This window comes from Lepisma saccharinum, chromosome 18 (genome assembly GCF_977018435.1).
Source record: "Lepisma saccharinum chromosome 18, izLepSacc3.1, whole genome shotgun sequence".
In the NCBI taxonomy this organism is placed as follows: Eukaryota; Metazoa; Arthropoda; class Insecta; order Zygentoma; family Lepismatidae; genus Lepisma; species Lepisma saccharinum.
The window spans coordinates 52983483-53055571 of record NC_139246.1 but is presented as its reverse complement, the minus strand read 5'-3'; the positions used below and the strand labels follow the sequence as shown (position 1 = coordinate 53055571).

Below are 72089 nucleotides of genomic sequence, written 5' to 3'. Positions count from 1 at the left end.
TGAGTGTGCTACTGATAAGAAGTGTGCCAATATAGGGATATAATGGGTGCAGCAATGAAGCGAGGTATTTCAAATATTCCATATTAAGACAAAATAATACATAACAAACGTACATAATTAAGACAAAATAAGCTACATTATGTGAATATTGAGGCCCATAAGCATTGAGTTTGCATTTCTTTCTAATTAGCCATTTTTTCCTTACTGAAGCATTTCGATTTTCGTAACAGATGAAATTATTGTTGCACTTCCCATGATTAAAATCATGAAATGCATCTCTGATGTTAAAATATCTATAAAATTTAGATAAACTCTTGTATGAGTGACATACAATGACATCCAATCCCCTTTAATAATCTTTAATTACTTACGGTACAGATGTTAGCATTACTTTGATAACAATTTAACACACACACACACACATCTCCTACCGCATACATAGCCTACACACACACATTCGGTCTCACCGAAAATAAAAAGAGTTGTTTCCATCATACAGTAATAATAATCTATACCGATATCGAAGTACTATTATTATTTGGAGGTAATGTTTAATTTGCGAAAGTATATGAATCATGGGTGATAAATAATTATGGAAAGGAAGCAAGGAGAATCCAGTTTCTATTTAAAATGTGGACGACTCAAGTAAGAATTTGTCACCAGGGCTAAGGTATTTTCACTAAATTTTAATTTTTGTATTTGCATAATAATAATAATAATAATAGGTAAAATATAAGTTCTATGACTGTGGGACAATACATGAATCTTACTCAGCCCTCTTTGAGAAAAAATCCTTCTGGCTCCTTGATATGAATTATACACACTGAGAACCTTCTAAAAAAAAAAGTTTTTTGAAACCGAAGCAGCTTGTTGCATGTTTGTGCAGTACTTGTTAAACGACACCACCACCATGAATAAGTTAATTTTGCATTGTCTTGAAACCAGAGAAAAACTACAGGCGGCATACTTTGGGATACATTACAATCATTGTCTCTACAGGCCATAACTTAATTCTCTCCCATTGCATTTATCTTGGCCTCAGGGAGGAGGCTGGGAGAACAGATGACAAGCGTCAGCCGCAATCAGAACCGTGATGAACAAAGTACCGTTCGTTCTCTTTAGGAGTTGGGGAGAGACTTTCATTTGCGAAATTTCTACGCCTTTCATTTTATTTTCTGTTACTTTCACTTGAGTAAGCATTCCTCGTGAATTCACCCAAAGGTTCATTGAGGCAAAAGACCTCCGTCCTTCTTTCGGGTGGGTGCAAATGCGCTCACAAAAGCAAGGGTAGGGTGATTGCACGGGACTTTCGGGAAAGCCATCTCGGTCATGTCGTTAGCCGGCAGAATCAATGTTGCCAGGTGCGTATCAGTGAAATCACAAACATCCTTTTCCCATTTCAATGACTATTACTTTTGTTAATGGTGTTGTGGCTTGGAAAAGTAAACAACTTCAAAACAAACACACAATTCAATTCAAATTAAATTTTGGACAAAGAAAGTATGTTTCCTGCTTATGTCAATCTTTCAGAATATACGGATAATAAATAACAATAAATATGTTTCTAAAGTACGTGATGCAACAGCCCTACAAAGTTCACTTTTAATTGGCTCAGCGGGTTCCGTCACCGCTGTTTTCAATTGCTTTCAACAGACCTCATGATACTGGAGCTCCCTTCGCTCACGGCACATACTGAAAGCGAAAGATCTAGTCATTCTGTCTAGGAACTCTGTAAATCAGTATCAGTGGAAATAAAATAGGGGAAGTAAGGATTTTTTAATTTTTTTAAAAAATTTTGTGATACTGGCCAGTTCCGTAACATTCAATTGTTCCACAACTCTACCGCTAGGCTTTCACTTATACAGCGCTCCCTTTTCCACAGGCTGCCCCCAGTTCTACAATAAACTACCCACAAACATGGGCGTCCGGAAGGGGGGGCAAGGGGGGCCGTGCACCCCCCCTGGAAAACGAAAGTCAACCAAAAATTACATATTTCACACATATAATTTAATTTCAGCCACAATAATGTGGGTTAATTATTGCATGAACATGATAAATTCAAATTTAAGCAATGTTTTTTGAGGGATGAACACTATTATTGGGGAACATATGCCATGTTGCCCCCCCCCCTGGAAAAAAATACCTTCCTTGTCCCTCCCTGGAAAAAATCCTGCGGACGTCCATGCCCACAAACATAGACATTTTTGCCCTGAAAGTATTTTCCGATCTTCTTAAGAATGAATATGTAAATCTTTGTTTGTTTCCTCGTTTATGTCTTATCATCTTTATATTTAACCTTTTTTGTTTTTACCTAAAACCATCTTTGACTTGTTCTTGTTGATTTATTATAGTTTCTAGTGTAAAATGGCCTTACGAGTGCTGTATCTGAAACTTGGAATAAATAAATAAATAAATCATTTAATTTATAAATATATTTTATTTTAATCATGTCTTTTCAATGGTCCTTGTACGTACTACCATAGCATTGGTGGTCACATCTAATACTCCAACATAATTTCGCCGACCATTGTGGCGGAGTGGTTATCACAGTATGACTCACGAGGTCGCGGGTTCGAATCCCGGCCGGCCTGGGCATGGGTGTTCTTTGTGAGTGACCTTTTATGAATTTCATCACATCATCACTAATTCCCATCGTCGCGATTAGCCAAAAGTGGCATAAAGTGACGTAAAATAATCTATTTCAATAAACTCAATAGTCTTTAGTATCTTCTCTTGGTTCCACATTTTCAGGTCATGCTCCCCCTCAATACATTCTGGGTACGCGCCCGATACATGCAACCGAGAAGTGGTGCTGATCACATCACTTCCGAGTTCGAAAATATTTGGGATCCTGCCTCCACACATAGCCCGGTGCAATGCAATGCAATGCAATCTGAATGAGGTTTGCAAGCACATTTCTGAATACGTTTAACCTTTTCGATAATTATGTTCATTATTTCATTTACATCAATGTAGATGTATAGTATTACGATTTGAATCTGTTTTAAGCTTTTCAAAGTAAAGCTTATTACTATTAGAATCTCGACAACCTAGTTTTTGACTATGTTCTCTATTTCTCTTCTAGGATGTTTTAGACCAACGTGCAATTTGCTCAGTGTACGTTCCACGAATCTAATTCACTATAATCTCCACACATGACAGAAGGATAAACGGGCCCCCTGATCGCGTAGTGATAACGTCGTCGTCTTGTAATCAAGGGGTCCCGGTTTCGATACCGGGTGACAGCACATAGTGGTTCGGATTCCACTTTAAACTGTAGGTCCAGTCCCGATTAGCCTTACTGTGCATAAAGTGTACTCAAAACACCAAATAAACTAAAGAAACCTTTGAACTATAGGTTTTGTCCCGATTAGCCTTTCTGTTCATAAAGTAGACTTAAAAACAAAAACTCAAACTCAAAGACAGAAGGATAAGTGTCTCAAAAGGTATCACTCCAACTGATATGCATCTATTAATTCTATTCACTTGACTAGATTCTTACTTCTAGATAGTTACCATCAAAATCTGTAAAAAAAAATTCCCCGATGAGACTTCCGTTTAGGTCTGTCTGTCTGCCCGACCATGTGTGTTAAGTATTGCAATCTCAGAAATTACCAGAGCTATAAAGAGAAATTTGGTTGACAACGCAAATTAAATTAAATACATCGACCCATCTGTCTGACTCGACTCCGAGGAATGACAATAAATCTAAAGTAACCAGGTGATATTTTGGAAACAAAGAATATGAAGATCAAGGTGGATAAAAATAATGATTTTTATTTTAAAAAATCATTTTTATTGATTTTTTTAAATCGATTTTTTATATATATATTTAAAAAAAAACACGCTTAAAATTGCTGGTGTGTTTTTGGTACCATACATATAGGTATGTTTTTTTTATAGAAAGGCTTTTTTTCTAGTAAAACTAAAATATTTGAACAGTTTGATTAAATGATGGAAATATACATTTTTCTGTTTCTGATTCTACATATGAACCTACTATCGAAATGTTTGTTGATTGTGTTAATGAAACAATAATGCATTTTTTCAGTAATTTTTCTTCCAGTAAAAACAAAACATTCTGCACGTATCCTATAATTGTAACTTTAAATATTTCTTAAAATATTTGTAGCTGAATTTTGGCAATTTTTAATGATAATTTGCAAAATATCAGCCGCCATGTTTTTTTTGCAGTTTAATACTAATGTCACTATTTACAGTTAAAAATTAATAGTATTTTGCATATTTTACTACACAAAATGTTTACTACTCTAGCATATAAAAATTATTTAATTTTAATTCAGGAGAATTTAAATATTTGGCGCATCCTGAAAGTAAGTTTCCATGGGGTCGTGCACAAAAAGGAAACATTATTTCATTCAATGATTTATTGCCACAGATACAGCACTTGTCCAGTTACTTGTCAACATAATTCCCGCCGGAATTCAGGCACTTGTCATAGCGTGGGACCAACTTCTGTATACCTGCGTCGTAGAAGTCCGCCGCCTGGGGGCCGAACCACTTTGTGACAGCCGTCTGAACCTCTTCGTCGCTGTGAAAATGTTGACCGGATAGGAACTTCTTCAGGTGCAAGAACATGTGGTAATCACTGGGAGCGAGATCCGGGCTCTACGATGGATGATCGAACACCTCCAAACCGAACCTGTCCAGAAGGGCTGCAGTGCGCCTAGCTATATGCGGCTTCGCATTGTCGTGCAGCAAGATCATCCCGGCACTGAGCTTAATGCATCGCTTATTCTGAAAGGCTCGTCGCAATGTCGCCAGTGTTTCACAGTAATGGTTAGCGTTCACAGTCTCACCTCTGGGCAGAAACTCGATGAGCACAATGCGTTCTCTGTCCCAGAACACGGTGCACATCACTTTTCGCGCCGACACAGTCTGTTTGAACTTCGTCCTGCATGGAGATCCACTGTGACGCCAATGCATGGACTGCTGCTTGCTTTCTGGGGTGATATCTACAAAATCCTTATGTACATTATTCTAGCTAGGTATAAATTATTTATTTAAGGTGATTTATATAAGTTATTTTACTTTTTAAAAAAAATCATCTGATTAAAATCTTGATTTAAATTTTGATTTAAATCAACCTGATCGATCCACCTTGATGAAGATATAAAAAATTCAATTGCTGAAGACTTACCAAATTATAGTTTAACGCATTATCTCGATTTGTAGTTATATCTTCGAAAATAGAAATACGAAGAAGGAAGAATGGTGAATTATGAAGATTATTCTGTATCCATTTTGTCGATTACTCTCAATGCAGACTAATACATTGATCTGTTCTAGAAAACAATCGAACTATTCGATATATATCGATTACAACAGATACAAAGATAAGGAAGTTTCGTGAAATGGAAGTACCAAATTTATGAAATATTCAATAACTGCATCGATTTGTCAGGTTAACCATGGGAATCAAATAATCGATACTTACACTCGACGTGACACATCGATTATAAATAAATACAGAAATGTTGTCTTTTGTTGAAATTTGTATATACTGCTAATTTCATAAAAATTTACATACGGATATTTAGATTTTCCTACTTAGATAAATACGAAGAATATTAGTAAAAAATCATGTGGTATGAAATCGGATTTATGTTCTAGTTTAGTAGAATTAAATATGGTTTAGAAATAATTAAAATAGATCTTATCAAAACAACACATCTTAAAAGATCTCTGCATCATTTTTTACAACAGATTATTTTGAACTCGTTCGAACTTTTATGGAAATTTCTTTACAAATATAGTTTAATCAATCGTTTCGAAAATTACATTTGTAAATTGTTGTAATAAAAGTGCCAATTTCTATGTCATACGTGCTGCTATATTCCTGCTCATCCAAGTCTTCTTACTTTAGCTATTTCAATAACATAAAGAGATATGCCAAAATATTTCTTTCTTAAGATATTATTTATAAATCTCATAAATTGTGTTTCTCTTTTAGTATGGTGGAGTATGTACCACATTAATGCAGAACTAGCAGAAAAATTGTCTTTTTTTATTTTAATATTTAGATTCTGTGTTATTAAATGAGAGGATAAAAGTAGGCACAGGAAAGTAAATTGTAAGGTATTATCATTATATTACGACCACTGGCGCACGTAGGATTTTTTTCGGGGGTGCAGGAATTGTAAAGGTGAATAGTACATACCTGCTTTCTAGGGGAAATAATAATAAATACATACATACACAATACGATATTTCGTATTTTTAGAACTTTCCACTCCCAAAAATGGCAATGAGATGTCATTTTAAGGGGAGTTTGAATTTACCATTCTGGGTTTTCTCGAGTTCTTCACTGCTTTTACTTGAAAATTTTGATTATCTGAAGGGGGCTATAACCCCATCAGGCCCCATCTTCGTACGCCAGTGATTACGATTATGGTCTACGTACAAGAAATTGTGAAGTATGTGCGGTACGGATACAAAAAAAATCCTTAAATATACAGGTGGTAGTCCTACATGTCTTTCAGAAATGAAAGAGAAAAAATTAGTACTCCCTCCCATAAGTCAATAGATCTGGCAACACTGACGGAACATCTCCAACATCCTTTTCCAGATTGAGAAGGCCGACGCCGTGTGCCCTTGACAGAAAGAGTGTTTATTTTCTCCTCCGCCTTCTCCTCTTGTTCTTCCGAGGCAGCTTGTTTTTGTCAATAGCAGGTGTTAACTTCCATTGTGTGAGCCGTTTCTGGGTTACCTGTAGGAGGGGGAAATAAGCAAGACGGCGAAAAAGGTCGTGCCAGTCTTCGCAGAAGACCGTGACTGTAGATTTTTTTACTATGACTAACAAACGAAAAGGCAGGCGGGAAATGCAGTGAAACTATTCCTCGTGCGAAGTGGAATTGTAGAAAGGGAACGTGTTGTACAATCTTGCCTGGGTCCAGGCGACCAGACGGGAATTTTGTTTTTCCTTGCATTATGAACAGAGGCGCAACCACGAATTTTTGTCTGGGGGGCAAGTACCAGGATAAACATACCAATAATAATAATAATAATAATAACGTTGTTATTAGCAGTAGTAGTAGTATAAAATACGTTATTATCTTCGTAAATTACGCAAAAAGGGGGTAGAAGTCGGTGCTATAGCATTTGTGTTGGTTGGAATAAACGATTTGAAATATATTTTTCAAAACGTTGAATTGAAAAACAAACTGTATTTTTGAAAGACAGAATATCCTTGAAAAATACAACATGCTAACACCTAACACTAAATTGTGTACGCATTCAAAGTTTCTTTAATACATAGATGTAATTTCTTATTCCTGTGTTTTATAATTAATATAGTTAGTACTTAATTATTGACACATTTTGTCAAGGTTGAAGAGAATGACGCAGCTAGTTCTTGAGATATACTCATTTCTATATGTGCATGTTTTTCCTGCAGTGAATATAGGGGATAGCGGGCGAATTGGACGCACATAGTTTTGAACGGTTAGAGTGACTTTATTTATTAACTTACAAAGCTCTTTTTCTTAGAGAAAATACTACATAGATTCAGGATTACATTCTTGGTCACCGATTTTCGAAGTAAGTAAAAGTTACAGAGTTATAAATGGAAAATGAAATTGATGCAAAGCATACTATTGCCCACCCATGCGGTCACATATGTTGACAATGGTGTATACAATACCATGTCTATTTTTCTGAACAAAAAAACATTTATAATTGGCTGCACTGTCTGCATCACTGCAATCTGCATGTACAGTGTCTCTCAAAAGTTTTAGGACAACAACATTTTAAACTAGGCAACCCAAATTACATAAGACGCTGATGGGTTGCATGTAGAGTTAGGCTCAATTTCAGGGTTGCCATATGCACAATATATATTTATGAAATACGCAAAAGGAATAAAAGCAAGTATTATTGTATAAAATTCTAAAAAAAATATCAGTATTACATTTGCGGCAAATGAGAAATACTTTCTGAAAGAAAGAAAATCGATTTTCTAGTATTTCATCGCTGATGAGTCTACACAAAGGAAAGAGAGGAGAGAGGAAACGAAAGGGGACAACAAATGAGATGAGAAAAGAGAGAACGAAAGGGGAAAAGGAAAAGTAAAGGAGGGAAGAAAAGATAGGACAGATGTGGATAGGAGAAGTATTGAGGAGATAGGGAAAAGATGCGAGGAGAGATGAGGAAAATGGAGCAAAGAGGGGAGGAGAGGAGAAGAGGATTTTTGAGAGCAGAGGAGGAGACGAGAAGAGGGGAGTTGAGAGTAGAGTAGAAGAGAGAACATGAGAAGAACGAAAAAGAAGAGGAGAAGAGTGCAGTGGAGTCGGAAATCTAAGACAGGAGAGGAGATAAGAGGAGTGGAGAATAATGGGATGGAAACAAGAGGCGAGAACAGGAGGGAAGGCGATATGGCATAGCAGAGGAGAAGAAGGGGAGAGAAGAATGAGAAGGAGAGGGTAAGGAGAGAAGAGAAAGGAGACGAGAGGAGAGATGAGGTATATATGGAAAATATTGTCTCAGCGTCAACAGTTGATGCATTGATCAAAATATCGACATGTAACATTCAATAATATTTTAAAATGAATTGGAGAATGTATATTAGATCGGTCGGAAATGCCTATTGGCCGAGTTCAGAGCGAGATAAAATCTGCCACGTAAGATCTTTGATTTTACATGCGATTATACCACCAAAAACATGAATGTAATTTTCATATTTATAAGAATTTTCCTCCACTTCTCAGTTCGTTGAAATGGAGGTTTTGTTATTTAACATTTATCCTCCCCCATCGTTAATTCCAAAGAGAATCATTCCATTTCACACTGCGTAGACAATGATCACAATGGGATATGTCTAAAACTTACGAAAATTTTCTGCCACCGGAGGGATTTGAACCTACAACCATCGGGTTTACAATCTAGAACGGTAACCACTACCCTACAAACTTTCGTTCTTTAGAATAGCTAGGAGGAGCTGACCGGTGTGAATTGTAGATGCAACTTTCCTCCTACATGTAATGTGCAAAGAATACTTGTTTGTAACAAAGAAAACGAAGGTAGTACGAATCGGCGCAAACATTTAATGCAGAATTGCACATGATGAAAACTTTTCATTCGAAATTTGCGGAGGTATCCTTGCATTGAACTGGAGTGGGTAAAGGGGTAAAATTAGTATACTAATGTCCTGAATTACCACAAATATAAATAGTTATTTCATTAATATTTGTCAACGTCTTTGAAAGTACGCAATTATCGTTAGAGATCACAATTCACGATCTTATACGTAAAAATATCCCTTTCAAAGTGTGTCAATTCATTTATTTGTTTAATTTTTTTCAGTAAATTCCAGATACAGAATAATGTAGCCACTTTACACTGCTATTACATATGATGTCACAATGCTCTTGTTTAATAAAAGGAGAATTTAAAAAAAATAACACTTCGTAATGAGACTCGAACGTGGGACCGCTAGATGGACAGTCCAGAACTCTAATCACTACACCACGCTTAGTTTGAGGATTCGCATGTTGAAATAAAGCTTACATTATTTATAAACATTCACATAATTCGAAGCCTCCTCGATGGCATAGTTGTAATATCGCCGCCTTGTGATCAAGGAGTCCCAGATTCGATACCTGGTGGATACACAATGTGGCCACTTTAAACTGTAGGTCGAGAGCCGATTAGCCTTAATGTGCATAAATCGTACTTAATGCGTCCTGCAATGTAGAAGCCTCTAGATATTTTCCATTAATAATGTCTAATCACAATAATAAGTTAGAAGAAATAACTCGATTTTCACAACAGCTACCAATATTTTTCTTCATCACTTCGAAATTTCTTTCTCGAAGATAGCTGCTAATACAAGAAAAGCAATTCAAAATTAAAGTAAAAGTTCACTACATTAATATCCAACGACATTTACAATATTGGACCGACTGAATACATAAAAAGTGTTGTTTCAAGTAAAGGTTAAAGCGTGGTGTAATGCTTAGAGTTCTAAACTGCACATCTAGCGGTCCCACGTTCGAGTCTCATTACGAAGTGTTATTTTTTTTTAAATTCTCCTTTTATTAAACAAGAGCATTGTGACATCATATGTAATAGCAGTGTAAAGTGGCTACATTGTTCTGTATCTGGAATTTACTGAAAAAAATTAAACAAATAAATGAATTGACACACTTTGAAAGGGATATTTTTACGTATAAGATCGTGAATTGTGATACTCTAACGATAATTGCGTACTTTCAAAGACGTTGACAAATATTAATGAAATAACTATTTATATTTGTGGTAATTCAGGACATTAGTATACTAATTTTACCCCTTTACCCACTCCAGTTCAATGCAAGGATACCTCCGCAAATTTCGAATGAAAAGTTTTCATCATGTGCAATTCTGCATTAAATGTTTGCGCCGATTCGTACTACCTTCGTTTTCTTTGTTACAAACAAGTATTCTTTGCACATTACATGTAGGAGGAAAGTTGCATCTACAATTCACACCGGTCAGCTCCTCCTAGCTATTCTAAAGAACGAAAGTTTGTAGGGTAGTGGTTACCGTTCTAGATTGTAAACCCGATGGTTGTAGGTTCAAATCCCTCCGGTGGCAGAAAATTTTCGTAAGTTTTAGACATATCCCATTGTGATCATTGTCTACGCAGTGTGAAATGGAATGATTCTCTTTGGAATTAACGATGGGGGAGGATAAATGTTAAATAACAAAACCTCCATTTCAACGAACTGAGAAGTGGAGGAAAATTCTTATAAATATGAAAATTACATTCATGTTTTTGGTGGTATAATCGCATGTAAAATCAAAGATCTTACGTGGCAGATTTTATCTCGCTCTGAACTCGGCCAATAGGCATTTCCGACCGATCTAATATACATTCTCCAATTCATTTTAAAATATTATTGAATGTTACATGTCGATATTTTGATCAATGCATCAACTGTTGACGCTGAGACAATATTTTCCATATATACCTCATCTCTCCTCTCGTCTCCTTTCTCTTCTCTCCTTACCCTCTCCTTCTCATTCTTCTCTCCCCTTCTTCTCCTCTGCTATGCCATATCGCCTTCCCTCCTGTTCTCGCCTCTTGTTTCCATCCCATTATTCTCCACTCCTCTTATCTCCTCTCCTGTCTTAGATTTCCGACTCCACTGCACTCTTCTCCTCTTCTTTTTCGTTCTTCTCATGTTCTCTCTTCTACTCTACTCTCAACTCCCCTCTTCTCGTCTCCTCCTCTGCTCTCAAAAATCCTCTTCTCCTCTCCTCCCCTCTTTGCTCCATTTTCCTCATCTCTCCTCGCATCTTTTCCCTATCTCCTCAATACTTCTCCTATCCACGTCTGTCCTATCTTTTCTTCCCTCCTTTACTTTTCCTTTTCCCCTTTCGTTCTCTCTTTTCTCATCTCATTTGTTGTCCCCTTTCGTTTCCTCTCTCCTCTCTTTCCTTTGTGTAGACTCATCAGCGATGAAATACTAGAAAATCGATTTTCTTTCTTTCAGAAAGTATTTCTCATTTGCCGCAAATGTAATACTGATATTTTTTTAGAATTTTATACAATAATACTTGCTTTTATTCCTTTTGCGTATTTCATAAATATCTATTGTGCATATGGCAACCCTGAAATTGAGCCTAACTCTACATGCAACCCATCAGCGTCTTATGTAATTTGGGTTGCCTAGTTTAAAATGTCGTTGTCCTAAAACTTTTGAGAGACACTTTCCAAATCCCAAGTGATATGTTGCTGCTGTGATTGTCCAAGATGAGGGGTTCTCCGGAGATATTGGAAACGACGTGACGAAACCACATCAAAAATAGATCTTCGTTCATCCAATCTGATATAGAACACGCATAAACACTTCCTAGTGGCTGCAGTTATTCGCAGACGACTAAAAATGAACATGGGCCTCAAAAACATTATCAAAAGGTGACTATTGAAAAAAAAAATTGGGTGGAAAGGGCTAAATATTGTGGGCGATAAAATTACAATATTATGTTCTTAACCGGTTATAAATTCTAGTGAAACATTAGAATTTGAATGAATACGTCAAATATTTAGCATTTTAAATAAACCGGGTGGTAGTCGTTTGATTTTAGAATATTCAGGAAACGTTCTCTTTGAAAGGTTGATAGGCGTAACACAATTGTTGGTTTCTCATAACTTAGCGGTTCGAGAACATAGAGAATTGTTAGACACAGGAGAAACGAGAGAAAATTTAGGAAACTTCACACATCTGGTGAAATTTTTTTCGAAATATCAATTTCTACAAGAACATTTTATACGTATGCAATCAAATGAGATTCGCAATTATTATCCGTGTTCTGAAACTCAAAATGAACAGATAAAGTCTATGGGTCAGCCAGGAATTCGGTATAATTTAGGGGTACTAATTTTCCTTGATGTTACAGTTATGTTTGTGTAAGGATACCAAAAAAACATGATTGCCATCTCAAAGTGGTACCTAATAGAAATGGCGGCCAATCTAAAATGGCGGATGTTGACATTTGAAAAAACTAAATATAGTCCAATGGTCCAATTACAACTATTTTCTTTCAAATGAAAGCTGAATATATGTTCTTATATTTAATGTTATCTAATGTTACCCTTAGATTTTTTTCAATAGAAGCAACCGTTAAGTAGTTAATCGCGGATTAGTAGAAAGAGATTGTACGTTTACTATTAATTTTATGTTTATCATTAATTTATTAATAATCTAGACGTCTGAGAACAAAATGTTCCAAACAAACATTGTAGCATAAACGCTTACCTTTAATCTGACATAATACACTTCTTGCTTTTGAGCTCAGAATTCATATAAAACGAATGAATTATGTAGAGTGTGCAGCGAGTGCGATTATCAAGAATTTTTCAGCACGCTTTGATGAGCAAGGACTTTAAGAAAACATGTGGTAGTCTTCTTAAGGACTTGATATTAGTAAAATTGCTTCAACATACACCATGAAATTTTTCATCCGATAAATCATACATCTTTTTTCTCAATCAAAATTTCTGCTCACGGCAGCATTGTACAAAACTGTCTGTCTCTTGGTGGATACACTTTCCCCACCGTACTTCTCTCGTCCTTCTTTTGTATTTACACATTTTTACATTCTTGAAAGCACACATTTCGACTGTATTAACTAGGGCTAGGATTTTTATGACCTAAAAATCACCAAAATATGCAAAATAAAATATGCTCTTATGACCTAAAATTTTACAAAGTGTGCACTATAATTTGAAAAATATGCCCTTATAACTAGACTGTTTCAAACTTCAATATTTAACTTATGCTGAAATATTTTCATATACTATTTTTAGTTCACTTTATGGGCCCTGATGAGTTGAAATGCACAATGAATACTTTCTATAAATTTTCAATTAAAAATGAAAAATATTTTGCTGCAGTCCCAAAAAAAAAAAGAAGGAAAAACGAGTGAACATGGAAGCAAGAACGAATCCACTTGGAAAATTACTGTACATTTCTTGAAAAACCGAAAATATGCTGAATATGACTGACAATCCATCAAAATATGCTTTATCACGTAGAAAGGGCCAAATATGCCAAAATATGCCCTTAAAAAGCACCTTCATTCAATTAGTTTCTTCACAATATGAATATCTATATATTTAGGGAACACATCACCTTTACCAAAAAAAAATATGCTAAGTCATAAAATTCCTAGCCCTAGTAATAACTAATAAAGAATACGCACGTATGTTATGATGTTCTTCTGAACACACCCACATGTTAAAGTCATTTCCAAGTACTACACCTCGGCAACTGCAATCGTGCAGGCCAAAAAGGCCCTGAACGACTGAACATACAGCAAGCATAATCCTGTGTACGGTTGTTTGATTTGAGATTTTCTTTAAGTCCACTTTATGCACAGATAGCACCTCCAAGCAATTCCGTTCCCTCTCACGTGTTCATTGGTTGAGCCGTCTCGCGTCACTGCTTGCGCAGATACTTGTTATCGTTCGTTTGCTCCAGAGATAACCACGACAAATATAGATCACAAATTTCTAATTACAACTTAACTGGTGATCTGTGGAAATGACAAAAACCATGTAGCGAGTGTGGGTTGGAATCAGTTAAGATTACGGCTATGATTTTCATGACTTAGCATATTTTTTTTTTGGTAAGGGTGACGTGTTCCTTAAACTTACAGGGTGTCGGGAATGAGACTGACAGTTTTTAAAAGTTTCTTGTTTTAATATGAATAGAAGTAGATAAAAAGAAAGCAAGCATTTTTAAGATAAACTCATCAAGTTTTATTGGTAGCAGTTACAACTCAGTACAGCTCAGTATAGCTCCACATGAGCTCCTTTTGTGATACGGAGGATGTCCAACCTGAATTCGATTTCTCTCCACGTATTTTGGTTTGATTTGGTGTTTTAAGTCCACTTTATGCACAGTAAGGCTAATCGGGACTGGACCTAAAGTTGAAAGTGGAATCCGAACCACTATGTGGCTGCACCGGCTATCGAACCAGGGACTTCTTGATTCCAAGGCAATGACGCTACCACTGCTCCATCGGGGAGGCCCTTTCTACACGTATTCTGTAGCATCAGAGGGGTTACAGAAGCAATCGCATTCCTAATAATAGAAATTCATATTATGAAGAAACTAATTAAGTTAAGGTGCTTTTTAAGGGCATATTTTCGCATATTTGGCCCTTTCTACGTGATAAGGCATATTTTGATGGATATTTGGTCATATTCAGCATATTTTCGCTTCTTCAAGAAATATAAAGTCATTTTCGAAGTGGGTTTGTTTTTGCTCCCATGTTTACTCGAGAGTTTCTTTTTATTTTGTAGAGCAGCAAATTCTATTTAATTTTTACTTGAAAATTTACAGAAAGTATTCAATGTGCATTGCAACTCAGGGTCCATAAAGTGAACTAAAAATAGTGAAAATATCTCAGCATTTAGATATTGATGTTTGAAACAGTCCAGTTACAAGAGCATATTTTTCAAATTATAGTGCATATTTTGTACAATTTTAGGTCCTAAGACATATTTTGGTGATTTTCAGGTCATAAAAATCCTAGCCCTCGTTATGATGAAAGAGTCTTCTGTCATTTAACCTGATCTGCACCACAAAACGCATTAATTGTGATGCACATAACGCTCTACCAAGATAAGAAACCTTTCTGGCGCTGCCGTCGGATTTTCAACCCAAAATGAGGGTGGGTGACGTAATCAGAGATTTGGAATATAATTCTGCCCCTGCGTTGCCAAAATGTGTGGCATTCCCCACAGGTATTCAGTGCCAAGTGTTTGCATCATCACGTGGTACTTTACGTTGTTGAATTATTAGGCGTATCCAGAAAGTAAGTTTCCCTGGGATCGTGCACACAAAGGAAACATCCATTTAAATATGCCCTATCACGTAGAAGGGGCCGTCGGATGGGCGCCGAACCCGTTTGAACGGGTGGAAAAATCTCGGTTCTGCCCCGCGTAGTAACTAATTTTATACAATTACTAAAATTGTACTTTGATCACTCTCTTTTATTCACAATGAATAAGAAATAACTGTAATTATGTACTAATAATAGATACAGGAGATTTTACAGTAATTTTCTGCCCACTCCTGTACCAGTATTCGAAGGTACAGTGGGATCCATGAGTATTACCGTGCAAATTGTCCATGACTATGTTCATTAATTTTTATCTTACATCCTACGTGTTTTTAAGCTATGGATTGTTATGTATGCTGGTGCAGAAGTTGTCAAAAGCTTGTTTTGAGTTTTCTTTTAATTCTTGAAGCTCTTATTGGGTAAAATAAAATGCATGAGCATGGTGATGGACAATTTGCACGGTAATACTCATGGATCCCACTGTACGTGTACTATTGCTGGTACGCGCATCATAGTTTCAGAAACCCTTATGTATGAGGTTGAAAATGTGTAAATAGAGTATGTTATCATACGTCTTAAACTCACTCCAGTCCAAACACACATACGCACACACATATCTATGCAGAGAGAAACAATATGAATGTAGTATAAACGCTACCTTGTAATCAGTTTGCGTAATTTGCGAGAATTGGGGAGGGGGCAATTGCCTCCCACGCCCCCCTAATCGCCGTCATTGTTGGAAATCAATAAATTATGTGTAGTTGTTTTGAGTCTGATGTACGTAACCATGTTTACATGTAAAATAGACTGTGAACCCCAGAGAGAGGAAATAAAGAAGTGGGTCAAAGAACAATAGTGCCACGGAAGTTTGAATTCGTATCGTACTCAAGGTATTGGACAAAAATGACAAGTCTTATGTCATTCTTAGCATAGTAGGGAACAGAGATAGGAATGCGGAATAAGCAATGAGGAAACATGAGGTTATTGACTTGGGAGACGAGGAGGCTTGGAGTGTTGGAATTGACAGGGAGTGAGATCAGTTGACGAGAATACGAGAGAGAGTAAGGACTGCGGATTGAAAAAGAGAAGCGAAGGGGAGAACGATTATTGGACAGTGGTGTGTAAGGTGATTGATGTCTGACAGGGATGTCCTAATGCAGTGATTTTCGGTGGAACACTGTATATACGCCGCTGTTTCGGTGTCGTGGGAGAAGCGCACGTGGGAGCAGCGCACGGTGTGATCTGCGCACAGAGAGAAAAAGATCGTGGGTGAAGCGCACATTCAAATGTTCTTCTTTTTTCCTTGCAGGTGAATGCGCAATGGAAGTTGTTACCAGTGCCAAGGGTAAACCTTGTATCATACTGGACGGACATCAGTATCGTGTTGCCCGTAAGACTGAAAATGTTATCTACTGGAGATGTGTAAAGGAACGCCGGCTGAAGTGCAAGGGATCACTAAAGACAACATTAAACAACGACGTTTTGGAAAGAAAACCTCATCAGTGTGTTCCGAATGTTGCAGAGTTGGAAGTTGTAAAAAACATGTCTGTGTGCAGGAAAAGAGCAAGGGAGGAGCTGTCTACGCCAGTGAACGTCGTCTACAAACAAGAATTTGGGAATTTGACGAATAGAGGTTATGAACTAGTTACTGAAATTCCAAAATATGATAACGTAAAAACCTCTTTGTGTGAAATACGTAGGAAAACACTGGAAACAACCCAAAATCCGATTTGTACTTCCGAAATCTCCTTGGATGAAAATGTGTTGAGACTTTCCGACGGGACGAGCTTCCTTATGCTTGACCTGACCGTGGACAACGAAAATAAACTATTATCAACATGTAAAAAGAAAAATAAGCTCTTTCAATTCAAGAAAGTTATATAATTGCCGATCCAACTTCACTGTACAGGAAATTCGGGCGTCGGGCTTCTATCCAGGAACTTGTCCGCCTTCGATGAGTTCCTCCCAGTTGCTACGTTCCAGGGTTGCCCATCCCCTCCAAGGCCTATGACGTACTCCCCCCAAAAGATAAAACATTCCCCCCGTCCCCCCTTTATATGCCGAATTATTTATTCAAATTATTTTGGTCAGACCAAATTTGCCGAATTAAGATAATAGAAGCTTGTTTGTTTATAAAATGAACTTTGTCCTTCTAACCCCTTCTGAGTATGGCATATTGGAATGCAAGTGCGTGTCGGGAGGGTTTGGTAATAATTTAATTCCCACCTTAAATACTCATGAAATATAATAAAAAATTAAAAATAGCAATACTACAATCACAAAATTACTTCAATTATTGCCTCGTCAACGTCTCTCGCACATTAAAGAATCGAATAGAACTTACTATTTATTTATTTTGAACTCTTTTATTTATGTAAGACTTCATTGGCATATTAAAACGTATGTGACGATAAGTGAGAACACAGACAACTTTCTAAGGAGCACATAGCTAAGAGCTTCAGAAACACGAGAATATGTTTTCCATCTGTATTTTACCATTTTAAAATTAAAGCGATTTCTGTTATGTTGCTAGTCATTAAGGGAATGCCACACTAAAATATTTTCCTCCTCTACGAAGTAATAACATACTTTCCTTGCCAGAATCTCAAATAAAAGAGCTTCAACTAAGCTATGCTGTTTCGCAGTGACATCACGTACAGCTATCTTCAAGATGCATTAAGTTTATACTGGGACATCCCATTGTCTCGGATGGGACACGAGAACTACAGTTTTTATATTAAACTAACTATTCTACTGATAGTTAAGCAACATTTTTCTTACAGCTTCTGTGCAATGAAATATGAAACTAAACAATGTTAATTAAACATAACTACCCTTAAAATACTTTCCCAGATTTGTAGCTACAAGTGAACAATTTTGTCATAGGCGGGACAGACGAAACACTGCCTCTTCACTTAATAAGAAATTTCTCTAAATTTCTGTGAATTGTCAAATGGTAGAGAATAAATTATTTAAGGCCAAGAGAGAAGGTAATTGACCATTGAATATTCTAGTGGAGCTGAAGCGGAAATGTAACACTTAAAGAAGAAGTGAATTGTTCTTTGTTGTCACGAGAAGGACACAATAGAAAAACACTACTAAATCAAAAAGTTAAAATGAACGAATAATATGTAAAATACCTTCTACCTTCTAACTTAATTATGTATAATACTTGAATTTTTATCCAACAGACAATATTAGATTGTTCACTCATAAGATAGGATCAAGTTACAGCATTGTATTTCATTTTAGAAATTGAGGTTCAGGGGCACTTTCACATGGATTGCCCAAAGTACGGCCGCCATATTGTTACTAATCCGACCTCTTTACAGGGCATGTAGAGGTTCAAGAATCTTCCATATAATTTTCTTCCTAGGATATTAATAACAACCAATGTATTGAATAGCTGTTATGCTGGTAATGAAAATAATTAATTCAGCAATCCCTGAAGTAGGCCAACATTTCCCTCCTATTCTTACAATCCGCCCACGATCCAGCAATAAATTAAATGCTTGCATTCATTAAATCACATGCAGAAGAAGTTAATTAACTAAAATGCGAGCCTTAACGAAGAAGTGGCTAGCGTAAGGCGATACGAAGCCTAAGTCCCAGGTTTCAACCTTTTCCTGGATCATTGTTCTTGTCCCATCATCCACTTCATCAGTTCTTCACTTTTTTCATTGTTGCGATTAACCCAATGAACAAATAAGGGACATAAAATATTGAATTGAAGTACAGAGTGTTACACTCGCTCTCGGCCCCTCATTTTCGCTTATAAAAATAAAACTATTGGTCATAATGTAATGAAATTTGCTGTGGACATACCTTGGTATACGAGAAGCATGATGACGTCACAGCGAGTGTTGGAAGTGGTCACCATTATCATCAATGCAAGTCTGCACAGGCTTCTCCATGTTACAGAAGGTAGCCACCAACACATCAAGAGTCACTGCGTCAATTTCCCGCCGAATGCTGTCTTGCAGTTCCATGATATTCCGTGGCTTGTTAAGATAGACCTTTCCTCTCAGCATGCCCCAAAGGAAGAAATCCCTTGGCAATGACACGATCTTCAAAGAAGGACACAATTTCTTGCATGCTGTCGTTGGAAGTGTGGCAAGTGGCGCCATCCTGCTGAAAATAGCTATTACGACACAACAGCAGGGCCAAGAACTCAGACTGAAAGCACACGTCCGTACGATTGGCAGTTAACGGTAGAATCGCCAAGAAGCAAGCGCAAGGACTAGAGAGACTGTAGCGCCATCTCCAATGACGTCACCATGCTTCTCATACACCAATGTATGTCTGTAGCAAATTTCATTACATTATGACCAACAGTTTGATTCTTGTAAACGAAAAAAAAGGGCCGTGAGCGAGTGGAACCTGAACACCCGTTATAAGGAAACTAATATTTCACCGCATAATCGTCCCACTCTGTTCATTCAGACCTTTCATGGTGTAATCGTTGCATCGGTGCGTCAGATAACGAAACCAATTATAATGGCGCAGAATCTTTGGACATAGAAAATTAATTTTTTGTTATATCGTACTTCAAAACACTGTAGTAAAGTTTTGACTATAATGTACAAATCAATAACAACTAATGCGTTAACTTTTTCCAGACTCGAAAAATGTTCACTAAACTGTCAAGAGAAAATAGCGTGTGCGGATTTGGACTATTTAATTTTAACGTACATTCACGACTATTCCCTACATCCTAATTTTGCACCAAAGGCAGGTTAGTAATAAATGATTTTTAAGTACCAGCACTCAACCAAGTAAATGTTGTAATCTGGAAATAGAGTAAAGAAGGGAAAATATCCAGTATATGCAACAAATGAATAGACCATACAGATAAGAAAAAGAAAAAACAGGAGAAAGTAGCATTCATGCGCTGATAAATGAAAAACAATAAACTATCTTAGCATGAGCTTGATGAAATATTGTTCATTATATTTTCAGGAAGTTATAATTACATATCCACATAACAAAAGATCAATATCATTATGAGTTAGTTCATGTAGAATGAAGTTTCACATGTGGCACATACATTTCAATGCAGAAGAGTTATACTTTGTGGAATGGAAAAGTAGTGGGGGCTGAGTTTTTGTAATCATAATCCATTTACATTTTGAACCAATAAGAGGAATGCATTGGAATTCTTACCAGGATATTTTATTTATATATTTATTTTCTCAAAGTTTTGAATCAAACCACCTTAAATTGAAACTGTAGCAACAAGAGAACAACAACAAAACAAATCAATTCAAGATGGCACAGAAAAAAGTATTTCAAGTTACACATACATTCCTAATGATTGTCAGAAACTGTGTTCTGGTAAGCAAATGTCAATATGTTGAGGCAGGTTATTATACAAGCGAAGACGCCAATAGAAAAGAGACTGCTGTAGAAGGAAGAGTTTTATAGTGAGATTGTGAAAGAGCTTTACATTGCAGGTTGGCTGTGTTGGTACGCATAGCTATGAATAATCGAGATTAAATTGATTGATTAGGAATTCGGTTTTAATTTTACCATTGATGATTTTATGCAAATATTTAATGTATGATAAACTGAGTCTTCTTAAACTTCTGAGCAGTAAAGTGGATTTAAAACTATAAAGTGGAATATTGAACTGCACTTGTCTCAAGATTCAAATTTTCTATTTATAGCAGGTGAAGAAGATGCCGTGTTCATGAGTTGTCTGTTTGCTAATATATTATGAATATCATGAAACTTTGACTGGTATCTTGATTATTCAACCACCACATCTACAATTTCTTCCGCATCATAATTCAATTAGGAAATAACTTACAATAACAGTTCCATAATTTTTTTTGCAAGAAATTATTGGCATAAATTCTACGACGATTATGCGCTGAAATATGGTAACCAATCAAATAGAATAAGTTTAGGTCTTATTTGATAACAAGAAATAAATGTGTAAACGCACTAATAAAAACAAGTAAGTCTCGTGGTTAAGCAGTCCATGAGTAGCATTCACTCTTTTCAGCTATTATTTTTCTAAAACACTCAAACTGCTGAACAATGCAGAATTCATTGTAAAATAAATATACTATTAAGCTTAATGCCCACTTAGACGCCGGAAATGCGTCTGTTGATGCGTTTCTCCGCATCTCAGTGGACGCCAAGCTTAAACATGACGTTTCAACCTTATACCAAGATCTTCCCCAGACTCTGAACCGAATTCAAACTAGATTTGTCTGAAGTTGAAACGTCGCGTTTATAGCAGGGTTGTTGAAGGTCCAGGAATGGGTTCTATTGGGTTCCGCTGCAGGACCGGAACCTTTTTTCTCGCACAATTGAAATTCGGTCCAAGTTGCGTATTGTTTCACTGAAGAAAGGTCCTGGACCGAATTTAAATTGAGTCGGAAAAGAGGTTCCTGGAACGCACTTTAATTCAGTCTGAAAAATGTTTCCTGGACCGTATTTACATTGAGCCGGAAACAAGGTTACTGTACCGTATTTAAATTCAGCCGGAAGAAATTTTCCTGGACCGTATTTAAGTTGATCTGGTAAAAAGGTTCCTGGACCGAATTGAAATACTTTTCAGATAAAAACGTTCCTTACGGTCCAGAATTTACGCTTGCTGATTTTGTCTACTGGACCGGAATTGAATTTATTTACAATTCCTGGGCCTTTAACAACCCTGGTTTATAGTATATTTATTTGACAATAAATTCTGCCTTGTTCAGCAGTTTGACTGTTAAATTAATCATGGGAACAAGGCTTGTTGTGTTATCATTTTCTCTATGTAGAAAAATGAAATTGTGCAAGGGTAAATAAAGAAAACTTTATTAAAACAGACTTTTTAATGTATGGATAAAGCAAACGCACGCATACACCCTACAGTAACCCTCATAATTGATTATATATTAAGATCTCTTTTTTTAGTCCCGTAGCCCATGCTCATCGTCGGGTGGAGCAAATCATCACTTTCCGTAACCTATGTGTCCGAAGGCCGGATGCACGTTGGGAGTCTTGTGGACGACGGCGTTGAACCCGTGCACTCCGTCGGCGACGTAGTCGACCGTCCTGACGCTGCCGTCGGGCTCCACCAGGCTGTACTGGCCCTTGACGATCGGCCCGTCCCTCGTCTCATGCTGGCTCTTGATGTCGCCCGTGTGGTGGTCGTTCACTCCGTACTGGTAGGTGTACTTGGGATAAGCCTGCAGGAAAGAAAAAATGAAAAAATGTTTTCTTAGTCTATTATTATTATTAGTTCTTTCAACATGCAAATTGGTATTTTGGATCTGAGTCGGTACGAAGCACCAGAATTAGAGTCACTATTGCATTGTTTGGAATATACTGTACATTCTGACATAATTAGGGAGGGCATCGGGGAACTGTTGCCCTCACCCTCTATTTTTGCCACTTTTCCCCTGCACTTTTCTAAACCGTATCTACCAAGAGAAAGTAAACTGCCCTTGCCCCTTCCCCCCCCCCCCCGGCCACCACATTTTTGGAATCCAATCGCCGCCACTATTGACATACCGTATTTCTCTTTTAAGAGCATAAATATATTCTTTTAACTCTTCCATTGTTTATAATCATTAATTTTCCTAAGATATTATTTTGCTTGTCTACTATATGTCACATTGTCCATGTCTTTTTTTTAATACTCTTATGTCTCCGCCTTCAATATTTGGCAAAATTTGCAGCATTTGTTCCCTCAGCATCATGCATGTATATTTTCTGCGAGAGAAATAATATTGTCATTATTTTTGTTCCTGGCATTTCTGGGTGCAGGTAGTACCTCATTTCCAAGAACACATAAAATTGATAAAAAAACATAACTTTGTGTTCCAAAATTTCGGAAACGTTTATATTTTTCTCTCAAAAACTTTGACATGACTTGACTTGACATGGAATGTCCAGTTTCCAGCAACTTAACGGTATTAGCAAGCATAACATTTTTCTTTAATAATATAAATCTTAACTTATTGTTAAAATTCTAATATCTGTGTGAATAGGGAGACTGTGGGATTAAGAGTTTAGAATTATTAATTTGTTTAGGTTATGTAAGAATCAAATTAATGAGTTTAAGAAAATAATACCGATAACGATGCCGATACTATTACCGATTTCCACCGATACCGATAGTTGAAAATTGCAATAATTAAAATTTTGTTCAAAATATTGATCAATATTGGTGTGTAAATATTCTTCTCCAAGTATAGCCTATGCACCAATTTAGCAAGAAATGTTTTTTAGAATATTCAGGAATTACATCAGAATATTAAAATATGCTATGTAACCACAAAATATATTTGTATTGCAAAACTGATGCAAAATAAAAAGAAACTGCCAATTTTGCACAAATTCCAAGTTAATTTTTGCGGACCCCGTGAAAGACCAAAATTCCGTAAAAGTATCGGCTGGTATCGGTAGATGAACATCCAACCGATACTTTCCGATACTGATATCACTGGTACCGGCCAATACCGATACATCGACATCGGTATCGGCTCAACCCTAGAAAAAAAATATTGCCATAAATTCCCCTCTTCTCTCGTTTTTACATGAAAAGAGAACGAAAAATTATGTCGTGAAAACATGACCCACTCAATTGAAATTACTTATAATTATTCTGCAAAAGTGTAACTAGAAATTTTCATATTGGTGCAGCAGAGTTTATTATATTCACGACACACTCTTCGTTACGAATTGAGGAAGTGAGATATTTCCTCACTTCGAAGTTTAATTACGGGTTTCTGCGTCTTAATTACTATTTCTGCATGAAGTTGCGAACTAATTAATACGCTGTATGTTATGTAGTGTCTGCCCATTCCATGTGTTGATGCAACTTTCTTTTCCTCCAAGACAATTCCAGGTATATTCATTTGCAAAAGTGCAATGATTAATATTATCAGATGTTTGTTTCAAGTCTACTTTATGCTCAGATTGGCTAATCGGGACTGGACCTACAGTTTAAAGTGCGATCTGAAACACTGTAAAATGTGCGATTTCGTTGAAAATTATAATTTCGCAAAACTTGAATTTTATTTATCCTTCCATATTATTCGTAATTATACATTATTTCCCGCCCTGAGAAGCAAGAATGCCTATGTTTAAGATTGTCTACCCGCCATAACTTCCGTGAGTTCATTATGAATGTTTATTTTTGCTATTAAATTTTAATATCAAGAATTAAAAAATAATAATTTTGTAAACCGCGGAGAACACATAACAAGAGGTTTGTGTGATTTCTAAAATAATAATATTTATTTTGTTGTCTTTTTCAATGCAATATTATTACAAACGCACGTATTTCCCATTGACTGTATTGATTAGCTCTCGCATGTGAGGCCAAGATCCTAAATTTTCATTTTTCTTCAAAATTGAATATCAGATTGGCCCTAAATATTATCCATTTGCATTAAAGATGGTGGGAAACGGTACAGAACATAAAATGTAGCTTGACATGTACTGTAAACGATGTATTTCTCAATTTTCTTAATTGAGTTATCGTAATTAAATAACTGTCCTAAAAGACAAAACTGTGGCCGCGGTGGCTCAGTCGGTAACGCGTCTGACTACCATGCTAAAGGTCCCGGGTTCGATCCCCGGCCGGTTCAAATCCGGGAACTTTTCTAACGGTGGAAGCGGCCCCGGCGCCTACCCAGTGTCGAATAACATGGGTACCTGGGGGAAACCCTGGGGGGTAAAGGCGGTCAGGGGCGTGATGCTGATCACATCACCCCCACTCACGACCGGATCAAGAAAGTGTGGGGCGTTACCCCCACACCCCCTATACGCCTTCATGGCGTGGTGCTATGCACAGGGGAGCACTTTACTTTTTACCTTTACACTTTTTAAAAGACAAAACTGCCCCAGTCATGAAACAGAAATGGTCGCTATTTTCAAACGAAGTGAAATTTCAATTAAATGATGCCTGTTTTGAACTACCCTTGTATAGGGGCAGCAACAAAAGAAAAATGAATGTATTTTAAAAAAATGGTCGTGCATAACAGTGTTGGACCATTTGGTATGGATTGATCCGCACACTATCTAGCGTCTTCCGTGAGAACTATTTGGCGCTCGAACGAAATGCTCTCGCTGCAGGACACTAACACTTATACTTCAGACTAAGGAACAAAAATTTCCTATTTTTTCAGACTTCTGAAAAATTTTGGTTATAGGCTTCGGTTTATTGTATTCCCCAGGCCCCGGACATACCTAGGGCCGGTCCTGCCCTAGCAGATGGTGGGATATGTTCCAACCATGTATTAGGACACAAGCTGCCAGTCGTTGTAGGTTTTCCATGACCGGTTTACGCTACTCATTCGTAGCTCCCCCAATTTTCTCACTAGATGGGTGGCCGGCCAACTATACCATACACTGGCCGAAATTTCGTAAGAGAAGTTGTTACGCTACCTATTATACTCTGTCCCGGGTATCTCTGGAGCGAGCGAAAGGAAACAAGTCTCTCGCAAGTAATGACTCGAGGCGGTTCGACCACTGGTGCGAGGGAACGGGATTGCGTTGAGAGGGAGAGTGACTGCAGCAGCATGTACTGCTTCAGCTCCATCCATTCGTTCTCTCCCCTTCTCTGCCTTTGTGAGCGGCCTCGCTCCACAGATTCCTGAAATAGAGTGTAGGAGACTCGAACCAGCGAGCGTCCATTAGCTCGAGCGTAAAGCTTGACGCCTTAGGCAGCCCGGCCACGGTGCAGCACACTGTGTAAATAAATGCCATTCAAAAATTCATATTGAGCTAAAATAGCATTCATATACTGTCTTCTTTATTGGATGAGCATTGAGAATTTCGACCTATATTTCTCAAATCCCATTCCCCTGCGGGAGTCACTGATGATTAAGGCCAGACTTTCTAGGCGCTAAAAATGAAAATGGGGACACAAATCTGAGTGCGCATAGGCAACAGTTGGCAGGCAGTTTTGTCTTGGCCCATTAAATCATTCGGCTAAATATCTTCTCCAAATCTTATCTCAGTAATCTTGAAAGCTCAATGGAAAAAGGACACATCATTGAAACTCAGCTGATTGACTGATTGAATTAGAAATTGTGGGTGCGTCAGCACTTAGGTTATTTTGCGCCCGTCACATTATACGGGGTCCAGCCCCTTACCATTACTGTAATGTTGAGGGACTAAAATATTCTCACTTGGGTTAAAAGCTGAGGCTGCAAAGGGGCACTCAGCACACATGAGAACAAAACACATGACTACGAGGAGAGGCGTGGCGTGTATGTAACCGGTGTTACCGCAGGTAACAGCAAAATGTAAAAGAATTAAAAAGTCCTTTCAATAAAATAACAACATTGTTAAATACGTTAACCGACAGTGTTGCAGTCGAGTGTATATTGCAGAGGACATTTTTTTCTGCAGCCGACAAACGCGAAGAGGGAGGCCGTTCCGCTACCCTCAAGAGGTAACAAGAGGGAAGGGCGCCACTGCAAGGGAAGAGTGGTGACTTTGGGGCAAGTGTGCTAGGGGGTTATTCATATGCCTGTTATGCCGAGTTACCGGTGAGGCCTGCCGGACACAGGCCAGCGTTGTCACATTGGATTGGCAGAAAAGAGCCAAATCCCATCTAAAACGAACGGGGATACTATTTCTCTGAAGCAACTTGAGCTAGACTGCAAAGCCAAGGCTGGATTGAACTACGAGTGAGACCAGTTACGCAATAGACGAAAAGATAAGTACTTGGTGCGATTCGTGCTTTGGACAAACCTTGCTCCAGAAAACTAAGTTGGCAACAGTAGTACGTACAGCTGGACTTCCCTTCCACCGCTGGAAGAGCGGAATTCTGTCGTATGCTCACCGCAGAAACGTCAAACTGCGTCAAACTCACTCGAGAAATGTGTGTATCTTCTTCCCCTTTCCACCTCTTTGCAAAGAGGCAGAGTCCACATATTGAACAGTAAGGCTAACCGGGACTTGACCTCCAGTTTAAAGTGGGATCCGAACCGCCTCTACCGGAACGCTACTACTGCGCCATCGAGGAGGCCTATAGAATAGAATAGAATAGAATGGTCTTTATTTAAGCAGGCGTGTTTCGGCCTCATGGGCCGTTCTTACAACCAACCCTTGTCAAAGATACAATAAATGAATAAAAATAAAAATAAAGAAAAAAAAACACATAATGATCATGATAATACAATAAAGATAATATAAAGATTATACAATGATAAAATAATACATTGAATAGATTAGTATATGTACCGTTGAGTAAAGATAAGTAATAAGTCTTAGGTAGTTCAATGTGTGTGTGGGGGGGGGAGTAGGTTAGGTATGCATTATATGATGTATAAGTGCAGGTGCAATTGTTAACATATGAAGGTTAATGAAGTTGTTGGGACAATAGTAAGTTCTTCAGATTTTTCTTAAAACTTTGATGGCAAATAATGTTAGTCAATGGTGCAGGCAGTTTGTTCCATTCCCTGATCCCTGTAACAATGATGGACTTGTTATATGTGGCGGTTTTATGTTTGGGGATTTTTAGATTGTGCTTCTTGCGGATATTATGTTCGGCTGATGTTCTACGAGAACAGATCTTATCGGATAAGTATTTTGGGGAGCCACTCTTAAGTATTTTGTGCATCAAGGTGAGTGTTAAGTATTTTCTTCTATTGTTAATGTTTAGCCAAGAAAGTTTCTTTAAATAGGGGGATACATGTTCCTTTCTGTTTAGGTTAAATATGAAACGTATACAACAATTCTGAATTTTTTGAAGTTTATAGTTTAAGCCCTGGGATATATTACTGTACACTGGAGCGCAATAGTCTAATGTGGATAGGACGAGTGCTTGCATAAGACGATCTTTAACATTAGCGTCCAGAGTATGTTTTAAATGATACAAAGATTTAAGTTTCCCCATACAGTTTTTCACAATAAATTCGACTTGTGGCTCCCAATTTAAGTGTCTATCGAACACAATCCCCAAGTTTTTGCTTGTATCCACTTCGCTTAACGGCATACTGCCAAGAGTTGGAGGAGAAGGTGCGTTTTTGTGAAGTTTCTTAAGGGTACCATGAGTTCCTATGGTCATGAAGCAAGATTTTGATGGATTTAATTGAAGAGAGTTTCTCCGTGACCAATTTGTTATAGCATCAAGGTCGGATTGAAGTTTGGTAATCGCATTATCGTAGTTTTCTGTATTACACTGAATATAGATTTGCGAATCGTCAGCATACTGATGGTAGTGGCAATATTGGACAGCGCGGTCGAAATCAGCTACGTAAATCATGTATAGTAGTGGACCCAATATACTTCCTTGAGGGACGCCTTGTTGAACAACTAACCATTTAGAGTATGTGACTTCCGGTTCCCGATATTTCACACGTTGTTTCCTGTTGCCGAGATATGATCGAAACCAATTTAACGCGTTTCCGGTAACGCCATAGTGATACAGTTTGGCCAATAGCAATTCATGATTGATCGAGTCGAACGCTCTTGAATAGTCCAACAAGACTAAAAGTGTAACTTCATTTTCATCTATTCCTTTACTTACATTGTCTACGATATCTACCAGCGCAGTGCAAGTACTATGCATTTTTCTGAAGCCAGATTGAAATTGTGGTAGGAAACCTTGAATATGTGAAAGTATTTGTTCATAAATTACTTTTTCAAGTATTTTGGACATTGTGGATAGAATGCTAATAGGTCGTAGATCTTTTATTTCTGTGGGGTTGGATTTCTTAAGTATAGGTGTTACTTCGCATTTTTTCCACTCTTGAGGGAACCAACCTTTGGAAAGGGAAAGATTAATAATGTGCGTAAGAGCTTCTAAGCAAAAGGGGATGCAATACTGTAAAACAGTTAGGTTTATGCCATCATAACCGCACGCTTTTGATTTCATTTTGTTAAAAATTTTACGTACTTGTTCGCTACTTACTGGGGTAAAAAAGAACGTGTCATTGTTGGGTTGCTCAAGATACGTGTTAGTTTCATCAATCACCGCTGCATTGTTATCTGAGGGTGCACTCGGCTTAACAAAGAACTCGTTTACCGCATTCGGCCGAAATGTATCTGAGGAGAGCGCATTACTCTTTTTATTTGGTAAAAGTCCCTGGCTTCTGAGGTTAGACCATAAATTTTTAGCATTTTCTACATTCATATTTACCGTTTCGTTATAGTGCTTAAATTTTGCGTTTCTGACTGCTTTTTTGGCTCTGTTTCTGAAGTATTTGTACGATAGGAGAGCGTCTGGGTCTCCTGTATTTACATATCTCAGATGAAAGAAGTCGCGCAACTTCCAGAATTCCCTTACTTGATTTGAAATCCAGGGGGCGGGAGGTTTGGTTACACGAATTTTTCGCTGGGGGGCGTGCTTATCTATTAATCTGATAATGTTATCATTCAAGGCCTCCACCGCTGCATCTACGTCCTCGTTTCTTTCGATTTTGCACCATTCCACATTTTCCGCGTCTTTACGAAACTTGTCCAAGTCCATGGTTTTGAAATTTCTAATTTTGATAATTTTTTTAGGTTGTTTTGGTGCGTACAGGTCAAATATGGAGTATGTTATATGGTGATCTGTGATTCCAGGTAACTCGCTCTGCCCAATTTGCTTTACAATTAAATCTTGTGAACAAACGATTAAATCAATTAATGACTTTGACGTCGCTGTCACTCTGGTTGGCTTGGTAATTAATTGTTTCCCGTGAACTTCCTTGATTATACTCTGAAGGAGTCTAGTACTGGTTTCGTTTTTTCTTAACATGTTGATATTCCAGTCGCCTAACGCAATGAAGTAATCGTAATTTAAGTATAGGTGTTGGAGGATATCTGCTACGTGACTGATGTGAGTATAGCTGACATTTGGGGGTTTATATGCTACCATAAGTCCAATTTTTTTCCTATCGATAGTTAATTCGATTACAAGGTACTCTACGCCGATATCATTATTAACGAACCCGTCTAAAAGTTTCCATTTAAGCGATTTAGATATGTATAAGCACACACCACCTCTAGATTTTTTTAATCTATCTTGTCGAACTAATGTGTAATTTTCGATGTCCACTATATTATTACTAATATTCGGTTTTAACCAGCTTTCTGTAATGGCTATCAGGTCAAAGTTTAAGTTCGATATAATTTCTTTAAATTCGTCTATGGAGTTGAGTAAACCTTGAATATTTAGATGACATAATTTAAAGCCATTTTCAGATCTATTTATTTCAGCTTCGAGCTGTTCCTTTATATTGTAATTGTTGTGGCGGATATTAATGGGCGACTCATCAAAGTAACTGGAGTGAATTCTGATTGGGATTGGCGTTTCTGCACCATTGACTACATTGGTAGGGTCATTTATATTTATCGTTTCCTCCACTGTTGGTCATGGAGTATATATTCTGTCCCGAGTGTGAATTGCATATGGCAATAACAATGAAAATGTGCATACGCATAACACTTAATTCAAAAAAACAGGTGCTAGTTATCATAGTGACTTATTACTACAATAAAATTTTTAAAAATGTAAAAAATAAAAATGTAAAAATTTAAGAATAAAAAAGTAAAAATTAGTATAAAAATGTGAAAACTGACACAAAAGAATAAAAAAAAATTAAAAAAAAGTGAAACTATTTGTTGATTAACTAAAAATGGGAGAAATATATAATTTTGAGCTTGCCGATATATTCTGGCGTGAGTTAGAATACAAGCTGAGGGTTGTTTACATTTATATAACAGTCTATTGTGCGACAGGTTCATGCCCTCCTTTCGCCACCATTGAGGAATGCAGAGAGTATGGTTCGGCGCGGAATGTTCTCCTGCATTCCCCTCCCCTCTACTTTTGACCGGTCACCGTTGCCCGTACGTCATTGATGGGGAAAGCAGTTCCAAAAATAAACACAACCACCGTTAGGAGGGGAGTGTGGCGGGACAGCGTTACTTTCTGCTGAACTTTGCGATGTCCTCCGGGTCACTAATCCTAACCACGTTTCCGTTGTGTAGGGCAAGTACATTCCCATCGGTTGTCCATACTCGTTCGAATATTTTACTAAGCCTTACCTTGTGAAAAAGGTCCAAATTTGCTTTTGTTAGGTTTTCAGTTATGAAAATACCTGTCCCTGTAGCCTTGAGGTTCTTCTTGTTCTTGTAGACCAAGTCTCTCTGGGCGTAGGTAACAAAGCGCGCAATGATCGGCCGGGGTTTGCCATCACGTCGCGGTGCTCCCAGTCGGTGAACACGATGAAACACATCTTGTGGCACTTTCACTTTCACCTGCTCATTGATGATTTTTGAAGCAATCACTTCACACTTTTCACCCTCACTTTCGTTGATGCCATGAAAAACAAGGTTCAGGCGACGGTCATATTGTTCCAGGGAATTCAGATCCTTTCGCACTTGCTTCACTTGCTTGTCTAGCTCAGAGATTTTCCTCTCGAGATCGTTTTTTACTTCTTGAATGGCATCCTCCACGGCAGATTTAATTGCAGTGGTCAGCGCTGGTTTAATTTCTTTCAACACCGCATCACTTGCAAATGCCAGGGCGATGCGTCTGTCCAGGTCTCCGAACTGTTGGTTTAGTTCCTTGGCTATGGCTGTCGAGATGGAGTTTTCAATCCGTTGCCACTCAGCTTTGCTGATTCCCATTTTTCGGGCAATACTGCTCTTAACAATTAAAAATATTACGACAGAGTAAGTACTTTTGCTGCAGTATCCCCTCCTCCGTGCAAGCTCGAGTTGGGTAGACGGACCTTCTTACATGCGGTTCACAGCGGGCGACTCAAGCGGAAAGAGAGAGCTATTCATGCACGTCCGAACTCCTTGAAGGCTAACATTAATTGTCTAGTTTGCTGAGGAAATGGGTGCCAACAGGGGATGACAACATTGCGTGGACTGCGTCATCAAAATTTAGAGGGTTCTTCACTTAGGAGAGAGAAGAATGGGCACTCTTAAGTAGGGAGAAGCAGTGGCGTGCCCAATGGGGGAATGGTAAGGGTCATAACCCCCCCCCCTTGGCCTAGCATTCCTAATAAACAAGGGAAGGAAAAGTTGGCAAAATTAGGACTAACTACCACAAAAAGTATACTTAACCGCCCATTTTAGAAAATGCGAAGCACGCCACTGGAGATGAGTAACTGGATTTAGCACCTCTTTTTAACAAAAATAATGTTCTCTTATGCAGATGACGTCAGATTGAAAACAAAACAGGGGGCCGTGTACCCACTGTACCCCTCGAGAATTACGTCGAATTTTCTTTTAATCGACAGATTTCAATGTTTTACGTAATGTAAAAGTGGTTCCAGCTTTAGGAAAGCACAAACAACGGAGATATTTGATGCCAAAGAATAGCCCACGTAAGTTAAAATTTGTAATTTCAGAGTATTTTGCCGCTTTTTGTTCGTAAAAACTGTTTATTTGTACAGTGTCTCTCAAAAGTTTTAGGACAACGACATTTTAAACTAGGCAACACAATTTACACAAGCCGTTGGTGGGTTGCGTGCAGAGTTAGGCTCAATTTCAGGGTTGCCACATGCACAATAGATATTTATAAAATACGCGAAAGAAATATAAACAAGTATTATTGTATAAAATTATTAAAAATATCACTATTATATCGCAAATGACCAAAATTCTTTCTGAGAGAAAAAAATAGGTTTTCTAGTATTTCATCGCTGATGAGTCTACAATAAGGAAAAGAGGTGAGAGGAAACGAAAGGTTACAAAAGAGAGGAGAAAGAGAAAGCGAAAGGAGAAGAGGAAAAGTAGAGGAGAGAAGAAAGATAGGATAGACGAGGAGAGGAGATGTAGTGAGGAGAATGGAAAAAGATTCGAGGAGAGATGAGGAAAAAAGAACAAAGAAGAGAAAAGAGGAGGCAAACGAGAGGAGAGGAGAGGAGGAGACGAGAAGACGGAAGTGTAGAGTAGAGTAAAGGAGAGAAAAAGAGAAGAACGAAAAAAGAGATAATAGTGCAGTGGAGTCGGAAATCTAAGACAGGAAAGGAGATAAGAGGAGTGGAGAAGAGTGGGATGGAGATAAGATGCGAAAAAAGTAGGGAAGGCGATATGAGATAAAAGCAGAACGGAAAGAGGGGAGAGAAGAGGTAGTTGCAGAAAATATCGTCAGAGCGTCAAGAATGGATGCATTGATCAAATTATCGACATGAAACATTCAATAACATTTTGAAATGTATTGGAGAATATATTAGATCGGTGCGAAATGCCTTTTGGCTGAGTTCAGAGCAAATTAAAATCTTCCATGTAAGATCTTTGATTTTACCTGCGATTACACCACTAAAAAAATGAACGTAATTTTTAATATTTATAAGAATTATTCAATTCTCCTCCACTTCTCGGTTCGTTGAAATGGAGATTTTGTAATTCAATATTTCCCCTCCCCCCATCGTTAATTCCAAACTGAATCATTCCGTTTCACACGGCGTGGACAATGAACACAATGGGATATGTCTAAAACTTACGAAAATTTTCTGCCACCGGAAGGGTTTGAACCTGCGACCATCAGATTGACAATCCTGAACGGTAGCCACTACCCTACAAGCTTTAGCTCCTTAAACCAGGTAGAAGAACCACTACACCACGCCTTTATCTTCGAATGAAACAACAATTTTTTTTAAGTATTCTGTCCCTCCAATATTGTAAATGTCGTTTGGTATACGTGTAGTTGAACTTTTACTTTAATTTTGATTTGCTTTCTTGTAGTATAACCGATATCTTCGAGAAATAATTTTCGAAGTGATTAAAAACGAGAATATTGGTAGTTGTGAAAATGCGAGTTATTTCTTCTAACGTATTATTGTGATTAGACATTACTAATGGAAAATAACTAGAGGCTTGAACATTACAGGACGATGTTCTTTTCCTGTGATACTGTAACAGACAAAATGCTTGTTTACTGATGCAAGTCTTGTGTCCAGAACAGTCTTATGAAATGTATTTGCTGTTGCGTAAGATAACACGAAATAATTACACCGTGTGCGAACTACCAAATCTGTGCAACGTTTATACGTAAACAGGCGGAAAATTTTATTCATAAAATCACTTCACATTTGACAGTGTTAGTCAAGAGAGACTCGTGGGACACTGTGTTAAGGTGCTGGACTAAATCCTTCTAATTTTTCTTCCTCGAAGAACAACAATTTCTAAGGAAGAGCAACAGTGATGATCTTTCTTATTTCTTATAAATGCTTACACTTTCCTTTAATTGGGTTAAAAATAAATAAGAATATTGCTTGCATTTCTGTCATTGACGTAGACCAGAGAGAGAGACAGACAGACAGACAGATATTACAAAATAGTTCAAATAGTGCGAGCGCCATTAAAAAGTCATGATAATTCTATGTTGCGTACTTAGAATTATTCATACAATAAAGAACATGTCTAATTGTGAGTTAACAAAAAAAAAACAATAATAAAGAGACATTTTCGCATCACGATTGCAGTTCGAAAAAGTCGGGACAGGAATTGAAAGTAACGTACTGTCCTGACTAAATCGGTGAATATGACGTCTGGTAGCCTTGCATCAATGATAATAAAACTAAAACCACCCAATATTGCAGCTTGAAGACTTTTGCGCAAGAAACAGATTTATTTATACAAAAGCAAAATTGAAATTTTTACTCATTTCAAATATAGACGATGTTATTTTCGTATTTATTTATTTATAGGTTCACATTTAAATATTTTAGGGTTCGAGGGGGAAGCATGGCCCACATGGCCTCTCCCCTGGGTACTGACCTTACGTAGACAGTGGAAGAGAAATTTTGGAGAACCTTTCTATTAAATTTAGTATTTACATTCACCTTATGCTCAGATAGGTTAAACCGGTTATTGACAATCGTGAACTTTTCGTTTAATAGATAATATTTGGTTTTAAACGACGGGAGAACATTGGTCGAATTTCCTTTCTTGCTCTTTTTAGAGAATATATACTTCTACAATAGCAATCGCGTTCGGAAACCGTGAAAAAAATGACATGGTTTTCAAAGGCAGACAAGCTTGGTAGTCTAGCTTGCTCGCGATCAAAGTGACTCACTCACGCTATTCAAGGCCGCTTCTTATCGCAAAACACTGTGCTTCGATGCACAGTGTCTGCACCCAGCACGTTACAAGTGACCAGAGTCGAATTTTAAAGAGAATCTGAAGAATGGTAGATTTCATCAGAGGCGGCTAGGTAGGCACCAGCTCAACATGCAATAGTTTAAGTGATAATTCCTGACAAACAAAACACCGTATTGAATAATTATTGGGATAGTAATACGTGTATCCGCTCCTTTTTAACAATGTAACCTCGAAGACAATCTGTATTCCATTTATTTACAAGGGTTGGATAAAAAGTAATGGCAACACTGGTATAATTGGTACTTGACTGTATTGGCAGAGGAGCACGTGTTACATTCCTTCAAAGTAATCGCCCCTCATCTCTACGACCTTCTGTCACACGTATGGAAGGCGTCGTACACCGTCAGCGCGTCCATCTCTGTCGATGTCCCGCAGTGACCGCCCTATAGCACGTATGATGGCTTCGCGCGTGTCGTAGTGCTTCCCGCCCAGTGGTTCCTTCATTTTGACAAAACGGTCGTAATCACACGGTATCATACCGGTGAATACGGCGGATGTTCCAGTACCTCCCACTACCAGTTATGCAGGAGCGCCGTCACATTGTTCGCAGTGTGACACCTTGCATTGTCAAGCAGGATGATGGGACACCGTGCCGTCGCTTCCTTCTTAATGCGAGACGAAGGTGGTGTTGCAAGAAGGTGCAGAAGTAGGCTGCGTTGACCGTCTGCCTGAGAGACGTTGTTCTTCTTGCCTAAACATATTGTTAGGGCGCTTGCACTCTCGTCCTCTGCTTCAGAGCACTGCTGTTTTTGACTGAATAACATACAATCGCTCCCACTCACTATACTTCCTCGTCTGACATTCCTTTATCAGCCACGAAACGCTTGTGGCGCTGTGACTCACCCCTTTCACGGGACAGCAGTGTTGCCATTACTTTTTATCCAACCCTTGTATATTGGCAACTTGATCAACCGGAGGTTATTTTATCGCCTTCGATAATCGAATTGTCTGATCGATTATTTTTTGTTTACCCAGGAACATGCCCCATAGGAGATTTCCGAGACCGGGTTACGCTACTCACTCGTAGCTCCCCAATTTCTTCACGATGGTGGGTTTGCCACCGGTCCCATACACAGGCCGAGAACCTAGAGAGTGAGCATAGGCGGACTCGAATCCATGCCGTCCTGCAGTCGGAGACCACGGAGGAGGACTTTTCTTATTTTACCTTTGGCTAATCGCGACGATGAGGATGAACAATGAATAGAAAAATAAAGAAGGTCACGCACAAAGTAGAGAACGATCTTCAACCTCTTAAGTGACGAGTTCAACCCTAAATATGAGGATTTCAACCTTAGACGACCTCAATTTCAAAATTATAAACAAAATGCCTACTTACACTAAACTTCTCATCAAGGTCAAAATAGTTTGTAACTGTGAAACTACCCCTGAATACAAATTGACATTTTTTTTTCATGTGAGTAAGAATTAAATGTGTGGCACACAGAGATAGATGATACATTTTGAGAAACAATTAACTGTACCCTGTCCCAGCATCTCTGGAGCAAAGCCGCGCATAGCGGAAGAGAAGTGGAGAGAGGGGAGAGTGGATCGAGTGGACAGAGCGAATCAGTGCACGCTGCTGGGAAGGCTGGTAACTGCAGTGGCTTTCCTCCCTCCACGCAATCCCATTCCTCTCACGTGTTCATCGCTGCTCAGATACTTGTTTTCGTTCACCTGCTCCAGAGATAAGTGGGACAGAGTGTAGTTCACATGTAGCAAGTAAAGAAACTTATCCCAGAATGAAAATTCCACATAGTTTTAAAACGTTTGTTTAAGCAATGAATAACTGGAAACGGATCACACATAATTCCCTTGCCAAAATCTAGTGGTCGAAAATTAATTTCAAGACATTTCATATCTATTCACCATATTCCAAGTTATAAGGAACTATTTCGTAGATGTTCATGAAACCGTTATAAAATTACAAATAAAATATATTCACAAGCTTAGATATACTAATACGAAGAAAGAAATTCAGAGTTAAATTTCAAATGCATGTGTATAAAGTAATTCTAGAAGTACAGAGCTATATCTGAGTATTTAACTTCTTTTTTGCAGATAACGTTTACAATATTGAGGCGAAAGAATAATTAGGAACAGTAGCTCCAAGAAAACAAAGGGCGTAATGTATTGGTTAGAGTTCTTGAAAGCATTGCTGTCCCACGTTCCATCCTCCATACTAGATGTTCCTTAAAAAAGAATCCCTTCCATTAAACAAGAGCATGGTAACATTATTTGCAATAGCAGTATATACTGGCTACATTGTTCTGCATATGGAATTTATAAAAAAAAATAAACAAATAAATGAATTGACACACGTTCAACGGGATATTTTTATATATAAGATCATGGATTATGATACTCTAACGATAATTGTGTACTGCTTCAAAGACATTGACAAATATTAATGAAATAACTATTTATATGTGTGGCAATTCTGGACATGCTAATTTTACCCCTATTCCCACTTGAGTTCAATGCAAAGATGTGCAAAAATTTCAATTTTACTCTTGTATAAATGAATCTGTTTCTTGGCCAAAAGTCATCAAGCTGCAATATTGGGTGGTTTTAGTTTTATAATCATTGATGCAAGGCTACCAGACGTCCGATTCACCGATTTAGTCAGGACAGTACGTTACTTTCAATTCCTGTCCCGACTTTTTCGAACTGCAATCGTGATGCGAAAATGTCTCTTTATTATTGTTTTTTTTGTTAACTCACAATTAGACATGTTCTTTATTGTATGAATAATTCTAAGTACGCAACATAGAATTATCATGACTTTTTAATGGCGCTCGCACTATTTGAACTATTTTGTAATATCTGTCTGTCTGTCTGTCTCTCTCTCTGGTCTACGTCAATGACAGAAATGCAAGCAATATTCTTATTTATTTTTAACCCAATTAAAGGAAAGTGTAAGCATTTATAAGAAATAAGAAAGATCATCACTGTTGCGCTTCCTTAGAAATTGTTGTTCTTCGAGGAAGAAAAATTAGAAGGATTTAGTCCAGCACCTTAACACAGTGTCCCACGAGTCTCTCTTGACTAACACTGTCAAATGTGAAGTGATTTTATGAATAAAATTTTCCGCCTGTTTACGTATAAACGTTGCACAGATTTGGTAGTTCGCACACGGTGTAATTATTTCGTGTTATCTTACGCAATAGCAAATACATTTCATAAGACTGTTCTGGACACAAGACTTGCATCAGTAATTAAGCATTTTGTCTGTTACAGTATCACAGGAAAAGAACATCGTCCTGTAATGTTCAAGCCTCTAGTTATTTTCCATTAGTAATGTCTAATCACAATAATACGTTAGAAGAAATAACTCGCATTTTCACAACTACCAATATTCTCGTTTTTAATCACTTCGAAAATTATTTCTCGAAGATATCGGTTATACTACAAGAAAGCAAATCAAAATTAAAGTAAAAGTTCAACTACACGTATACCAAACGACATTTACAATATTGGAGGGACAGAATACTTAAAAAAAATTGTTGTTTCATTCGAAGATAAAGGCGTGGTGTAGTGGTTCTTCTACCTGGTTTAAGGAGCTAAAGCTTGTAGGGTAGTGGCTACCGTTCAGGATTGTCAATCTGATGGTCGCAGGTTCAAACCCTTCCGGTGGCAGAAAATTTTCGTAAGTTTTAGACATATCCCATTGTGTTCATTGTCCACGCCGTGTGAAACGGAATGATTCAGTTTGGAATTAACGATGGGGGGAGGGGAAATATTGAATTACAAAATCTCCATTTCAACGAACCGAGAAGTGGAGGAGAATTGAATAATTCTTATAAATATTAAAAATTACGTTCATTTTTTTAGTGGTGTAATCGCAGGTAAAATCAAAGATCTTACATGGAAGATTTTAATTTGCTCTGAACCCAGCCAAAAGGCATTTCGCACCGATCTAATATATTCTCCAATACATTTCAAAATGTTATTGAATGTTTCATGTCGATAATTTGACCAATGCATCCATTCTTGACGCTCAGACGATATTTTCTGCAACTACCTCTTCTCTCCCCTCTTTCCGTTCTGCTTTTATCTCATATCGCCTTCCCTACTTTTTTCGCATCTTATCTCCATCCCACTCTTCTCCACTCCTCTTATCTCCTTTCCTGTCTTAGATTTCCGACTCCACTGCACTATTATCTCTTTTTTCGTTCTTCTCTTTTTCTCTCCTTTACTCTACTCTACACTTCCGTCTTCTCGTCTCCTCCTCTCCTCTCCTCTCGTTTGCCTCCTCTTTTCTCTTCTTTGTTCTTTTTTCCTCATCTCTCCTCGAATCTTTTTCCATTCTCCTCACTACATCTCCTCTCCTCGTCTATCCTATCTTTCTTCTCTCCTCTACTTTTCCTCTTCTCCTTTCGCTTTCTCTTTCTCCTCTCTTTTGTAACCTTTCGTTTCCTCTCACCTCTTTTCCTTATTGTAGACTCATCAGCGATGAAATACTAGAAAACCTATTTTTTTTCTTTCAGAAAGAATTTTGTCATTTGCGATATAATAGTGATATTTTTAATAATTTTATACAATAATACTTGTTTATATTTCTTTCGCGTATTTTATAAATATCTATTGTGCATGTGGCAACCCTGAAATTGAGCCTAACTCTGCACGCAACCCACCAACGGCTTGTGTAAATTGTGTTGCCTAGTTTAAAATGTCGTTGTCCTAAAACTTTTGAGAGACACTGTACACTAAAGTAGCGAAAGTACACGTCGAAAATAACGATCAGTACAAAAACCTAACAATCCTAACCTAACTACGTAAAATTATAGCTGCTGTTGTGGAAAGTCGTTTTGGGTGCTATATTCACTTGCGCAAAGCCTTCAGGCTGTTCTGCTACACGGTAAAGTAACACGCTAAGGTAACAGACGTACTTTACTTCACAAGAACACATTTCCGAGGGCTAAAATCAACTGAAAACGTTCATGAACAACAAAACCTTCATAAACCATGCAAAATATTTCACATTCTCTAGTTTAAAGTGGGATCCGAACCAGTCAAGGGTACCACAAAACAGTTTCTGAAACGAACTTAATGTAAAATGAAATGAAATAAGTAATAGTTTTGGCTTCTGTCACAAGGACAACTGAAATGCTTTTCTTTTCTTTTTCTAAACTTACTTACACCATTTTTGCCCACAACAAAACACATATAAAAGCTTTTCCCTTGTAATTCCTCCATGCGAAGGCTCTGGCATAATGCATCCGGAACATTGTGTTTTGAAGGAAATTCGAAATGGCAATGCCAGCCACCATTTAAAAAAACAAACGGAAATTATAATTTTAAAATGTGCGTGTTGTAATCCGTTCACGGAAAGCGAAAGGACCGTTGGCGGTATTGTTTACGTTACACTTTGCGGAAGATCAGGACGTCCACGCCGTGTAACGGTTCCTCGAAGGGAATCACGTAGCGTAACGGATTCGCTACGCCGCGTGGAAGGTCGTTGTGAAGGCCATGTTCACACCAGCGGAGACCAAGACCGGAGTGATCAGAAACCTTTCCAGCTTCTCTCTCCAATTCGAGAATTGCCCTGGAAATTAGGGTCACCATCCAGCTATTGGTATTTCAAATGCATAACGACAATCAAGAGCATGTGTGTGGGAAGAGGGAGACGTTTGTGGAGGGGGCGGGGGCGTCGCGACGATGTGGATGAATCATGATGTGAATTTGAAGATGGAATCCTCACAAAGAACAAATGCCCAGTCCGGGATTGGAACCTCTGACGTTGTAGCGCGATATGCTATACTGATCGAGGGGCCAAGCGGCGGCTGGCCTGCATTTTGCTACATAGCTCTATCCGTCCACCAATCGCATTATTTACTTATTTACCAGAGAATTCCAAATGTAAAAACAATGGAAGATAGAGTAAAAATAACAATAGAAAGTAACAATAAAGAATATCAACATAAACTAAAATACATATATGTGCTAAAGTACTTTACATACTGTTACACAATAGCCTTCTCTAACGTGCCTGTTTTTCAACAATGTCTATTCGGTTTGCAAAAGTGTTGAATTAGCCGGGTCGTCAGTGGAAGAGAGAACGTTGGATGAGGCAAAATCTTGGTTTCTGATATGTGAAAACCTTGTGGTGCGAGAAGGCACTCGAAAGTGAATTTCCTGGAGAAGGGGCCCACTTCTGATGTTCCCATTGGTTACTTTATGGAGGAATATATGGATAGGATTGGATTTATTTGGTGTTTTAAGTCCACTTTATGCACAGTATGGCTAATCGGGACTGGACCTACAGTTAAAAGTGGGATCCGAACCACTATGTGCCTCCACCGGGTATCGAACCCAGGAACCTTTGATTACAAGGCGAGGACGCTAACACTTTGCAATCGAGGAGGCCCTGGAGGAATATATGGTCTGCAATTTTGTGTCTATCGTGAAGGATGGACTTATGCAAGTGTTTTGTGCATGGAAGCAATGGCCAGAAAGAATTGTAGAACAGAAAATTTGTCCATCTAAATTTGAGAGGTTTAGCTCGATGAGTGTCAACAACCTCAGTTACGAAGTAAAAGATGTAGGAGTAACATCGCTCTCCCGTTACAACGTTCGCAAGCGTATGTCTGTTTTTGTCAGTTATTTTCATTAGCATGTTTGTACAGTGTTTGGGTGTTTTGTGTACTAATTTTCCGTGCTTTGTGTGCTATTCTACAACATTTATCCACTAACGGCGCTGATCAACTCTCCCCCCCCCCCCTCCGTTTTACAGTACCGTTGGCAACATGCTGTGTATTTGACGCTCATTTGTTTCGTCCCGCCAGGAACTCTCGGTGCCTTGTGACTCGAAAATGCCCGATGTCAATCGAAGAGAATTAACTGATCACTGATTCGTTGTTTCCGAGCCGCCAGTTGGAAATGTGATCAGTATGATCACTCCACCTCGGAAGTATGGCCTAAATGTACGATGAATTTTACAATTCTTCACATGATTATCTCGTGAATGTCGTGATTTGTATATACAGTGTGTTCACAAAAACATTCCGTGATTATAAACACATATAGCATTGCTCTCGGTACTCATATTTATATAAAACTAGCTGATTACCAGGCGTTGCCCGGGTATTTATTTATCCCTATCTTGTATTAGACAGGAAAATAATGAATTCTAACTATAGTGTAAAATTTAACTAATTTTAAATGTGATCGTAAATGTCACCAATTAGCTTAGCGAATCCTAAAACTATGGATTCGACACTAATGTAGGTCATTTGTGGCATTTTATTTTTCACCCCCTCTCACCCCCCATGCCGATAGGTGATGAACTTGAAGTTGAACCGCATTGGGAGTGTCACGAAAACTATGGATTTCACACTAATATCGGTCGTTTTCGCAACACAGCCTGAATGTTAGACAACCCGAGAAACACTGTCGTTGTGCTGGATTGCATAGAGTCACGGATGTCTGTTTGTGCGGAATTTAATATCTGTCATTTTGGATTATTTTTACATGTCACCCCTTCCCACCCCACCCCTAGGGGTGCCAAGGGTGTCTTACCCCAAAAGTATTATTTCCAGATTGCAAGTGATACTTGTACCAAGTTTGGTTAAAATTGCTTCAGATGTTCGAGAGTTATGCCGGAACAAACATATGTACACACCCACACACATAGCCACACACATACATCCATTTTTATATAGCTATATAGAAGATAGTTGGTACCATTAGAGACAGAAACCCAAAGAAATTGAATACCTAACTACCTACCTCAGTGACACTCAATGTGAGCTCCTCGTGTCACACTGGAAACATCAAGGCGATATTTCCACTCATGCCACACGCGTTGCAACGTATCTACAGTGACGGTCCCGATGGCGGCAATGATATGGCGTTTCAGATCTTCCAGATCTTAAGGCAGTGGAGGTACGTATGCAATATCTTTTATATGACCCCATAAAAAGAATTCACAGACATACAAGTTAGGGGACCTCGGTGGCCACTTGCAGATCACATCATCTTTGTTTCCGGAGCGCCCAATCCATCTTCCTTTAAGTTTCTCATTTAGAAAATTCCGAACATCGAGATGCCAGTGAGCAGGTGCTCCATCTTAATGAAAAATAAATGAATTGTCTTCTTCTTCTAATTGTGGAAAAAGCCACTCACTGAACATATCAAGGTAATTCATACCGTTGACAGTGTCCTAGTGAAAGAAAAATGGCCCATACACTTTCAGTTTCGATAAGGCAGAGAACACATTTATCTTTGTGGAGTCACGTTCAACCACCAAAACAAAATGTGGATTGTGTGTCTCCCAAATCCTAACATTGTGTTTGTGTACTTTCCCATTGACGTGGAACGTTGCTTCGTCACTGAAAATAATTTTCGCTGACAGGTCCTCAGTATTCTCCATAAGTGTTAATAAATGTTCACAGAAAGCAAGTCGTTTTTCACTGTCATCAGGTTTCAACTTTTACAGTAACTGCAGTTTATAGGGATAAAACTTCAAACGAGTACGTAGAATTTTGGACACGGAGGATTTAGGGATGTTTATCTGCAGGTTAGCTCTACGCACAACTTCATAGAACTACGTACAAATGTCTCCCGCACCTGTTCCACAATTTCCATATTGGCAGATGGTCTCCCTGAATGGCCTTTCCTATGATCACATATGCATCCTCGCTCTAGAAAATCTCTGTACCATCTCAGGATCGTCTTGTCAGTATGTACCGCATGTCTGAAGGTCCGTCGGAAGGCACGCTGAACTGTTACTACACTCCGTGTGTTATGGTATTCCAATACACACCAACTACGTTCCTGTGGGTTCGCCATGAATCTCCAAACGCTACAGAATTCACACTGAACTGAAATTCAAACCTAAACATGCAGTAAACATCAACAGTAACACAATTTGCTTCTAACAACAATGCCATTTACAATAACACATTATCAATCGACAGATTTTTCCTTTTTTTCATTATTTTATTGTTATGCCATCTATTGTTGTAGTTAACGCCAACAATTACACATCCGCTAAAATTCTTTGAGCTGTTCTTCGAATGGTATCGGTATACATTTCGTAATTTACATAATTAAAATTTTGTGATCGTTTATAATCACGGAATGTTTACTTTCATTGCAATAACAAATACTTTTTGAAAAATATAATGCCTATGCCAGCGCATGACAAAATACTTTGATTTTGGACTTCTCCTTACACAGTTGTAATTATCAACGATTTCGGTTAACGATGGTCAGTGTACAAATGCCCATCCCTCATGAGACATCAGTCAATATTTTAATAATACTTCCATAGTTATCACTTACATAATAGTCCAGTCCACCAATTCCTCCCAGACCTCCACCAATTCCTCCCAGACCTCCGCCATATCCGCCAATGCCACCAATTCCAGCATATCCACCAATAGGCGTTGCTTCAGAGATAGCAGCTACCACCGCTGCTAGGAGAAGAACTGCCTGCAAAATGAAAGGAAACTTAATCTACTTCTTTTTAAAGTTATTAAAATTCCAAACAATCCAACCTCATATGATCATGCAGAGTGCGGTAGAAATATTGAGACGATTTCAAATTTCAAAATCTATATTACATCTCAAAATAACAATGAAAACAATTAGATGACTGGAAAGTACATACAAAAGCATTTCGTGTGATGCCTATGTCTTGAAAATAATGTCAGTTAGATGGACACAATTCCTCCCTGAAACAAACCTCTGCGCAGAAAAGCTTCCCTGACCCTTTCCACAGCTTCCTGGGCTCTTCTTGCTTGTGGCTGATACAATCGTTCTGAAGTTTCTTACCCAATTCAGAATTGTCTGTCGTTTCGGCACTTTCCCATTTCTCCCAATATTGAACTGGCGCCTGAATCTACGTTTCGTTATAGTGGCAGAATTTTTATTCCTAAAGTAACATTCCCCTGCGAATGCACGATGCTCACTTGACCAACGCTTCATGGCTACTGAAGGCTATACACTACTGCTCACAACGAGACACGAATTTGCACCTGTCGGGAGATTCTGGTGGTGCGATTTTCAAATCGTCTCAATATTTCTGCCGCACCCTGTATGTTTTTCCACCACCTAATAGCCGAAGCAATTGAAATTCAAAGAAAAGCAGAAAATTTCCTGCTGATGGAACATTTCAATAATTACAGTATTTTCCTATGTTTACTGTTTCTGATACCTGTCATTTTATTTCCAAAAACCTTCAGTTCTCAGATGAATTTAATTATTTTGGACTGCGGTTACCTACTATCTTAAATTCTCTATACACCACTGCTGTATATTGTTTGGTTCATTTAATGTCTTTATTCTGTATCTTTAGTTTTATGATGACGATGGTGAAGATTAGATGAAACCTAGGCTTGGGTAGACCCACAGCAGATTCAAAACAATTAAATTTATTCATTTCCAATAATGACGGCAATTACGGGGCGGGAGCACTTGCCCCCACACTTCTTGCAACTTTTTGTCCCCACACTATCGCCTCTTAATGCTAAACCTTGTCTACAAAGAAACAGTAAACTCTCCTTGCTCCCGGTCCCCCACTTTTGTCACCCAATAGTCGCTACTGATTTCCAATGTATGGGCAATTTATTCTGCAAATGCATAGGCGTAACACTGCTAGCGAATAAAGTGTGTTGGAGTGTTAATAACAATAAATTTCCTGAAGAAAGACGTTTGATAGTTCAATTACACAGGAAATAATGCACCTTCCTCCCCTCCGTAGTAGCCTACCTTGGAACTTTCGTCGGCTTGAAAATACTTCATTTTTTAAATAGTGATTGATTGATTGATTTCCTTCATTTTACTTCGCTTTTTGTGCAACTTTTGGCTAATTTGCGAAGATAGGGATGAGTGACGATATGATGAAATTGATGAATGGACACTCACAAACATCCATGCTCAGGCCAGGATTCGAACCCAGGACCCCTGAACTTTTAAAAGAGTATAATATTGTTTAATAAGGGCGATGAAATTCCTCTACACTAAATTTCTATGTAAGAATGTTAGGGGGGTAACTTCTTCCTCTTGCCCCTCTGCGTACGTTATAATGTGATGGGGTTTATAGGTCAACTCAATCCATACCCTGCCATGGATTCAATCACAGGAACTTCGAAAGCAATATTTTGAATCTACCCTTCAACGTATTCTACCGCCGAGATTACTAACATATTATTATAAGACATATATGGTTTCTCCAAAATAAGCTTCAAGAATTTTCTCAGGAAGGGAGAGCATAATTTGATATTTACTGTTAAGTACATGAAAAAGATTACAGGATTCTTGTGAAACCTGATGGTAAAAGATCTGTAGGAAAGACAAGATGAAGATGGAGGGATAACGTTGAGATGGACCTAAGGAAATCGGTAAGGATGGAAAAGATTGGATTGGTCTTGCCCAGAATAGGGACAGATGGAAGGCTTGTGTTCCTACAGCCATAAAACTTCTGCTTTAAGAAGACTAGAGGAGTTAGTTAGTACATCAAAATGAAAGTTCAATCCTATTTATGGATATATTAGTTTTTCATCAGAGATAATTATGTATTTAAAACATAAAAAGGTGTTGACTTTGAAATGTTATAATTTGTAGTTTAGGCAATAGAAGTGTAAATCAACCTGATTACGGTCCGCTTCGCCTTATTGCGTTTTCACCACCTAATACAATTTCGCGTGATTTGTGTGAAACTAACTTTCTAAGGCGAAACGGGACATCATCCCATTTCTCCTTACCCTGATGCGCCTTACACACAAAAAATTTCCCACCAGGGAATATTATCGATAAGGACATTGAATTTTCGCGATGCGCGAAATCGCGAAATGTGAAAAAAAGATGTAATTTTGAACATTCTGCACGTAACTACACCCCCAATGATGAAATATGCATGAGTTTTATTCGCGAAGTAATGCGAAATGTGTGCTTTTCCACGAAATGAACGCTTTTTCGCGAAATAACCGTGAAATATCATCAAATTAAGTAGAAAACACGCAAAAACCGGCAATCGAGGTTGTGCGCGCAAACTGTCGATTTCTAACGAAACGTTTGCCTAAAGTTTCCTACCACTTGCAGCTGAAGAACTTTTTATCTTCGATCACATCAGGAAGACGCTGAAAATTGGGATTTCCCATGCACATAATCTCAGTTCGAAAACTTTGCTCCCTGTCAAGCTGCATTCCTTTCTTTCCCCGAATGTCTACTCAACTTCCAGTTTCATTGAACTTGCATGCTTTCTTTGCCCCTACACTATGGCCTCTAAATACTAAGCCTTGTCTAGCAAGAAAAGTAAACTATCCTTGCCCCACCCAATCGAAGCTACTGGCAATTACAGTAGAAATATAAGTACTTGTGTATGTGAACAGTATATAAAAATGAAGTAGTTTATCAATTTATAGCTCTTTGTATATTGTTTCCTCTCATCATGAAAAGTGTGTGCCAATTTTTTTTTTCCACCGCTGGTATGTACCGCTGATCTAACATTTTATTTACAGCTCTCCTCAGTTTTTATTTACCATAAATTTGTCTCCCTAATTATCGACATGAAGGGTCATTATTATTAATGTAATAAAACACCATGCTACATTGATATAACGTGAATTTATCGCGTGTTTTTGGACTCATACTAAGAAACTAACCTAACCTAACCTAACAATAACTTGATATTAACAAAATGTTTTTGCATACGTTCTGTTATATACGATTGATTACAGTGAATATTCGTCGTGATTGGTCGTTTACATTTTTTAAGGTCGGACCAATCAGGGTTTTCCAAGAAAGGTCGGTGCTCCTACGGGTCGTGATGGAGAACAAGGTAGGCAACATCACAAGCTCTGCGCTCCCATTATGAATTACCCTTCAAGTCGATAATATTCCCAGATGGGAAATTTTTTGTGTGTAAGGCGAAACAGGATAACGCGAAATGGGATGTCCCGTTTCGCCTTAGAAAGTTCGTGTCACAAAAATCACGCGAAATTGTATTGGAGGAGGTGAAAACGCAATAAATGGGATAAGGCGAAACGGGAAGACACGATCAACCTTGTAGTGTAACTCAATACTAGAAGTGGAAATTCCTACTTGGAATGATCTGGTCGAATTAGGGGATAAGTAGGGTGAGGTTTGTATGGTTCAACGTGCAGACAATGAAGAAGGTGTGGAGAAGGAATGCTTCACACAAATTTTCTTAACTGTCCCCCGCTCCTCCACTTTGAGCACTGATGCATCTAAAATTATGACTTAACCATTCCAACGCCTTTATACACAGTCATTTCGGGACTGATTGTAGCCATTAAATATATCAGAACTAAGAATAATATTTACGGAGATAGGTTCTTGAGATTAGGCATAGAGAAATATGGGTAAAACTTTTAACAATATCAAATAAAAACAATGCATATAGTTTTACGATGAACAGGCTGTTAATCATAGCAAAGATGGGTACATGGGATCTCCATTTTTTTCTAAAATTAGTGTTTTAATGCCATTCCATGTGAATATTCTAATCTGAATGCTATTAAATGAGTGCCTATTAACCAGATTGAATGAGTTGGTGTTTTAAGTCCACTTTATGCGCAGGGATGATAATCGGGACTGGAGCTACAGTTTAAAGCGCTATCTGAACCACAATGTGCCTCCAACGGGTATCGAATCCGGGATCCGTTGATTACACTTCTACAACGCTACCACTGTGCCATCGGGGAGGGCTATCTATTAACTAGAGGTCGTGAACGTATAGTAAACATGTAAATGCACACACAAAAAAAGGGTTTAACATTCAGTTCACATTAAAGTGACGACATTAAAAAATTGCAATGAATTAGATCAATAAGGCAATATTCTACATCTCTTATATTTTTTTTATTTTATGTTTCGTTTCATGTTTGCTAATATTTTTCTTAATGTTTCTCTACCCTCGTTGTTGTGAAATATACACCAGGTGTAAATGTTGTCTTGTAATAGGCTGTAAAAGGGGCACTCGGCTTAGAGGAACTAGGGGAATATGGGCACTATTAATGTTATTGCGTCACAGTGTATGCTGTGTGTGGTGAAAAAAAATCAACTCTACATTGACAACATTGGTGTCTTGATTGTCACTTGCAACTGCGTTCCCATCTGCGCTGGCGAAAATAAGCGTTCTGGACCTGTTTAAAGGGAAGTGCCCCTTAAAATTGTAATAAAAAATACTGCTGATATTATTGTTGACTACCAGGAGTTAAGATCTGGGAAGAATATTATTCGATGTAATGATCTGCGTATGTAGTAACAACAATGCTAGAACAGTGGATCACATACTATGAATTGCACCTTGGTGTTGTGGCTCGTCTATCGCAGTACGACCAACTTACATAAAAGGTTGCAATTCAGTGGAAAATGAGCACAGCAATTCGGTGTAATATGGACAGTTTAGAAAGATAAGCTTCTAAGCTATATAATCTTTTTGAAACCTCAGAGACTGCAAAGAAAAGAAGTGTATTCATAACTCTTCACGATCCATAACAAATTCACATCCAGGCCCGTAGCCAGAATTTTATTCGGAGGGAGGGTGGGGGCTCATCCCTAATTAGCAGTTGCCATCTAAAGACGAAAAAGTAGGGGAGAGTAGCCCTGAAGATGAATTTCTCAGTACATTACTTACTTGTTTTCCCTACAAGATGTTTAAATCCTACTAAGGAAATAGAACTAAATACCACTATAAATGAAATTTGTATTTGTAGAATAGGTGGCTTCGGCCCCCCGAGCTCTCCCACTGGTTACGTGCCTGTTCACATCATATTCCATTAACGAATGCACCTAGCGATGACAGTCAGTCTCCTGTATGCAAACGTTGGCATCGTGGTGTGGAGTGGGTTTGTTGTCAATTTTGTTTTTTTCCGGTACCATAATCATTGTGTTGGTACACAGGAAGAATAAATTTCATCTGCCCTACATGTTAGGAGAATGAGAAAATTTGAGGACTGCAGGACATGTTTATGATATGCATTCATTCAGTGCTATCCTGTGACTAAGAGTTACGTATATATGTCCTTAAATGTCTCCATTAAATATAACTGCCCACATTCCTCAACAGTGTGCTCATTTTACCCCCATCAGTGGGGTAATATGGGTTTTGCAGACTTTTGTTTGTGCATTTTTTGTTCATTTGCAGAAAGAGATTTTTACTCATGTGTACTACGAGATACAGTGCAAAGACTTACCTTCATTTTGTAATATGAAACTTATTTTTATTTCAATAAATCTCATAATTATTAGGAATTTTGCCTTTAGGTGGTCAATTGGTCACTTCCAATATCATATTTTCTCCAACATATAGAACACGGCAAGGTTAACAGGCGAAGATGACGTGTATAGAACGTGTGACTTGGTTTATTTTGCATTGAGGTGAAAGTGAAGGTGAAGGTGACACGAATGCTTCAAGCACCTTCATGTGAGAGAATTAGTGGAAATCTCAGGAACAGCGGTGTGCTCAGAGAGTTACCTTTTGAGCCAACAAAAGATGTGAAAATATAGAACTCATGATGAAACGATGAAAGGGAAGACATTCCTAGGCGCGCATATGTTCAGGAGTGGTGATGCTCATTTTGAAGATTACAGTAGCAAATATTGAGAAATAGAAAAAAAATTACAAAACGGTGAATACCTTCATGTGGTAGGCATTTTTTTGTAAAAGTGTGATATGATAAGGCAAAAGAAACTGAAAGTACTCTGCTAAAAGGCTACTGATTGAAGAAAGATTGGCATTACTTCCTAAAAGTTGGTTGGTTCTTCAAATATTGTAAGCTATGAGCCTAACTGTAGGGTGTACCTTTGCTGAAAATACAAAACAACAACTACGAACTTAACCCATGTGAATGAATGAATGAATGCTATCATTTATTTTACTTCACTTTTCTGCTACTTTTGACTAATTGCGAAGATGAGGATGAATGATGGAAAGTAAATGAAGGGACAATCACAAAACATATATGGACACAAGACCCATAGAGAATTATACTGGCCATGGATCCATACGCCAGAGCCTCATTAGTCTGCAAAATGTATTCAGCGTGTACTACGTGGAAGTTAGGATAACATTTGGGTTAGAAGGGTCCCCCTTACACCCCTAGGAACGTAATGTAATAAGACTTTCATGTATTCATTCAGCACTGAGATTGCACATAGCAATTAAAGTAAATATCAGCTTTTCAAGGTCTAAATTTTAATCTAGAGAGGAATTGGAAATAGACATGTAATCAAAACGCGTTGCAATGATAATGTCTGGAGTGTGTTTTCCAGTAACTCTATTTGTATAGGACGGCTAAAAAGTAACTAGGCATTGACATGTTGCTGTAGTTTTTTTTAATATTTAAGCAATCTCAATGAAACCTTCTGTGCATATAAGTAAATACACGTATATTATGGATCGGATTGCATATGAGCATACGAATTTTACAATATGATAGCCGATAGGGCCGTAGGTCCATATTTTCAGCATGGCACCATTTGTAAGGCTATGCTTGGCCCATTGTATCTCGGTGTGGAAACATTGGTGAGCTTGCTTTTATGCAAGACGGCGCGCCGGCATACTTTACACTTTCCGTACGGAACTGGTTCGACCACAATTTTCCGGGGCGTTGACTGTGACGACGAGGACCTCACGATTGGCCTGTAAGAAATACAGACCTCAAGCCCTGTAACTTTTTCCTGTGGGGCTGAGGAAAGGAGGAAGTGTACAAGACAAAACCCCGCACTGTGGAACTTTTGGAGGCATGAATTAAGGATGTTCCGAAGGAATTCCTACAGAAGACCGTGGATTCCACCGCGTTCGTTGGAGGAAACTGGTGGATGCCGGCGGTGACTGCATTGAATTCTGAACTGGCACATATGTAATCATATTCCATAATGTGCATGCACAGTATTTCATTGAGGTTGCTTCAATATTATAAAATCTACAGCAAATTTTCAATGCCTAGTTACTTCTCACCCAACCTGTAAGTTTACGGATGCAACCCATTTAGAAGAGGCTTGGGGTGGTCTCCATTTGCAAAAGGAGCTCCATTTGAGAATATTGCTGTAAAAATGGCCACAAAATGAAAAAAAGAACAAGATATTTGCTATGTGCCAAAAATATATTAAATATACTAACTACTTGGAAATACAATACAACTATGTTTTGTATTGAAGATTGAGTACCTCAAGAAGTATTTAAACTCCCATTGGCAAGCTCCAAGCAGACTTACCTTTACTAGAGACATTTTAAGATCCTGTCACTGCTTTTACACTTTCACGAGACAATAATCAGGATAATCGGCAGTGGGCTTATATATATGGGCCTCAGCAGATTTGCTGTTGCCCAAGGACTTCAGTATCTGGTTTGGGTTGGTACAGACGGAATCCTTCCTCTGCACCTCCCTCCCCTCCCGTTCCCCTGAAACACAATCAGCATAGCACTGCTACACCAATTTGCCCACCCAGCTCAATTGTCCATTTAAAGGAACATTACCGGGCTGCGTTTTTCCTGCTTTCACCAAAATTAGAATCTCCTTGAGAGAAGCAGAATGCGCTCGCTCCCAACGACCACGTGCGCAGCTCTTCTGGTCAGGTGGTAGAGGTCACTTGAGCAGAGCAATTTTTCCGACGAATTTGCATTTTTCTCGTAAGGCTTTCCTCGTTTTCAATGACTCCATTTTTAATTCGTTTCTGTTCTCTGATTCTAATAATTTAAGGGAACCTCGGTGGCTTTGTGGCGTGACTCGAGCACAACGAAATGGGAGGTGGTGACCTAGAAACAAAAAAAACATCATCGGGAGCGAAGCATGTTACGTGACGATCAAGAAATTTCGTACGTAACATAGTCAAAAACCGGATGGAAAATTTGCCAAAGCTTGTACGTACAGTCACGAGTAAATGTGCATTGTACTTCAGACACTGAGAGGAGAGGAATGAAGGGAGCTAAAGCCCTCCCGGAAATTTTTAGAAAATAACAATTCAAATAAAAGCAGCGTGAGAACCCAAACTGCCCTAAGTGCAGAGCCCCTTGAAAGATCACCGATAACCATTCTTGTCTGTCAACATGGACGTCCGCAGGATTTTTTCCAGGGAGGGGCAAGGAAGGTATTTTTTCCAGCGGGGGCAAACAAGGAACATTTACTCCAAAAATAGTGTTGTTCCCTAATAAAACATTGCTTAAATTTGAATTTATGATGTTCATGCAATAATTAACACATACTAGGGACGTTCAATATATATAAGTTTCCCTATGCTATAAAATGTTGTATAAAGCAATGCCATTAAAAAGAAGCACATGGTTGACAATCGCCATCCTTCGTCTACAAGGAACAACAATCGATTCGTTATCAGACGTGAAGGCGCATGCGCTCAAGGGCGAAAAGTAAATGCTTGTTCGGGAAACGCGGGCTCGCGTCATAAGGAGTTCAGAAGCATGGATGCTAAGGGCGTTCTGCTTATGGACGTTTTGGAACGAGGAAGAACAATTAATGCTGACCGTTATTGTCAAACATTGGATAAACTGAAAAATGCAATTCGACATAAGCGACCAGGTCTCCTGTCAGCTGGTGTCATTCTTCTTGACGATAACGCTCAGCAGTGCAAACACAACACAAAATTGAAGAATTGGGGTGGGAACGGCTGCCCCACCCTCCATACAGCCCCGATTTGGCGCCGAGTGATTTCCATCTTTTTCCGGTGTTAAAGTCTGAATTGCAAGGTTATCGTTTCGAAACAGATGAAGAAGTGAAGCGGAATGTGAGAATAGTGCTCAATAGCCAGAGCCCTGCTTTTCTTGCAAAGGGTATGGACAAATTGGTGCAACGGTGGGCCAAATGCCTGAATCTCTATGGGGATTATGTGGAGAAGTGAGGAAGGATCCTCCTACACATGTTTGTATAGTTTTCTAATGTATCTTCAAAATATTTTTTTTTACAGCATACGGAAACTTATATATTGAACGACCCACGTATTATTGTGGCTGGAATGAAATTGTATGTGTGAAATACATAATTTTTTGTTGACTTTAATTTTCCAGGGGAGGCACGCCCCCTCCCCCTTCCAGACGCCCATGTCTGTCAATAACACTTAAAACGAAGGTATACAGTTCTAATTGGAGCTCATGTCTCATGGTGGGGGGAGGGAGGGCGGTCAACAACAACAAATTGCCCAAGCAAGGATTTAATCTCTCTAAAGCAGTGGTTCTCAACCTTTTTCAGGCCGAGACACACACTGAAGGATATTACACTTCATGGGACCCATAAGCATGCGCGCCCGCAGAATTTTTGATAACATAGAATACTTTAAGAAGCCCTATTTTATGCTTGCTTAAACAAATTACACATACTCAGTGTCGGCGATTAAGGGATTAAGGGAGGGCAGTTGCCCCCTCCCCACCTTTTGCCCCCACACTATGCTAAACCTTATCTACAAAGGGAAATAAACTATTCCTGTCCTCCCCTCCAGTTTTGGAACCTTGCCTCCCGTTTATGGAACCAATCGCCGCCACTACACATACTTCATTCTAGAAAAATAAATATGTAATTAAAATGACTAATTTACTCTAGTCTAACATCTAACTAAATACACGTGCTGAAATTTAAAGCATTCCTTTTTTTTTACTCACCTAACTAATGTGACAGTTGGGGCTGCCTTTTCCGCATAAGGTGGGGTATATTGGGTTCAATGTTAACTTAAGTCGTAAATCTGAGTGCGTGTTAAGTGTATTTCCGTACTTGCTTTTCACTTGAGATAAAAATACCTTTTCGCACAAAAATGAGGTTTAGAATGGCATGAGCAACTTTAATGCCTCATCCAAAAGCTCAGGATACTCACCTCTTAAAGATATCCAAAACTTTGTTAAGTTTGAATCTGAAATTTTAGTATTGATGCCAAAATCACAGCTGATATCACACAGTTCTTTTCTTAGTTTTACTGATAACATGTTTGAACTTTCCAAAATATGGTTCTCGAATCCAATTGAATTGATTGTGACTTTTCTGGAAAGTAATTTTCAATCTCGTCGCAAAACTCACTAGGTAAGGAAAGGTCATTCTCACAAAAGATTCTGAGGTCTGGAAGGAAGAAAAGTTACAATTTTTTACGTACCCTGGCAACAAATTTGATTTATTTTTTTCTGGAATGCCGAAACGGAAACCACACATATCCGATTTCCTTGAGTTAAACGTCAAAGAGATGCCGGTAAAAAGCAACGGTAGAGCTAGAATAACAGAAATGTAGAGTTTAGACTACGTACAACAAGGGTTGAATTTAAATTGTTAAAACAATATATCTTAGTAATTTAAATGTACTAGTTTTTTAAGGCACAGTAAATAAATTTTCAAGCCCAACTTCGCCACCCTCCAAATGTCCCCTCGGGACCAGTGATGTGCCGTAGTCTATAAGTTTACGTCTACATGCGTTGTCTACACGTAATCTAGGCGTACATTACATTGGGTTGTAGTTTACATAGACTACGTAGACAATCTAAAGTGCATTATAATTAATTTTCAAGGGTTTCAGGAAAGGAAAGTGACATTTTCAACTGTATTGGTTCCTAACGAAATGAAAAGAATCCTATTTACAACAAAATTTCTCTTCTCTTCTATTATCACCTATGGGAGAAGATAAATAGTATGCAAAAAACAACAACAGATGGCAGTCGTGAGGCAAAAGTGGTCTTTTCCCCATAAAACACTAGAATATTTCCTACATTAGGTTTCTTCCTAGGTGAGAAATTGTTCGAATTGGGAAGAAAGAGTATGAAAAGTTCTCCTCACACAACAGCAAATGATACGCAGAATAATTTTGTTTTAATTCCACGGCGCCCTTTGCTAAGTTATCACCTTTCGCCATGTTGTTTACATAGATTACGTAATCTAAGTGTATAAAATAGTCTACGTGTAGAATGTAGACTATCGTTGTTTACGCGTAGACGCACATCACTGTTCGGGACCCAGCAGTAGGTTGCGATCCAGGTATAGGTGTAGTATGTCTCCACATTGGAAGAATGTAGGTGTGATATGTATGTCTGTTTCAAGTTTTTTTTTTTATTTGTGTACGTTTCCTCCACTTTACTTTCTTGTTAACCAAGTTAGGTAAGGTTAGGTTAGGTTAGGTTAGGTTAGGTAAGGTAAGGTTAGGTAAAGGAAACAGAAAGCAAGATGTGTATGTTTTATTAACCTAACCTAACGTGATTCACAATGACGTATCGAGAAAAAATGTGGAGACATACTGCCGTGATCAAATGTGGAGACATACTACACCTATACCCGCGGCCCATATGTTGAGAAACGATGCTTTAGAGTGATAAACATTGTAACAATATGGGACGTCTAGTTAGGTACAATTGGTACCTTTCAACAACGAGTTACAACAATGTTTTCTTCCTTATATTAAAAGAAGGCGTCATTGATGATGCTTAGAACACAATAGCAGCTTTGCAGCTAAAAAGAGAACATACATTTCCTATTTGGATGGTGAGAGAGCAAAAGACAGAAGTTTGTTGCTTCAGTGCATATGGGACATAAAGGAGATATGCATGAGTGTCGCGCATGGGTGTAAGTTGGGACCTAACTTTGGGGGAGGTGGGTAGAACCAAAACGTTTTCTACCCCATAAAAAATTGACTATTTTGCTAAATGACAGTTACATTCATGAAATCATAAAAGTTGCTCATTACTTTGCTCCTGAGGTCTCAGGAGGTTAAGAAAAGTACCATTAACTTGAAATATTTAATAAATCAGAAAATTTGGAGGTTCAATGCATTCTAAAAGTGTTGCAACTCCTAAATGATTTCTCTGACCAGTGGCACTGAACCCACGTTCACATTCAGATGTAGATATTGGTATAATTTTGCATTTTTCGACTCATTCCATGCATTTCTATGCAGTGGTATTGACATTACCTTGAAATTGCATTTTCGTTTCAGCAATTATTAACCTGTGTAACAAGGAAACGGCCTGTTGTGAGTGCTCGTGCTTAATGATATACATTGACATTCAACCATTCTGCCCAACGGCGTTGGAAATAGCTTTCTTGAAAGAGTCGTCTTCAACTATTTATTCGCTCTCTTACTTTAACCTATCATTAGTTACACGACATGTTAAACAACTCAAGTCAAACAACTTCATAACTTTCATTACATAACAAGATACGTCAGTGTCGTTGTATATACTGACGACAACAACCATGGACGTCCGCAATATTTATTCAAACAAGAGGTGGGGGGGGGGGAGGCAAACGAGGCATATTTCTCCCATTAATAGTGTTGTCCCTTCAAAAAACACTTCTTCAGATTGAAGTTATCAGGTTCCTGCAACACCCTTTAAATAATTAACATAAATTTGATACTTATAAGCGTTTTATTATATTTAGCATTAACAACGTTATGTTTACTAATAATAACTGTATAAGGCTCAGCTCTGAACGATGAGACTCTCTGAAATACACAGACTTCTCCATAGGCGCCGACTCCATGGGGCTTTGGGGAGCTCGAGCCCCCCAATGTTAACGATGTGGGGGCAGAGCCCCCCAAATAATTTTGCTTCAGAGGATCTAATGTATTATTTTGCTTCTCTTGTAAAGTTTACTCTAAATTGTGCCACATGAACTTAACTTTAAATACACATTTGAAATGTTATAGACCATCAACTTTCGGGGAGGGGGGCTATGACCAAAGACAGCAAAACATATGATTTATTACTATATACTAAATATATAATTATGCGTATTGTTAACATTTTTACTAAATAGAGTTTCAAAAGAAGATGTGCATGAACTAGGAGAATGGATGGGACGTTCGGGCTACAAATGGCTCTCACATGACATACAGAACGAGATCATTGAGATATTAGGGAGATCTGTTTTGCGCTCCGTGGTAGCAGATATAAAAGTCGGGAATATTTTGCTATTATGGTTGACGAAACTTGTGACATATCCATCCGTGAACAATTGACATTTTGCATTCGAACTGTAAATGACAATTTTAATATTTTTGAGGAATTCATGGGCTTTTACGAGATTCCGAACACTGAGGCCAAAACCTAAAAAAAGGAGGGAGTGAGTCATTCATTAATTTATTTCAGTGATCAGAGGTCCCCCCCAATAATTTTGCCAAGTCAGCGTCCCTGGACTCCTCTCAGGTACAGGGGTAATGTTAGGCAAATACAATACTTCACAGCACAGATAAATAAAACCACATTACTGCAGTAGATAAAATGAAAGGTTTTTTTTTTCTTTATTTATTGCAATTATAATGCAAATATACTTGGGACGAAGGAAAGGATCTCGCTTCAACGGTGTTTTGATTCAACTATAACACGTAACCTCAATGCGTGGCTATCGGCATACCTATGATCGCATAGGCCTATCTTGCACCCAGAGGGAACGACGTCCGCTATAGACAAGACGATGCTGGATCGTCGCATCCCGTAGCTCATCAACCGCGTATCCTCTGGGAGAATAGAGATCGTACCAGGATAAGGCAAATGGTAAATTATAATTATCGATACTCTTTCCACATGAGGTTTATTGATGTGACTGAAGTTGATGATTGTAAACGGAAGGCACACTCACTCACTCACCTAGCAGTTCTTTTCAGTTTAAATTCTATCGACGATCTGCGGCGAATGCGTGTTAATTTCTTATGCGAAATCCTTGCTTTTATACCATTTCAAGATCACAGATCAAATACAGATGAATCACTTGCTAATTACAAAAAGATGCTAGAAACAAAACTGACATCTACACAAGTTTAGATTCCAAATTCACACAACGCATTTTCTCAAATATAAAAATACATTGAATTGCCCATAATAGAACATAAAATACAATAACTATTAATCAAGAAATATACAATACAAACAAGGTGAAATTCACATACAATAACAGAAAATCACGTGTTCTTTCACAAAATAATATATGAGTTACATATTTACAAGTTGTGACGTCACAGAAATATGGATCATATCATATTACTGTGACTGAAATGATTGCATTGTTGTTTAAGTACACTTTGTGAACATAAAGGCTAATCGGGACTTGACCTACAGTTTAAAGTGGGATCCGAACCGCTATGTGCCTCCACCTGTGTATCGAACCCTGGATTTGCCATTGAATTTGCATCTGCAACCTTCCGAATATGAACACTGGTGCATGTCACCTTCCCTAGCAGAAAAACATTTTATTTGTATGGTGAAGTTGATCTATTCTTTCCAAACCTTCACTCGTTTACTTATTTCATGTCAAATCCTCAATAAGTTAATAGTGTTTTAGGTTGAAATATGGTTTTGGAAGGGGGGTGCGGAAGAAAATTAGGGACTGCAGTGAATGGTATTCTACAGGATTCTTTTGAGGGGGGAGCAGAGTCACAGAAACTTTTATTATTATCATCATTATTGTTAGTATTACTACTACTACTACTACTACTACTTATGTTATTTTAAATTACATACATTTTTAATTTTACATATTCTGTATATCTGTATGCAATTTGCATAACTGTATACTTAACATTAATTCATGTAGAACAAAAAGCTGTTTTTCATAGTTAGATAATCAGTGTAAAATTTACTGTAAGCTTAAATGTAACTTTACTTCAAATAATAATAATGACAATAATAATAATAATAATAATCATAGTTGCTGTAACTTACGGCCTGTAAGTCATAGATAACAATACTTTGTGTTATAAAATATCTCTACAATTTCACCACTCTTTCCAGAAATCCTGCACCCTACTAAACTTTCATAACGATCGGACAGCCCGTTTTTGATTTACAGAATTTCAAACCGGCCCTTTTTTTGTCCTCACAACAATAAAAAATAGAAGGCATACTCGAAAAAAATAGATAAACACAGAATTGGTCTACTGGTTAATTTTTAATTGGAATCCAAACTCGAGTATCTATAATGTTTAATCTGATAGTAGGAAAGATTTGTGTCTATCATCCCCGGAGTCGTTCTGACAAAATCACAGTCAGCGAGGATTCTTGCCAGGAGGGTATGCAAGGGGTGACCCCGTCTCGGCACCCAATCGCCAACCGTTACTGCCAGACAGTGTACCCTGAAAACTGCAACGCATTGCAGGCTCACAAGCAGTGGCGCCGATTGGCGGAGGGGGAGGGGGCCTTAAGGGGACAGTTGTCTCCCACTTTTTGCTACTTTTGCCACACTTTCTACTCGCCTCCAGCAAAGTAAGATAGTAGCTGCAGCTGTTTGGTGCTATTTTGACTGAATGAACCCATGGATGTCGTTGGCGATTTAAATAGAACGTTGTGAAACGGCTTACACACTTTTTTTTCACGAGAAATGAATAAAATAATGCATGAGGACATGTCGGGAAAGAAAACTAATTTCCTTGATTTCTTTAGTTTCAATTGTTCTTGGTTGTACGTAGAACGTATATTTTTTAATTTTAATTTTACTTCAAAAACATCAAGTTTATCCCCCAACACTTATTGCCTCATACGTCCGTAGTTTCTTTTGTTTCTTCCTATACACGACATAAATTCCATGGACACTCACATAACGCAGATACTGTCCTCAGAAAGCGTTTACATTGATCGACTGGTCTGCCTAGTTTACGCGCGAGTGAAAAAATCTATGGGAGAGGAAGCAACTCGTCGAATGTCCTGACTACTGGAGCGAGTACTGGCACCAGTACTCTTCCCAGTTGATTACACGAGGAGAGTAGTTCGCTTTACCCTACTCGCTCCAGCTACTCTCCCGCCTACTCGACCAATGTAAATGAGGCTTAAGGCAACTGGGGAATACACAAGAGATTCAACTGGCGATGACGCTGGGGGCTGCCATTTTGAACAACTACTGTAACGTTTTCTCCGTAGAGTGCTACGATACACTTTACTACAGTCTCGCATAATTAACTTGAGAGAAATGGTCTCTCTGTGAGTGATGCAACTGCGCTCGAATTGGCTAGAGCAGGGGACTTCCCACTGTAACGGGCCAACGGAAACGCTAATGTTCAGGCGCGTGAAATGTTACCAACTGTTGAAAGGACTCACGTGCAGCAAGCGAAGTGGCAGTGTTTTCAAATTACGAATTAAAGGTAAAGAATAAACTGTTTATCCATATATTGTGTAAGATCGAATACTTATAATTTTCTTAGCATGTCCTCTTAATACAGTGATATTTCCGTTACACAATGTAATTATTTTTCAAATTTCCATCTCCCGTTGTCAGCTGATTGCCCGTGATTCGCGTGAGAGTCAAGCGTTCGCTGTAGGTTAGTACTCCTGCAGCAGCGCCTGCAGCCATTTGTCTCAAGTTAATTCTGCTGGACTGTAATGTCTGTATTAAATCTACAGGTCACATCTTTCAGTCGTGTTATTCCACTGTCATAGGCAGCTCCAACTAGTTTTGGCTTATAACTTTTTAATAACGCGTCTCTGGACGGAGGTCCCTTACCCAACTCTGATTCGGGATAGGTAATTATTATGAATAATTAAGCTCCCAGAAGCCTTTCAAGGCCAGAATGGATTCGCTGGAAGCCAGAATCGTGGTGAAAGTTCCTCCGACGAGGGATCAATGAATAGATGATTTAGTACACGCCTGCCCCAGATCGGAGATCCGGACTACATCTTCCGCTCTCCTCTCCACTTTCGTTGTCTAATTGATCGCCGTCGCCAATAATTGGCCCTCGCCATCAATGCCCAATCAAGGACATTTTTCAGTAATAGGGTTTTTCAGCCTTAAATACAGTAACATCCACAATTTCATTTTAAACTTGAAATTGAGAATGGCTTAGACTGATAAAACTTCACTCTAACAGGTGTGATCAGAATAGAAAATATGATCTTGTACGCACCAGAATTTCTTCCGGCGGCAAAAGATTCGTTATCGTCTCAGAAGTGCATTTGCATGTTCTGCTTTCTATGCAATTTATATCCGTGTGTTTTCATGTTTTAAATTTCTTCTATACTCCGTCCAGGGGATTTCTAGAGTAAGCTAACGAAAGCAAGTCTCTGCGAAACTAGTGACTCGAGATGGCTGAACCAATGAGCACGTCTGAGGGAGCTGTCTGCTTTGTGTAAGGATAGACTAATTTTGGACTGGACCTACAGTTTAATTGTGCCTCCGTTCCGGACCTCTGAGTAAATGTTGATTGCATTACCACAACAAAATAAGGGATGCATCGGGAATCTCTGGAGCAATGCTGCGCATAAGTTAGAGAAAGGGAGAAAGTGAATGGGCGAAGCACACGACGCTGCAAAGGCTGGCACCTGTTTCGCTCTTCCTTCTCCACGCGATCCCGCTCCTTCAAACGTCTTCTAGCTCAATCTGCTCTAGGAGACACTCTGTGTCCCCGACAATACTATGTGGGAAATGAGCATGGGGTAAAATATTTATATTCCTTTCACAAACATTGTTGCAACTCAACCATGATCGACTTCTGGGTAGTTCCTGTAAAACACCCCCAATATTTCCATACCTTTTTCATATATTTTAGGCAGAAAAGTAATTATATCTAATTTGTTCCAATTTCAGCAAATGTTTCCAAATCATACACCAAAAAGATAGTATGATTACCCGAAGTTCCATTATTATATATTTTATAATATAAAACGTTTTATATCAAAATGTATAAATCGTACAAAACAAAGAAACTAAGTGAATTAGAAAGTTCCTTGTGAATTCCTGTAAATATATTTTTGAAATAAGCTTCTGTTTTGTTACGTCCTGTACTGCATTCTTGCAGACTAACGAAGCTCTGGCGCCTGGCTTTTGTTTTACTCCGTCCATATTAGTTTGTAATTGTCCTTTCATCCATTTCGTCTTATCACCATTATTCCTTATCTTCGCGATTAGCCAAAAGGAACAAAGGAAGTAAAATAAATCAAATGTGTGATCAATCAATAGCAACAGAAAATATTAATGCCTATCTGTATTAAATGGCATTTGACGTGTGTACAGCAGTCACTATCCGTTGAATTGCTGGAGTTATCCAATGTTTGAATTAGGAATTGACAACCCTGCGAGCACTCTTAAGAAGTGGTCATGAGGCTGCTGCTAAACGTCTGATACGAATCCGTAAGAAACTTGAGTCTTGATGGTAGTACATAAATTCCTCATTGACAATTCTTGTATCCAAGATTGTTATTGTCTACTTTCAAAACATTTCGTATCGCTTTATAAGTCAAAATAGGGTATTTTTGCCTGTTTTCAATTTAAATGCTAACTAATACGAAGATTTTAGTCTTGTTTGGAATTTAATTTTAAAAAATATTATTATTATGAGCATGGGCAATGGGTTGCAAACAGGTCATTGCAGCAGATCTTATCCACATCAAGCGTTTTAATCCAGATTATGTAATTTGTGAAAACAGTAGGCCTCGTCGGCCTTTTTTAAGCAGTGCTTACTTCTTTGATCCAGCACTTTACACTGAATGCATCAAATCGAAAGTTCTCTACACGTTAATTTTCCTTGTTTGTATTTATTATCAGTACCAGGAGATTTTTTTTTTTAATATTGACATTTCTACTGAATTGGAAATTCGTTTCAATAGACGCAATGCTCTTTCGTGTTCAAACAAATGAACGTCATCATTGTGTGCAAAATTGATCTGTGTGCATGTAGGAATTTAAATTACTCAGCAGTTAAGCAATAAAGACATTCCTTGTTTAATTCACGTACAGTTATTGTTTCCCGAAGAGGAGAAAAAACTAATAATTGCTTTCGCAATTGGCAGCGATCGATTGAACAGAACACTTTCACTTCCAGGCATGAGACGTCCTTGCAGCGAAAACACGCGGAGTGCAATTGCCTTCGTCACTAATAGACTGGCTTGTCTTTCCCGTGTGGTTTAATGGAAATTGGCTAATTTCGTGCTTCATTTGTTCGCAGAGTTCGCTTTACCGGTTCTCACATTCGAGAATGTGTGCAGAGTAATTTCTGAAATTCTTTAAAGAAATGCAACATGCAAAATGCAAATTGACGGGCGTGCGTGACAGGGATCTCTATTGGCTGAATAATTTTCATTTCTTCCAAGGTGAACTCCTCCCCCCCCCCATCCCTCCTCTATAAACATATCAACATCATATTTACATTTGTGGAACATTGATTATATTAAATGTAAACTTGTTTGTGATGAAAGTAACTTTTTTCAACTAACATTATCTCAAATATTCTCGCAAAATTTCCAGAAACATGGTACACATAAGGAGATATTGCATGTTCATTTAGATAGCAACTCCAACTCCATCCAGTTGTACACATTTGTGTGTAACCTTTTTGTCTCATTTCGAAAGGTAAGGTCTGAGAATTAGCTTTTAAACAGCTCACTAAAACACTTACAAATATCATTGATTTTCGCTTGTGCACAAATGAAACTTCCGTGTGCGCTTTCAATGCACAAACCATTTGCACGTATCTTTCGAAATGAGACAAAAAGGTTACACAAAAATGTGTACAACTGGATGGAGTTGGAGTTGCTATCTAAATGAACATGCAATATCTCCTTATGTGTGAATTTGAAATATCAACATATCAACTTCACCATCATTTTATCCATCACAGGTAACTGGTTGATTGTGGAGTGTTCCAAATTTGAGCAGGCGTAACCTCGTAAAATGAAGTGGACAATATGGCACCAGACAAAAGCCATTAGATGACCTGCTTCCCCATAAGAAAATGCACATGTGGAAACACATGGGGAAGCTGTTATGTATAATACCACTTAACATGGTAAAATTTAAGTAATACTTGAGATAAATTTGAAAAGCGTTTAAAATATGTTAAAAGGGTTAAACTATCGTCAAATTTAAAACAGAGTAAAATAAGATTCTTAAGGTTCACGTTTCTACCTCTTTAGGTAATGTTGGTAGTAAGGATGAATGATGTCCAGATGAAAGGATACTCAGAGAAAAACTTAAAACAGAAGCCTTTGGTGGGGAGATCGTGAGTCGACCACTCAACGTACCTGACTTGATTTAAAAGTAATCACATGCAAATGTTAATAATTGGGTAACATTTGAATTGAGAAGGGATCTCGGCCCAAGTTCAGATTGTTTGATTCTGAACTAATCATGGTATGGTACACATGTATTTTTTTACATGGTTTGATTTCTCTTTATGTCTATGAATAATAGAGTTGTAAAAAAAAGCTGGCTTTCTTTAATGAACGGTTTCTTTCCGATAAAAAGCTGGCTTTTTTGGAAAGATGCCGGAAATTTTGTTTTTTTTTTGGCTTTTTACCAATTACAGCTAAGCTATTTCACTTGAAGTTACTGTTATGAGTTTACAGGTTTGTAGTGACATAGTTTACAACTAGGTACAAAAAATGGCCTATTGTAGCTGCCAAGAGACAGATTATTGGCCAATCCCATTGGACGCATATTTCATAGTGGTTCAGATACAATTTTAACCCTAGCTTACAAAGGTGAAGAGGGGAGGCTTGCAGGCCCACCACATGTATATTTTTTTAGATTTTTCAACTGTTTGAAAATAAATTAAATTGTCCTCTAGGATGTTCCCAATATTTCTATATTACTTTTGCTCATAAAAACGTAAATGTCATTGTAAATAGGAGGCAACATGCACTTGGTGGGCTTATCAGGTACCATCTTTGAATGCATCTCATTCGAGACACTCATGCCAGTGACAGTGTACACTTGGTTGGTAATGATGGTAATTATTGTAATTATTATACTTAATAAATAACTGCACTTCTACAAACAAAAAGCATTAATAACAAATTATTAAGAATTTTGTGAGTTTTAGTTAATGATAAAATATATGTGAGACACTCATGTAATAATTGGTTATTATTTTTTATTAAAGATTGTATTTTTTGTAATTTAATACATAACTGCACATATATAATCAGCAAAGTAAGCATTGATTCAATAATGAAATGGTTTCTTGAATTTTAGTGATAAAAAATAAAGTATGGGTTTGTGAGTTGCCCCCGGTATAAGGGGTTGAGGGACAGTTTCGCACCAGTTGTGCATTTATTCAATATCGTCCGAATGGGCAATGCTGCTGAGGAAAAAAGCTGGCGTTCAATAGAGTATGAATTTCTCCACATGTTGCAAGTGGAAGTGTTTTTTTTAAAGTTGATTATTAAGAATGAATAAGAATTTTCAGAAACCCATGTATTCCTTATGGGGAATCAACTTCAACTTAAAGTTACGGCTAATAAAATGGAAGTTTCGACATTTCCGCCTGTCAATTACTACTTCAGTCTGTCCTTTATCCGTTGATATATTTTTCTATGCCATCGGAAGTTTGATATTCCCAAGAGAACAAATAAAATAATACTTCCATAAGAGCAATGCATTTCTCCTTGCCTCCTACGGCCATCCTGGTAGTGTTGCCAAAACTGATGCACAGAAAAGAGCTAAATTTCACCGTAAACGGAGTAAAAAACTTTCAAGGAGCTAGATTTACAAAACTGGATAAAGTGCCTGTTGGGGTAATTTTAGGTGTCAAATGAGTGGGGGTGTGGGTGAGGGGGTGCTGTTAATACCGTTAGCTTTAAAGCGATGGTAATTTATTCTTAGTTTTCACAGTCTAGATCCGGCGGCATCACCCATCTCATTAATCCTCCGATGGTCGTATTAATTCCAAAATAAACTATTCCCGCAAAACAATATTACGTTCTCTTCACGTCAGCCAAGGCGCTATAAAGAAAAGGTAGCTGGGATGTAAGATGGGGTGGGGCGACGCAGCCAATAAAACAATATCACGTCACTTGCAAAATGTATAATTATGACAGAAGTTGTTTATGTAAGCCGTAGCCAATGATGGCATCATAGTGGGGCAGGGGCGGGTGCCATAGTTCACAGCCAAACGAATCCACGAAAGAGGCAGATCTGGCTCCAAAAGAGTGAAGTTGGCAACAGTGATCGGCAGCTGCCGAAGAGAGAAGGACATAGGGGAAATTGTCCCTCTCCCCCTTAATACTAAACGTGGTCCTCATGAGCACATCTGACCATGAAATGGTCTTAAAACAATTTTTTACATGTTTGTGTCTAAATTTAAATGTTGATGTCATAAAATATGAAAGAAATGTTATTATCAAAATATTTGCTGTTTCGGAACAATTAAAAATCTTTACTGTTCACAACACACACATGCAGAAGTATACGTATTACGTGAATGTGTGTATATATCCTGTTTAACGGAGCTTTGAAACGGAAGCGACAGATGGCACTGCTTCCTTAGAATTAAATGTAACATTTCAAACCGGAGCAACATAAGGTGCAAGTGTCGCTTGTCTTTTGGTATGTACCATTTTCCCAGGGAACTTTCAGACCGAAGCAACAAGTGACATGTCACTTGGAAGCAGACCCTCATTAATCCATTCAACCTTTTGTACCAAAGTGCAACAACGACCTAAACATGTCACTTGCATGTTGCTCGGAATACACTGTTTTCTCAGTGGCGTGCATCGTGCCGCTTCGGTCTTTCTTATTCTTACATGCACGGTGAATGTTTTGATTTATACTGAAGGAAACTGTGTCGCTTGTCATCTGTGACTTCAATCTGTAAGCTCCTTCAATGGTGTGCATCATGTCATCTTGGTCTTGTTTGTGAATTCGTGGTGGATGCTTGCTTACAGACTGAAGGGTCCCATGTCAGTTGTCACTTCAATGTCACCCCCCCCCCCCCCACTGGCATGTGTTGGTTAGGCCTGAATGTTCTCTATACTTAATAAGATTGTTAGCTACTTCATCAGACATTAAGATTTAATTTAGCCTGCAAATCACAGAAAACAAATTACAAGTACTGTTGTTGAAAAAAGGCCGGCTTTTTGATAGAAGGTTCCTTTGTAATCATGAATGGGCCTCTGGAGTGGAATAAAGTAATGCTGTTGGCTTGTAATAAGAAGGGGTCTGAGGTTCAATCCTCAATGGAGTCAGAGTGCTTCAGATCTCATTTCAAACTGTAGGTCCAGATTTTTTTTTTCATTTGCGGCCAGACCAGTCTTATTTGCTTCTGCTTCAGTTTTGGTGACATTGTTTTTCAACCACCGGTCCTTAAAAGGTTCATTGCATCCAAGGGTTAACAACTAATTTAAATATAATTTTATATTTGACAGCAAGTCTATATAATTGAACTATGATTATGCCATAGTTGATATATTAATATTAATGAATGGTGCATATTAATTTCCATATGAACTTTAAATATCAGAAATGTATTTCTGAGTGAAATTGTTGGGATCAGGGCATCGACTTGTAAGAAATAAATTTACCGGGCTGTGAGTTCACAAAAGTTGAGAATCACTGCAAGAAGCAGACAAAATACATCAGAAGTTGCTCCGTGACCAGGTTTAGCGGTCATTTAACCAAATTATACATGATGCACTGGGAAGCCAGAATACAAATATATTTTACTGAACACAAATTTTAATGTAAAGAGATTTGATACTCGATTTTCAAAAGGTAGAGCAGTATTATCTTTTTTGCATCATGTACGAATTCGTATAACAAATTCAAACCTTGAAAATCATATCATACTATTAGGTTCACATAAAAAACTACTCTAGTTATGTGAATATGTTTGTACTACATAGATATATTTAATAAGCCTACCGAAATATCAAGATGACACTCGAAAAGAACCTCACATTAAAAGAAACAGCTTTTTGAAAACACTGTTTATGTCTAGCTACAAATTTCATATCATAAATTGTATTTTATATTTAGATATAAGTGTATATTTTACAGTAGAGAGATAAACGAAAACCATAGAACAGGACAAATATTGCCTACTCATGTATTTTCATTGATTTGAGACACTTTTGTGAAAAAAGCCCAACCAAAAAAGCCGCGGTAAAAAACTCCGTTTTTTCCAAAAAAGTCAGGTTTTTTCCGACCACTTCCAACTCTAGTGAATAAGTACTTCAGAGTGTGAGTTATTACTTACTGCATAGTTTTCGGAGATCGATGTTTTTTCTTACTGCTATGTGATTATTTTTTGCGAGCAGTCATTCGATTAATGTAGCCTTCGATATGTTGCTGCCAAATATGTACTTCACGTGCTTGGTGATGCAAAGGTGCATTTACGTTTGTAAATGCTTTCGTCATTAAGTTAGGCGGGTCATGTTTATTTATTTATTTGCCTTCTACAGAGAAAGGATATCTCCAATTACAGAGGCATTAATATAACATAAATAATGTGAATATGAATATAAGTGAGATTAAATAACATACATACATATCACATAGTTATTAGCTATAACATAAGTACACTTATATAACGTAGAGTAATGACGTGCTCGCACAAACATATATATATATACATATACATATATATATATATATATATATATATATATATACATACATATACATACACATACAAACATATACACAACAAACTTAAATTATTCATATATCCACAACCAATATTATCACATTTCTCATGAATGTACAGAATAAATATGACCATAATAGGATAGAAACAACAATGAAATAAATACATATACATATTAATGGACACATATCCTTAAGCTTATCCACATACATATATTTACATTATATATATACACAAACACACATTTATCTGGATATAGGGATACATATAGAACATATTCTACAATAATTAATAAATACAATAAATAATCAACCATTTGTGAAAGTATCTCTAAGTGTGGCTTTTATAGCATTTTTATATTCCAAAATGTTAAGATTAAAATCAATATTTGGATTTGTGGATGTTATTCTATTATACATACTACTCATTCTAATTAATGGTGATTGTTTGTACTTTTCAGTTTTAGGGATATTATATAGCAATACATTTCTTATTCTTAAATTACATGTGCTAGCATTGAAACATATTAGGTGAAGAAACTCTCTATTATCCAACAACCCAGTTATAATTTTATAAAGAAATATCTGTTGTCCTAAATCTCTTCTATTGCTGAGTGTCATAAATGAGAATTCCTTCAGTAAAAGGACATATGAAAATCTGTTTGCGTATGCAAACATGTTGTACCTCTTGTAATATAGATATCTCAAAAACTTTTTTTGCACTTGTTCTATTTGTTTTATGTGGGTTTTGTAAAGTGGCGACCAAACAATAGATGCATATTCTAGTTTGCTTCTAACTAAGGCACTATACAGAAGCTTAATAGAAGTAGTACTGCTAAAATTGAGACAATTTCTTATTAGTAAACCCAAAGATCTATACGCATTATTTATTATATGAGATATATGTTCATGAAACGCTAGTTTACAATCAATTATTACTCCCAGATCGTTAATACTTTTCACTTGTTTCAGTTTTTCCTGATTAATGTAGTACTCATAATGTGTGGTATGTTCTGTATTTGATATTATCATAAAACAGCATTTCTTGATATTAAGTCCAAGATTACTTTTAACACTCCACTCAAATAAACTGTTTAAATCTGTTTGTAGTTTCATAACATCCTGGGGCTCGTTAATTTGTTTATATAACTTTACATCATCAGCATACATTAAACAATATGAATGTTTAACATGTAACGGCAAATCATTTATGAAAAGAATGAAAAACAATGGTCCTAAGTTGGATCCTTGAGGTACCCCTGACTGTGCAGTATACATATATGACTTACCATTTTTATATGTTACATACTGTTTCCTAAGATTCAAATACGACTCAATAAGAGACAAAAAATTATGTGTCAACCCAAAACTTGAAAGTTTTTTTAACAAGACATCATGATTAATTTTATCAAATGCTTTAGAGAAATCAGTGTAAATTACATGCATACTTGAACGATCATGCATTATGTTGTGTGCATATTGGACAAAATTAATTAGATTCGTTGTTGTCGATCTACCAGTAAAAAATCCATGTTGACTTTCACTTATAAAACTCTTTACATGATTAAATATTCGCATATATATAATATGTTTAAATACTTTTGCTGGTGCACATAAAATTGCAATGGGTCTATAATTATCTATATTTCTAGAATCTCCTGTTTTTAAAATAGGGCAGACTTGCGTTAATTTCCATAGATTAGGGAAGTATTGATTTTTTATTATTAAATTGAATATTGAACACAAAGGTTTTTCTAATATTTCTGTACATGCTTTTCATACGTAAGGAGGGATTCCATCCGGCCCAGTTGATTTTTTGGTTTCAATTTCTTTATGGCTTCAAAATATTCTTTAAATGTTATTGTCCTAATTGATAGTTCATAAGGGACTTCCGTTTTAGAATATTCTGATGGATTATAAACACCAGTACTATCTACATACACTGATTTAAAATAGGACGCAAAGCCATTAACAATGTGTTGACTCGTTTCAAGTAATTTATTTCCAAAGACCATTGTAGGATTATAATTGGTTTTCTTGCCCATTTTACTTTGCACAAATTCCCAGAATCCTTTATTATCTTTTTGTATATTTTGTTCTATTTCTTTGATGTAGATTTTGTATGCTTTATCTATCAATATTTTAGTTATTTTTCTAAGCTTTTTATATTCTACCTCGCTATTTACACTATCTTTCTTTCGTTTTCTATGATATTCTTTTAGTTTTAATTTATTTATAATTTCTACGGTAAACCATCGTAGATATTTGTTGTGCATACTAGTTTTCTTATATGGAACAGTTTCATCAAATACCTTATTAATTACATTATAAAAATAAGTTATGGCCTCTTCTACATTACCTATTTTGTATAAATATGCCCAGTCTATACCTCGTAATAATTCGTACATGCGCATAAAGTTTGCTTTACAAAAGTTCCTTCTG

At 37.7% G+C, this 72089-nt stretch overlaps 1 protein-coding gene across 1 annotated transcript; it reads right to left on the bottom strand.

Moving 5' to 3' along the window:
* Positions 1 to 22102: 22102 nt before the first annotated feature.
* LOC146002074 (cuticle protein 19-like) lies at positions 22103 to 52649 on the bottom strand. Its single transcript, XM_083139790.1, has 3 exons — positions 52602 to 52649; positions 44701 to 44850; positions 22103 to 22538 (listed from the first exon to the last, which is right to left on the bottom strand). The coding sequence occupies exons 1-3, from the start codon at positions 52614 to 52616 to the stop codon at positions 22302 to 22304; spliced, it is 402 nt and encodes a 133-aa protein (XP_082995916.1). The 5' UTR covers positions 52617 to 52649; the 3' UTR covers positions 22103 to 22301.
* Between the last annotated feature and the right edge of the window lie 19440 nt (positions 52650 to 72089).

Bases quoted from the DNA above. Each gene is read 5' to 3' on its own strand.
- LOC146002074 (XM_083139790.1), bottom strand. The intron at 22,539-44,700 runs GTAAGTGATAAC...TCTTTCCTGCAG, and splicing joins TTGGTGGACTGGACTATTAT to GCTTATCCCAAGTACACCTA.